Consider the following 72,089-nt stretch of genomic DNA (forward strand, 5'->3'; position numbering starts at 1 on the left):
AAACTCGTCTAACTTGAAAGGGGAAACCAGACGGCGTTATGGTTGGCCCGATAGATGCCGCAGCCATAGGTCAAACAGATATCAACTGCGTATTTTTAAATAGAAACCGCCATTTTTATTACATATTCGTGTAGTACGTAAATGAATATGAATGTTTTAGTTGGACCACTTTTTTCGCTTTGTGATTAATGGCGCTATAATAGTCACAAACACATGGCTCACAATTTTAGACGAACAGTTGGTAACAGGTAGGTTTTTTAAATTCAAATACAGAACGTAGGTACGTTTGAACATTTTATTTCGGCTGTTCCAATGTGATACATGTACCTTCGTGAACTTATCATTTCTGAGAACGCATGCTGTGACAGCGTGATTACCTGTAAATACCAAATGGCTCTGAGCACTATGGGACTTAACTTCTGACGTCATCAGTCCCCTAGAACTTAGAACTACTTAAACCTAACTAACCTAAGGACATCACACACATCCATGCCCGTGGCAGGATTCGAACCTGCAACCGTAGCCGTCGCGCGGTTCCAGACTGTAGCGCCTAGAACCGCTCAGCCACCCGGCTGGCCTGTAAATACCACATTAATGCAATAAGTGCTCAAAATGATGTCCGTCAATCTCAATGCATTTGGCAATACGTGTAACGACATTCATCTCAACAGCGAGTAGTTCGCCTTCCGTAATGTTCGCACATACATTGACAATGCGCTGACGCATGTTGTCAGGCGTTGTCGGTGGAACGCGATAGCAAATATCCTTCAACATTCCCCACAGAAAGAAATCCGGAGACGTCAGACATGGTGCTTTGACGACCAATCCACCTGTCATGAAATATGCTATTCAATACCGCTTCAACCGCACGCGAGCTATGTGCCGGACATCCATCATGTTGGAAGTATATCGCCATTCTGTCATGCAGTGAAACATCTTGTAGTAACATCGGTACAACATTACGTAGGAAATCAGCATACATTGCACCATTTAGATTGCCATCGATAAAATGGGGGCCAATTATCCTTCCTCCCATAATGCCGCACCATACATTAACCCGCCAAGGTCGCTGATGTTCCTCTTGTCGCAGCCATCGTGGATTTTCGGTTGCCCAATAGTGCATATTATGCCAGTTTGCGTTACCGCTGTTGGTGAATGACGCTCCGTCGCTAAATAGAACGCGTGCAAAAAAACTGTCATCGTCCCGTAATTTCTCTTGTGCCCAGTGGCAGAACTGTACACGACGTTCAAAGTCGTCGCCATGCAATTCCTGGTGCATAGAAATATGGTACGGGTGCAATCGATGTTGATGTAGCATTCTCAACACCGACGTTTCTGAGATTCCCGATTCTCGCGCAATTTGTCTGCTACTGATGTGCGGATTAGCCGCGACAGCAGCTAAAACACGTACTTGGGCATCATCATTTGTTGCAGGTCGTGGTTGACGTTTCACATCTGGCTGAACACTTCCTGTTTCCTTAAGTAACGTAACTATCCGGCGAACGGTCCAGAAACTTGGATGATGTCGTCCAGGATACCGAGCAGCATTCATAGCACAGGCCCGTTGGGCATTTTGATCACAATAGCCATACATCAACACGATATCGACCTTTTCCGCAATTGGTACACGGTCCATTTTAACACGGGTAAAGCCGGCCGCGGTAGTCTAGCGGTTCTATGGGCTCAGTCCGGAACCGCGCGACTGCTACGGTCGCAGGTTCGAATCCTGCCTCGGGCATGGATGTATGTGATGTCCTTAAGTTAGTTAGGTTTAAGTAGTTCTAAGTTCTAGGGGACTGATGACCACAGATGTTGTGTCCCATAGTGCTCAGAGCCATTTGAACCAACCAACACGGGTAATGTATCACGAAGTAAATACGGTCCGCACTGGCGGAAGTTTACGTGATACCACGTACTTATATGTTTGTGACTATAACAGCGCCATCTATCACATAGCGAAAAAAGTGGCCAAACTAAAACATTCATATTTCTTTACGTACTACACGAATATGTAATAAAAAATGGGGGTTCCTATTTTTAAAAAAACGCATTGATAGCCGTTTGACCTATGGCAGCGCCATCTAGCGGGCCAACCATAGCGCCATCTGGTTTCCCCCTTCAAGCTAGACAAGTTTCGTTCTTTGTAGTTTTTTCGTTTGACGCTTATTTGGTGATATATTTGGCCCAGTCACGATCAATGGACCACACCCTAAGTACAACCACAAGGAGGGAATTCTGTTGAGAGACCAGAAAAAAAGTGTGGTTCCTCAAGAGGGTCAGCAGCCTTTTCAGTAGTTGCGGTTGCAACAGTCTGGATGACTTGCGGGCTTTCAAATATATTAAAATGAACTGGTGTGATGGTGGCCCTTAACTACCTACCTTCTGACTCAGTGATGAAATATTAAATGTTTTGCCTGGTTTCGTTCTCTATGGGCTGGGATACGTAGTTGCCGCATTACAAGCCAAAAACTGCTGATTCTACAGTATACAATATGACTATACACATGAATCGAACGGTCGAAGGTTCCTATCACTCGGCAATTGAGAATTTTATAAATGAAAGATTGCGATTAAATAAAATCTGCAGGTACTCTCTTAACGACTTTAAATGCAGAGTACAATAGTAGAAATACTTTTGAGTTATGAACAACAACATAGCTCACGAGATATTCGCTTCTAAACACACATTACGTCTTCACTGTAGAAGCTACGGAAATCTAACAAGTGCACAAGTCGGCACTCCGAAGTATTTGTATCTGCCGCGACCACGCGCAAACCGCTCCACACTCTCCAAGTCTCTCCTGCGACCGTACGTCCATCGCGCCGTCGCGTCCAGCATCTCCCGTGTCCTGTGCGAACCTGTCCCTCGCGCCGTCCTGTTCTGAACTGCCACTTCCATCCAGTCTCCCCATTCATAAGCGCTGTGATTGGCTATAGCGCTCCCACCATGTCTTCAGGCCAACACACATTCACAGACATAATAAAACACATTCGAAAGTGTATTTACATTTAAATAACTTGAAGTTAAGTAAATATTCCTACGGCTGGACCATAAACACGCTCTAACACACATTATTAAATACATACACAAATTAAATAAACATATATCGAAGGAATAGCAAGCAAAAGTAGGCCAGTAGCCTAATGTCTCTGTGCTTTCTAAAAAACAGTAAATATTTGACCAATTTCTTCATGAATAGTATATATCGGATATAAACAAAGACATAGATGAATAAATGTATTTATAAGCATGCTGCTACCGTTTTTTCGTGTAACTGTGGGGTACTTATGACCTGACGAGATCGATCGTAATCAGCCACTTTGACCTCCAATAGCTCATGTACTATTCACGTTACATGCCTGTAATTTATACCAATTTAGGTTTACACTAATAGCTTTTTAAAGGCACGTCGATCGACAAAATCGGATAAACCGTTTAGATTTTGGAAATTCGTTGCTGGGTGTTACTTGTATAATTTCTCGTCAGGTAATAAACTTTAAACTAATAAAGATATTGAAAATCTGATTACACCATCAGAATCGCCAGCCGGCCGCGGTGGCCGTGCGGTTCTAGGCGCTGCAATCCGGAACCGCAGGACTGCTACGGTCGCAGGTTCGAATCCTGCCTCGGGCATGGATGTGTGTGATGTCCTTAGGTTAGTTAGGTTTAAGTAGTTCTAAGTTCTAGGGGACTGATGACCTAAGATGTTAAGTCCCATGGTGCTCAGAGCCATTTGAACCATTTTGAAGTCTGAGTGGCGACTGTGTAGGGAAGTAGCTGGAAGGTGTAGCTAACCGTTGCAAATAAAACAATTTTGATTTTCACTGTGGTTTCCATTTCGCGACTTATCGTTCCTTACTTTCCGAATAGCCCTCGTATTTTTCAAAGAAGTTGGATTTTCTGAAATGTTCTCGTTTATTAGTCAAATAAATTTCATGTGCACTTCAAGTATTATGACCAGCACTGCACACTGCTGAGCCGGTAGCTATCATTTACATTCTTTTTTTCATGAGAGACCAGAATATATCGCGTACCACCGTTGCTGCTATAAACACAAGACAATGTAATTTATTTGTTATGTGCTCAGGGACCAAAGTTATCAGTTTTGAACAGGGCCAGATGATTCAGTGCCTAGGGGGCTGAATGTATTTTGCAGTGACTGTATTTCGTTATTGGTATTGAGAGCTGCATTGCCCAATCGATTCGTGTAAAATTTTGCTAAGAATAACACAGAGTAAGCACACCACTTGCAGTTACAACGCGCCACACGACAATTCCAGTTCAATACTCATTCCACAGATCAGACATTCAACGTAATCGTAAAGCTATCATCTTTAAAGAACGTTACACTTGGCGACAGCTCTGCCAGTCGTTCGCATTGTGAAATCTTTGATATTAAAATAGTCAGATATATATATATATATATATATATATATATATATATATATATATATATATATATATATATATATATATATATATATATATACATTCTGTTCTCGCTACGCAATTTACTAACTTGTACAAAATCTTTCCACAGTTCTTCGGCATTCTTATGCTCGGCCTTGCTTTTTTTCATTGAGTTGAGTGTTGAATTTTTGTCTTTGGATTTGTACTCTGTATTTGAAACGATGCCGCGCCAAAGTGTCAAGGGTCCGGCGCGTAATCTTACAATCAGAGATACCGAAATAGACGATTTTCCTACTATTGACAACTATGTTGAGAATGATAGTGACCACTCTGCGGCGCAACAGCTGCAGAGCACCACAAAAAACGTGAGTTCCGTTTCCAAAAATGATGTACAGTTTCCTAACACTACAATTTCGCCCACTAATTGACTAGTAATGAAACGGTAGATTCCGGTATTGCGGGCGCCGCTGATCTGCACATGGCTGACGATGACAATTCAAAACTTGATTGTTTACCGAATGAGGTCAGTGATTTACCTACTTTTCAGCAATCAACAAGATTGCCAGCAGTATGTCAGAAGACACAATAGTGCAAAGTACTCAATCAGTTTTAAAAAATCGGTCAGATTGCATAAACGGTAATCATGCAGATAACACAACAAAAGAAACGTCCATGGTTGTAGATGATGTCTCCACACACAAAGCACAACACAAGTGACACCCGACGCATCAATTCCAAATAATATGGAAGCGATGTTTCAAAATCTCATGCCCATGTTCAAAGAACGATTTAATAAGACTGATGAGATGATGGTTAAACAAAATACTCAGTTCACTGAACGGTTTAATAAAAATGATGAACAATTTTCCATAGTATGAGATATACAAATTGACACTACCATTCAGTTCAATGAACAATTTTCCAGCATACGTGACGAGCTTAAATCGTACACATAAATGACAGATAACCGTTTCAAACAGGTAGATACAGACATTAAAGCTAGTGAAAATGTCTTTCCGATAAGGCTGAAGCCATAGCCAGGCGCCGTCCGGAGTGGCCGAGCGGTTCTAGGCGCTACAAAATGGCTCTGAGCACTATGGGACTAAACATCTATGGTCATCAGTCCCCTAGAACTTACAACTACTTAAACCTAACCAACCTAAGGACATCTAGGCGCTACAGTCTGGAACCGCGCGACCGCTACGGTCGCAGGTTCGAATCCGGCCTCGGGCATGGATGTGTGTGATGTCCTTAGATTAGTTAGGTTTAAGTAGTTCTAAGTTCTCGGGGACTGATGACCGCAGCAGTGAAGTCCCATAGTGCTCAGAGCCATTTGAACCATAGCCAGGCAATGCGCAGACAGTACCAAACCTTTAAGAGATGACATTAACGCTTTAAGACACCAATGTAGTGAAACCTATAAAAACCTTACTGATGAAATCCAGTCCGTTAATGACAGAATAGATCAACAAGACACTCGATTAAATGCACGTCTTAAAGTTCATACTGAGACCTCAGAAAAGCGATACAAAGACTTTCTCCACCAACACACAGAGGAACACAATTAGTTTTTACAGTCATGAGCAGTACAAAAAGAGGAAGTAGAACAGCCGGCCGGTGTGCCCGTGTGGTTCTAGGCGCTTCAGTCTGGAACCACGTGATCGCTACGGTCGCAGGTTCGAATCCTGCCTCGGTCATGGATGTGTGTGATGTCCTTAGGTTAGTTAGGTTTAAGTAGTTCTAAGTTCTAGGGGACTGATGACCACATATGTTAAGTCCCATAGTGCTCAGAGCCATTTGAACCATTTTTGAAGTAGAACAGCAGTTGCTTGTAAGAACAACCCATGTTGAGGCTAGTATAAATTCCGTTACAGTCATGGTTAATAGAGTAAACCAATCACAGAGTCAAATACTGACAGATGAAACTGATATCAAAACTCCTGTTGTTACACGAATCAAAAAAGGTGAAGAAGAAAAGTGTACAGATGACATGAGTCGTTAGGCACCCGTCTTGAAAAAATAGAGCAGGTGCAGGATACTGACACAATTGAAGCAAATTTAAACAAGATGAACAAAACTACACGCAAACTACAGAAGCAGGTCGACACTTTAGATTCGAACAATTCCACAAACATTCTTACGCTCACGGAAAGATGTGATGAGCTATCAACAAGATTAGAAACACTTGAAAACCAAACTGAAAATAAATCAGATGACACAGCTCCCATTCCGTTCACTGAATCTCAGGAATAATATCCCATGCAACAAACATCAAACCAGTTTGGTGCACGTAACAGTTCGCTACATAGGAATGTTAATAGTTTACATCAGGAAGTAACCAATGTCAGAAACTTTTCTCCTTGTAATCAGTTTCAAACTAACATGCCTAACATGTAACAGCAACAGTCACCTAATTTTCAGCCTCACAATAATAGGAGCAGACTGCAAAGAGTACATGACATTAATGCAAACCAGTCGTCACACAATCATTTTTTTTTTGCGCCGCCGAATCTTCTCAAAATCTGCAATGCGAAGAATTCGACTAAAAACATTTCCTATCTGTAAAAAATTCAAAGTAATTAGAAATAACCGCATTGACCTGCATCCCCTTGATTGGGTGCAGCAATTTTCATTTTCGGTGGCACGAAACTGGCCAGTGACACACAAGCACGAATTTATCTATAACTTTTTAGAGGGAGAACCTTCGATGCGTATGAGACCCATAGCAAGGCAATGTCACTCCGCCGAAGAGTTTAGAAAAGCTTTTATATCTGCGTATTGGTCGGCAACGACTGAGCGAGGCATTGAAGACCAACTAATCAGTTTACCCAATTTTGAACACTCCAGTTTTCCAACTATCACACAGTTTTTTGAGTATGTGGTCCAACAAAACAAGTACCTGACCGAACCGCATGGCCAATCTGCGCTCATACAATTATGCATCTCAAAACTTCCATGTTCATTACGAGTTTCTCTTCTCACTGGACAGCCAAAGGAAAGTATTTCAGCATTCGGAGACTTATTACAATTATTAGAAATTCAGCAATCGGACTACTCATTTGTCAATAAGAACTTTAATAGCGGAAATCAACGGAATAACTCCTTCGGTCACAACGAGCAAGCCCGCTCGTCCATAACAAGATAAATAAAATACTTGATTCCGATAACGATATTTATGGACATGCTAACAATATCAGTAATCACAGTTTCCAGCCGCAATTCTTGCGGCAGTCGCAGCAGCCCAGAAATATTCAACAACATTACGGTCTACAAGCCCAACCGAAGGTCAATGTACCACCACACAGCTTTGCCAGTACACACTAGTCTAGTAATTTACGCAGCCGCAAGGGAATACCTTCTCCCACAAAAACCAATAGTAGCAGTCACATCCTAACGATCAACATCAAAGAAATTTTCACCACAAGCTTGAAGGGAATAATCAACAATTTTAGCATAATTTTGGCAACAGCAACTTTCATCACAATCAGCCCCAGCAGTTTCAGTTCATTCTTAATTAACCTAATGTTCGTTTCCATCCACCGCGCATTCTGCAGACCAAAACAAGCCTACAGTACTTATAATTGAACCATCACAGCAACCTTCTGCCACCAATCAGCTCACTAGTGATGCATGACTAGAAACTACCGACGCTGTTCAATCGGAAAACGCACATTGTTATTCTGCTACTCATGATACTGTTCAGCACAACATCATAACTTTCGACGACATCAGGGACACACTACTGCAAGAGAGACACCAGACTCAAAAGAATATTTCTCATCCCATAGCTGAAATTAAAATTGGCTTGTATTTATTTTCTGTAGTGATCGACTCTGGTTCATCGGTAACGGTGATAAATGAAACAGCATTTCAAAAATGTAACGCTGACAATACCCGTCCTACTTCTCCGCTTAGTACAACGAAAGTTCAAGGTGCAGTTTCCAACAAGAGAGTAGATGTGAAACTGCAAACCCATCTACCTTTTATACTTGTTGGTCACACATTTCATGCTAATTTCTGGATCGTTCCTCTCTTAACAACCGACGCCATACTTGGCATGGATTTCCTTGTTGAACATGACACTGTTATCAACTTTAAGAAGTCATTGCCTATATTGAAATCCGATACGCAACAACTATCTGTCACTTTTCAGAATTCTTTGTCAGCTGAGGAGCAAGACGTTAACAGAGTGGAGGTCATTTCAGCATCTAAGAATACTAATTAGCATACAACATTCTTTACGGACACGTATTTCCGTTGTAACAATATCCCTGATGATTTTGACTACGACGTTGTGGAGACGATCAACAGTAAGGTAAATGAATGTAAAGCTTCGACCGACGATGAGCGCCAAGAGTTACACAATATTATTTTACAGCACTCTGAAGTATTTAACAGTTTACCGGGAACTAGTCCAGTTTTGTTTACGAGTTCCAAGTAAAACCGCATGATAAATTTAAGGCAAAACATTATTCCATTCCGTTCATCTATAGAGATCAAGTTAAGCAAGAACTTCAGGCTGTGATAGACCAAGGTATCATTGAATCAGCCGTTTTCAATATATTAAACCTCTTCACGTTGTTAACAAGAAAGATGGCTCACTTCGTCTTCTGTTGGATTCACGCCAGATCAACAAAATCATTATTGCTGAAACCGATCGCCCGCAAACGCTGGAAGAGCTCTTGCAAAAACTTCACGGAACGTCAATCTATTCTTTTCTGGACCTAAAATCTGGATTCTGGCAAATTCAGTTGCATTCTAAGTGCAGGTAATACACTGATTTCCTTTGATTCGGTAACTGCTATCAATTTTGTAAATTCCCCTTTGGTTTAACAATTAGCTCCGCTGTTTTCATCCGTGTGATAAATACTATTCTTCCAAATGAATTAAAAGACAGAATCACCACATACAATGACGACATTCTAATTTCAGAACCTTCGTGGTCGGAACATAATTCTGTTCTTCGCACGCTATTGCAAACTTTCCTTACTGTAGGTGTTACCGTGAACCTTAGTAAATCTCATTTAGGCAAGATTTCCATTAAATTTCCGGGTCACCTAATTTCAGCAGACGACATTACGCCCGGTCCCGACAAACTTCAAGCCATTCTTGACATTACAATTCCGTCTACCAAAAACCAACTTCGCAGCTTCCTCGGTTTGATCAATTTTTTTTCGCCGTGTCATACACCACTCTCCACTAGATACCCCCACATTGTGTCACATTAGTGGTAAAAATACTATGTGGTCATGGGACGACCAAGCACAGTCCGAGTTTCTCAATCTGATAAAAACTTTACTTAACGCTCCAATTCTACCACATCCTGACCCGACAAAGAATTATTCGATTGCTACAGACAGTTCCAAGACTGCTCTTGGTGTCCATGTATTTCAGGGAATAGTGGAAAATGGTACAACTGTTAAGAAGAACATCGCATTTGCTAGTCGCATCCTTACATCGGCTGAAATAAATTATTCTATCACCGAACTCGAAACGTTATTTGTTGTTTGGGCTTTCACTAAACTTCGTTACACCTAACAGTATACATAGATCACAGAACTATTCAATTTCTTTTATCAGCTAAATTCACACATGGCAGACTTAGTCGTTGGAAACTTCATTTGCAGGAATTTGATTTTACGACTGTCCACATCTCAGGAACCCAGAATACTGTATCAGATGCGCTTTCTCGTTCACTGTGCAGTAACCAGCAGGAAATCGCCGCTAACTTATATCAAACTAATTTCAGCATTCTCTACATTAAACAGGTAGTTTTTGAAAATTTTATTTCAGCATCATTAAAAGACATCGCCACAGAGCAAAGACGACATCTGGAAAGAGATCAAACTTCTGTGGCGTGACACGAGCCAGAAAACTATCAGAAATTACTACACCGTGCATATTCTGTTTCGCCGCGCTCGACCTGACAGCGATAAATGGACTCTCTGCAGACCTGAACAACTTGTCAATAAATTAATCTGGTACATACACTTGAGTTACGCCCATTATAGTCCTCGAAAATGCTTTTTGATACTGCGACAGAACTGTTATTTCACAAATATAGTAAAGCGTTTTCGACGTGTCTTAGCAACTTGCAAAATTTGTCAAAAAGCTAAATCTTCTATAGTATCTCACATTGCCCCTCTGTACCCCATTGCACTTGTGAAATTAAGACATATGGCACCTGTTGATCTACACTCCTGGAAATTGAAATAAGAACACCGTGAATTCATTGTCCCAGGAAGGGGAAACTTTATTGACACATTCCTGGGGTCAGATACATCACATGATCACACTGACAGAACCACAGGCACATAGAAACAGGCAACAGAGCATGCACAATGTCGGCACTACTACAGTGTATATCCACCTTTCGCAGCAATGCAGGCTGCTATTCTCCCATGGAGACCATCGTAGAGATGCTGGATGTAGTCCTGTGGAACGGCTTGCCGTGCCATTTCCACCTGGCGCCTCAGTTGGACCAGCGTTTGTGCTGGACGTGCAGACTGCGTGAGACGACGCTTCATCCAGTCCCAAACATGCTCAATGGGGGACAGATCCGGAGATCTTGCTGGCCAGGGTAGTTGACTTACACCTTCTAGAGCACGTTGGGTGGCACGGGATACATGCGGACGTGCATTGTCCTGTTGGAACAGCAAGTTCCCTTGCCGGTCTAGGAATGGTAGAACGATGGGTTCGATGACGGTTTGGATGTACCGTGCACTATTCAGTGTCCCCTCGACGATCACCAGTGGTGTACGGCCAGTGTAGGAGATCGCTCCCGACACCATGATGCCGGGTGTTGGCCCTGTGTGCCTCGGTCGTATGCAGTCCTGATTGTGGCGCTCACCTGCACGGCGCCAAACACGCATACGACCATCATTGGCACCAAGGCAGAAGCGACTCTCATCGCTGAAGACGACACGTCTCCATTCGTCCCTCCATTCACGCCTGTCGCGACACCACTGGAGGCGGGCTGCACGATGTTGGGGCGTGAGTGGAAGACGGCCTAACGGTGTGCGGGACCGTAGCCCAGCTTCATGGAGACGGTTGCCAATGGTCCTCGCCGATACCCCAGGAGCAACAGTGTCCCTAATTTGCTGGGAAGTGGCGGTGCGGTCCCCTACGGCACTGCGTAGGATCCTATGGTCTTGGCGTGCATCCGTGCGTCGCTGCGGTCCGATCCCAGGTCGACGGGCACGTGCACCTTCCGCCGACCACTGGCGACAACATCGATGTACTGTGGAGACCTCACGCCCCACGTGTTAAGCAATTAGGCGGTACGTCCACCCGGCCTCCCGCATGCCCACTATACGCCCTCGCTCAAAGTCCGTCAACTGCACATATGGTTCACGTCCACGCTGTCGCGGCATGCTACCAGTGTTAAAGACTGCGATGGAGCTCCGTATGCCACGGCAAACTGGCTGACACTGACGGCGGCGGTGCACAAATGCTGCGCAGCTAGCGCCATTCGACGGCCAACACCGCGGTTCCTGGTGTGTCCGCTGTGCCGTGCGTGTGATCATTGCTTGTACAGCCCTCTCGCAGTGTCCGGAGCAAGTATGGTGGGTCTGAGACACCGGTGTCAATGTGTTCTTTTTTCCATTTCCAGGAGTGTATTTGGATCCATTCCAAGAACTAACAAAGGTTTCTGTTACATTTTCGTTGCTGTAAAACTAACTTCAAAATTTGTATCTTTCGCTCCGTTACGAAAAGCCACCGCTAGAACTGTTTCTAATGCTTTTACTAAACATTTTTTGCCTCATGTTGGACATGTTCAGAAGGTAGTCTCCGACAATGTACTGCAATTTCGATCAGTAATATGGAAACGCACACCGCAAGCTAGAAATGTTACACCCATTTTTATTTCCAGGTACCATGCTTCTTCCAACCCATCAGATCGCATCATGAAAGAGATTGGAAAACTACAGTCACAAAAAACATATTGATTGGGACAAGCACATTTCAGACTTTCAGGACGTCATCAATTCCATACCAAACGAGTCCACCATGCTTTCACCGTATCTTGTGTTGACAAATACAGATCCATTTAACAAAATTCGTGAAATTGTTTCTTTTCCTTCTACGAGAAGATTACGCCACCATGAAATTATAGACATCGCTCTTAACAATATAAAGAGTGCAGGACAGCGCAGCAAACGTCAACAAAAATAAGTGAGTAACCTCCAGGATTTTCGTATACGACAAAAATTGTTGGTACGCACTCACTAACTATCCAACAGAGGAAAAATTCGTTGCTGTAAATTGAATTTTTATATTCTGAACCTTTTAGGATACTTAATATGCCTTACCCCAATGTGGTTCACATTGAAACTTTACGAACGGGAAAATCCCGAGGCAATCATGACATTGTCTACGTCAAGCACTTTATAGAATAAATTTTACTTTGGTTCATTTAACGTAGCTAGATAGAACTTTTGATTATCACATACCACAACTATTTATTTTTTCGCGGTTCAGCTTGGTACAATTTTTTTTTTTTTTTTGCTTTTTTTCAGGAACTATGCTAATTGCCAAATTTTTACTGATTTGCGTATTTATATTGACGGCTTTCATAATGCTTATTCTGATTTCCATAAGAGTGTACATAATAATATGACACAACACAGGTTTTTTTACCTGACGTATTTCCCATGCTTATACAAATTCTATTGGTACCTTGTTTTCACGATTCCTCGATTAGTCAGCATTTCATTAGGTGGTGACGTGTCCAGTAGGAAGAATCTTGCAGGTCAGTTCTCTTAACGTAAGCTTAGGCCTTGCACATTTTTCTGTTTTCATATTCACGTACATGAAAACAACAACTCAAAGAGACACCACTTATTTTGACATGTGTCCAACGGTTCATATTCCCCTGGTCTGACCGCTGCGAACTGCAACTAAAACATTTGTTTTTACATAATAATAATTTGTGTTCTTTTCGTATATAGCCTCTATATATCTTATGTTCATTTATTTCTAATGCTATTTTGTCTTTACTGATACCATGAAATGTGCCTTTTTTATGAGGCTATGCTACTTCACTTTGCCGTTATTGCATACTCTATGCAAGGTAATGTGGCTACTGGCATTTATGCTATTGTCTGATGAATTATTACATTTATTGTTAGGTTAGTCACTCTTTGTACTTTATAATGTTGCCATGTTTCATTTATGACCAGTCTTGTGCTCTAATTTGCTGTATGTCTCTTGTACTGGATGATGTCACTAGTTTATTTGCTTTCACCTACGTAGATTTAAGAAATCAATTCATCCTGTAACTCATGCCCATAGCAGATATTCACCCATTTTGTATATTTTGCAAAACCAATGTACCAAAGTCTCATTGTATCCAAACGAGACATTATGCTCATAAATAGAAGCACATCGAAGTGCAAGAAATGCAGTACATAGAAATCACAACATAAACAACTTATATGGAGCATTAAACACCATTGACACTTCTGACACTGTTTCCTTTTAGGCTTTTATATCCATTCTCCTACTGATGTATTAGGTAAATTAGGCTGATTGCCTATAAAGATTTAGGATTACGGATATTTTTTCTCTGCATTTTGCGTTAGGTATAAGGTATTGTTAGATGAGCTGTACCAATTTTATGGAATAATGATGGAATATTGATGTTTAATGAGTGCTAATGCTCTTAGCTGCACACCAATAATGAGAATTATATTGACATATTGATTATTTTTCTATAATGATATTGTATGATGCTGATATGTATTTAGTGTATGTTGTGTCCTTTCTAGGAAAATCTGTCTTACCTTGTGTTAAATAACTGAAGGTGTTTGTGGAAGACTGTCACAGAAACTTTACACCTAAAAACATTTTTTTTCACCATTCCTTGTGAGATTGCATATGAAGCTGCCTTCTTAGGTTAGCATTCATGTCTACCTTTCTTTCCAGGTTACTAATCACATTTACAGCTCGTACTATCTCTGCAGTTTACTCTCATCTTTGCATATTTATCTCTTGATTCACTGTGGTATGTTATATTTACCTAGTCACTAAGCTATATTGCACTTCCTGCTCCTGTCTTTATGTTTGCACATACTGTAATCACAATCCTAGCAGTTCTTGACTCAAGACAAATGACGAATGACTGTTAATAATTTTCTTTACAGATGAAATACACTGCCCTTATCAATCATTCTCATATCCTACCCTGTAGATATACACATTGTTAGAGATATAGGTCATATAATATATAGTTTTATGAAGCCCTGAGGGTGCTCTACAACATATAAATATTGTGTCTGTACTCATACAATGCCATACATTGATTTTATGGCCCTATTTGTCTAATATGTACTCTCACAGGTCATACAGAGCCATACATTTATATACTACTGCTTTTTATGCAATTTGTTCTTGTAAAACGCCATGCCAAGTTACACATTCTCATTATGAATTATGCATAGGCCTCTGAGTGGCATATAAATTTATAGGTAAATGATATTTTATGATACTTTCTCAGCTTTGCTGTTTATGCTATGTAAAACTAGGCCACCCTGAGCCAGAAAGATGTTTTCTGTGACATTTGCTATTAAGATCAGCATTTATCTCATGCAAAACCAGACTACTGTGAGCCTCAAAGATTTTGTCACATTTTAGTTATTAAGCTCAGCAATTATTTCATGTAAAACTAGGCCACTTTCAGCCACAAATATGATGTCAGTAACATTTTATAGCTACTAAGATCAGCATTTATGCACGTAAAAATGCAACTTGGAGACTCTGATTGATATTTTCTCTATAATCGTTATATATATTAAGATCAGAATGTATTCCGTGTGCTAGGCCACTTGCAACCCCAATCAATTTATAGCTATTAAGATCAGCATTTATGTATGTAGAAAGGCCACTTGTAGAATCTGATTGATATTTTCTCTATGATTGTTTTAGTTTTTAAGATTTGCATGTATTCCTAGTACAGGGCCACCTGGAGCCATTCAATTCTTGATTTCACTCTTAGGTTTACTTAATATTGCACATACAAGGCCACTGAGAGCTACAGTACAATGTTACGAACCAGTGAAGTTCTGTGTAATTTTAGGGTATGCTATGTCTAATTGGCAGCCTGATGCCACACTTATTGCTGTTATCTTATTCAGAGTTCACTTGCAATTTTGACTGTTCACTCTGATGTAAAGCCGTGTTGCTTCATCCAGTCCGTAATTTCATTAGGATAGTCAACGTTTTCTGGTCAGATAAATTACTCGATGTTAACATAGGTAGAAATGGTCATGTTCCATTACCTTACCTTTGCTACTTTTTCGTACCCTCCATTATCCAGTCTCCTACCTCTGTTCATGGTATTGGAGCAATTTACTACTGGTATTCATACTTCAACATAAGTTACTATATATGTTGTTTGGATCTCAGGAGAACCTCTACTGTGAAGAGCAGCGATGATGATGGTCATCACATAACTGATATTATGGTAATCGCGAACTACGGTTATTGGCAATCTTTTGCCGAGTACCTCCTGTATCACCGCACATGACTGAGGAAAAAAATATGGAGTTCAGATGTCTTGGTACGCTGAATGCAGTCCACATTGGCCACTACTAAGATGTTGAACCAGCACAAAGCAAAAATAAGTTGACTTTATGATGCAGTCACTTCAACATGCTCATAGGGTTCATCCATGAATCTTCCTTTCCCCTGCCCAATCCTATATCATTATCTTGACGATTAAGAATGTATACTGATTCTGCTTTACATGACGTATTTGTCAGCAGCCTTGTTTACGAGACAATTTACTCAGTTTATAACCAGATTATGAATTATGGTTCAAATGCTTCTGAGAACTATGACACTTAACTTCTGAGGTCATCAGTCCCCTAGAACTTGGAACTACTTAAACCTAACTAACCTAAGGACATCACACACATCCATGCCCAAGGCAGGATTCGAACCTGCGACCGTAGCGGTCGAGCGGCTCCGGACTGTAGCGCCCAGAACCGCTCGGCCACTCCGGCCAGCCGATTATGAATTACACTAGAACACCTGAGCACTATCAATTCTTTCGAGTTTAATTATGTTATAGAGTTAGATAAATTTACCACATATTTGTTGTACAAGGTACTTCCAAATACGTGTCAAATTTGTTAAACTCTGCTGGAGGATTGTGAAAGGAGTATACTGGGGCACACTTATATGTGGCATCAGAATAAGATGAGAATATTAATAAATTAATATGAAACTAGTATACAATAAACGATGAATGTCTCTGATAGGCTCGAGAATGCGGATCGCTGACTGAGTGAGACCGCAGAGGCAAAGATACTGGAGTAAGAGAGTGCTGGGCGCACAGTTGTAGGGTGTGCTGTGTAAAGTCACCAAGAGTTAGATTAATGTAGGTATGTCAGTCTTGTTGAACGTGGATGCAGAAGTCTTCAGGCAAATGAGGTAAAGATGTTCAATAATAATGATTTCTATTTTTGCCAGCGTGCTAGAATAAATGTATTGGCTGATAATTTGCAATTGTTGAGTAGCCCCAGAATGTACGTAAACTGTTTTCATAAAAAGGCTAGTTTGATATTTCATTTTTGTAATACTTTTAAGATTTGTTAACAGAGCTGTGTGTAATTTGATGATTTGCATCTATGTTGGATTAATGGAGTTAGATAGTACTTGCTGTTTAAATCTCATTGTTTATGGATCAATTATGAGTAATGTAACTTCAATTTTCAGAGGTTTTTAAAAAGCCAATCTTAACTTGCAGTATAATTTTGCTAAAAAGAACTGAGTGTTAGTAATTCACCATAATCAGTACCGCCTCCCAGTCCAGGTCATACATTTTTCAAAGAAGTTGGATTTTCTTAAATGTTCTCGTTTATCAGCCAAATGAATTTCATGTGCGTTTCAACTATTATGGCCAGCATTGCACACTGCTGAGCCTGTAGCTAGCATTGGCTTCTGTTAGCTGGGCTGCATGGTAGTTTTTGAGGAGGCAACTGCCGCGATCGCTGGCGTCAAGCAACGATAGATACTGTATGTTTACAGGTAATACACTTTTTAAACTCCTCTCTGTCCAACACCAGCATCTAGTCACTTGACCATATTTCGAGCAAAACAGAATATAAAGATAGTACCTTACACCCCCGCCTTTTTCTGCCATCTTGCAGTTGAAGGATAGAGTTTGAGTTGTTACTAGTTTCGAGTGGTACTGCGAAATTTTTTCCCAGTAGGATAACAGCAGTTGTACGGTATCATCAGTTTCTTGTAGTTGTATTGCGACTTTAGGCTATCATGTGTACTGCTGAGTCTACGGTTGTGTAATTAGTCCGATCTTTATGATTAATTATGTAATTAGGATCTATCTTTACTTCATTTTTACGACCAAAATAAATAAAGTGCATTAACCTAACCTTTCTCTCCTGCATCTGGACAGTTTCTAAGTGTTCGGGGTGTACTTGGGCTTTCCATTCAGTAGAGCCAGGTTTCGAGTCCCAGAAAGGGCACAACTATTTTTAATTTCCGGTCAATTCTGTGTGCCTCTGGTGGTATAATTGTGTTAGAGGGTGCACTTGGGCATTCCATTTAGAAGGAACAGTGTTCAAGTTCCAGAAAGGGTACCGTCATTTTTAATTTCCCACCAATTCCTGGGTGGGGGTGGGGTGGGACGTCAACACAGCCCTGGGACAAAGAAATTATCAAGAAAATGCGAAATTTCCCTCATAATTTGGGTAAGAGGTTTAACAAATCTGACACATACACTCCTGGAAATTGAAATAAGAACACCGTGAATTCATTGTCCCAGGAAGGGGAAACTTTATTGACACATTCCTGGGTTCAGATACATCACATGATCACACTGACAGAACCACAGGCACATAGACACAGGCAACAGAGCATGCACAATGTCGGCACTACTACAGTGTATATCCACCTTTCGCAGCAATGCAGGCTGCTATTCTCCCATGGAGACGATCGTAGAGATGCTGGATGTAGTCCTGTGGAACGGCTTGCCATGCCATTTCCACCTGGCGCCTCAGTTGGACCAGCGTTTGTGCTGGACGAGCAGACCGCGTGAGACGACGCTTCATCCAGTCCCAAACATGCTCAATGGGGGACAGATCCTGAGATCTTACTGGCCAGGGTAGTTGACTTACACCTTCTAGAGCACGTTGGGTGGCACGGGATACATGCGGACGTGCATTGTCCTGTTGGAACAGCAAGTTCCCTTGCCGGTCTAGAAATGGTAGAACGATGGGTTCGATGACGGTTTGGATGTACCGTGCACTATTCAGTGTCCCCTCGACGATCACCAGTGGTGTACGGCCAGTGTAGGAGATCGCTCCCCACACCATGATGCCGGGTGTTGGCCCTGTGTGCCTCGGTCGTATGCAGTCCTGATTGTGGCGCTCACCTACACGGCGCCAAACACGCATACGACCATCATTGGCACCGAGGCAGAAGTGACTCTCATCGCTGAAGACGACACGTCTCCATTCGTCCCTCCATTCACGCCTGTCGCGACACCACTGGAGGCGGGCTGCACGATGTTGGGGCGTGAGCGGAAGACGGCCTAACGGTGTGCGGGACCGTAGCCCAGCTTCATGGAGACGGTTGCGAATGGTCCTCGCCGATACCCCAGGACCAACAGTGTCCCTAATTTGCTGGGAAGTGGCGGTACGGTCCCCTACGGCACTGCGTAGGATCCTATGGTCTTGGCGTGCATCCGTGCGTCGCTGCGGTCCGGTCCCTGGTCGACGGGCACGTGCACCTTCCGCCGACCACTGGCGACAACATCGATGTACTGTGGAGACCTCACGCCCCACGTGTTGAGCAATTCGGCGGTACGTCCACCCGGCCTCCCGCATGCCCACTATACGCCCTCGCTCAAAGTCCGTCAACTGCACATACGGTTCACGTCCACGCTGTCGCGGCATGCTACCAGTGTTAAAGACTGCGATGGAGCTCCGTATGCCACGGCAAACTGGCTGACACTGACGGCGGCGGTGCACAAATGCTGCGCAGCTAGCGCCATTCGACGGCCAACACCGCGGTTCCTGGTGTGTCCGCTGTGCCGTGCGTGTGATCATTGCTTGTACAGCCCTCTCGCAGTGTCCGGAGCAAGTATGGTGGGTCTGACACACCGGTGTCAATGTGTTCTTTTTTCCATTTCCAGGAGTGTATTTGGAAGTAGATGCTACCACAACTGATGGAAAAAATGCATCACAGTTCCAATTATACTTCGAAATTGTAATGAAAAACCAGCTCTAGCGATGATCAGGTCATAATGCAACACATGTACTGGAGAATATCGTCGTTCTAAAACACTGTAGAGGGGGCGGTGGTTGAACGTGAGTTCTCATCGATATTCACAAACTGCCGAAAATCGAGGCACTGTTACCTCCCCTCATACCTTCCCTCCCTCCCTTTCTCCATCCATCCACAGGTTTCTTTCAAATGTCCAGCTGTTCTGATGTGCTTTGTGTGGTCACTAACCACCTTCAGGCGACGCTCCTTCACCAACACAAAAGCATGTATAGTCAACTAAACAGGAGGAGAAGAAAGGACGGCCGCCCCAAGTGGAATTGATTCAATCTAAAATATAGCCTCACCCCATGGCTGTATCCAGCGACCACCCGCAGTAGACACAACCCCCTCGCCCCCAGCAGCCCGCCGTACTGAGATGAAGAACAATTGTATTTATCATCAATCCAACTCTCTTGTAATCTGTTAAACGTATTTCTTGGCATTAAGCATGGTGTAGTTACATATTACAATTTAGTTCATAACATGATGTAGCTTCAGAAATGACAGTAAAAAATACGAGGACGTGATGAAAACTATTGCCTTCGAATGTTTTATGTGAAAACTCTGAAAGCTTTTTAAATAAAAAAGGAGTCATTTTGTATCCTTATTATTCATGTCTACATATTTTCAGCTCTCTACCGCTAGAGGGCTCCGAATTGCAGCTTTTAACACGGCGGCATGTAATGTAACTGTGTCGGTGCTTTACAAGCTGTGTGCTGTAACTGAGTTTCTAAGTGTCCACACATTGAGTACCCTCTCCTTCAGCATGACAATTCCAGACTACACACAAGCGCTGCGACATCTGCAACAATCCAGCGCCTTGGGTTCACTGTCATCGGTCGTCCTCCATGGAGTCCCAACTTGGGCCCATCCGTTTTTCATTTGTTTCCAATAATTAAACAAGACATTCGAGGATTTCACTTTGATAGTGATTAGGCGGTGCAACCAGAGGTGAGGTTGTGACCCTGTCAATAGGAGTGTTCTATAATGACCGTATCAACAAACTGGTCTGTCGTTGGGAGAAATGCATTCGTCGCCATGGTGACTATGTTGAGAAATACGTATATAGACATCAAGAATAAAGAGGTGAAATGTCAATAAATATGTTTCATTTAATAAGTCCCAAGAGTTTTCACACAAAAAATTCGAAGGCATTACTTTTCAGCACGCCCTCACATTTCGAAATTATATCAAATTACAGAATGAGAAAAAGTATGAGGGGCGATCAATAAAGTTACCTCTCGAATGCCGTACAGTCCAGAATCGGCATGCCAATCACGCAAAATCGCCGTGAGCAGTGAGATAATCATACCTCAGACGCAACAGGTTGGAGTTACCTATTTCATAAAACAGTCCGCAGCTGCCTTCTGCACGTCCTAGTGCGACAGAAATTGTCGAACCTTCAGCGCTTTTTTTAAGGGACCAAATGGCATGATGATCGCATGGACTATAGGGAGGGTGTTCGAGTGTCTCCCAGTCGAGATGGTTTAACTTCTGCGTTACGACATTTGCGAAATTGGAACGTTCGTTATCATGAAGCAACAGCACTCCGTGGCGCACCATTCTACAACGGTGGTGTCTGATAGACATGCTGTTCCATACATATGCTTCATTCTCCGATGGCTGTCTACGGGTGTTTGTTCTTCGGTAGCCAAGAAAAGGATAACAGCACTTTGGTCCTGTTTGGACGCATTCCGTAATAACGTTGACATTGTTCACATTTCTGTATTTACCGAAGGCAAATCGGAAAGACATGAATGCCACACTAACCCCTTGCCTACAGTTCGGTGAATATATACCCGCATCGGAGTCGGGCTGCGTTGCAGTTACCCCCTCAAACGGAAAATTTTTGTTCCTCCTTGTACTTGTATTTGCATACATCTCAACCCAAAGACATTACCTACTACAGACGTTATAGTATCGAGAATCGACATAAGTGGTTCACTACATCTACATCTACATCTACATCTACATGATGACTCTGCAATTCACATTTAAGTGCGTGGGAGAGGGTTCATCGAACCACAATCATACTATCTCTCTACCATTCCACTCCCGAACAGCGCGCGGGAAAAACGAACACCCACACCTTTCTGTTCGAGCTCTGATTTCTGTTATTTTATTTTGATGATCATTCCTACCTATGTAGGTTGGACTCAACAAAATATTTTCGCATTCGGAAGAGAAAGTTGGTGACTGAAATTTAGTAAATAGATCTCGCCGCGACGAAAAACGTCTTTGCTTTAATGACTTCCATCCCAACTCGCGTATCATATCTGCCACACTCTCTCCCCTATTACGTGATAATACAAAACGAGCTGCAATTTTTGCACCCTTTCTATGTCCTCCGTCTATCCCACCTGGTAAGGATCCCACACCGCGCAGCAATGTTCTAACAGAGGACGAACGAGTGTAATGTAAGCTGCCTCTTTAGTGGACTTGTTGCATCTTCTAAGTGTCCTGCCAATGAAACGCAACCTTTGGCTCGCCTTCCCCACAATGTTATCTATGTGGTCTTTCCAACTGAAGTTGTTCGTAATTTTAACACCCAGATGGTTAGTTGAATTGACAGCCTTGAGAACTGTACTATTTATCGAGTAATAGAATTCCAACGGATTTATTTTGGAACTCATGTGGATCACCTCACACTTTTCGTTATTTAGCGTCAACTGCCACCTGCCACACCATACAGCAATCTTTTCTTAACCGCTTTGCAACTGATACTGGTCTTCGCATGACCTTACTAGACGGTAAATTACAGCATCATCTGCGAACAACCTAAGAGAACTGCTCAGATTGTCACCCAGGCCATTTATATAGATCAGGAACGGCAGAGGTCCCAGGACGCTTCCCTGGGGAACACCTGATATCACTTCAGTTTTACTCGATGATTTGCCGTCTATTACTACGAACTGCGACCTTCCTGACAGGAAATCACGAGTCCAGTCGCACAACTGAGACGATACCCCATATGCCCACAGCTTGATTAGAAGTCGCTTGTGAGGAACGGTGTCAAAAGCTTTCCGGAAATCTAGAAATACGGAATCAACTTGAGATCCCCTGTCGATAGCGGCCATTACTTCGTGCGAATAAAGAGCTAGCTGTGTTGCACAAGAACGATGTTTTCTGAAACCATGCTGATTACGTATCAATAGATCGCTCCCTTCGAGGTGATTCATAATGTTTGAATACAGTATATGCTCCAAAACCCTACTGCAAACCGACGTCAATGATATTGGTCTGTAGTTAGATGGATTACTCCTACTACCCTCTTAAACACTGGTGCGACCTGCGCAATTTTCCAATCTGTAGGTACAGATCTATCGGTGAGCGAGCGGTTGTATATGACTGCTAAGTAGGGAGCTATTGTATCAGCGTAATCTGAAAGGAACCTAATCGGTACACAATCTGGATCTGAATACTTGCCCGTGTAAGTAGGCTGTTTAGGTTTTTATATTGGTAACACCACGTAGCGCTCTGTATGAAAATCACTGGCTGTGCTGTGTGCAGTCTGTGGCTGATTTGCATTGTTGTTAGCTATTGTAGTGTTGGGCAGTTGGCTGTTAACAGCGCGTAGCGTTGCGCAGTTGGAGGTGGGCCGCCAGCAGTGGTGGATGTGGGGAAGTGAGATGGCGCATTTTTGAGAGCGGATGATCTGGACGTGTGTCCATCAGAAACAGTACATTTGTAAGAATGGATGTCATGAACTGCTATATATATTATGACTTTTGAACACTATTAAGATCCAGTAAATAATAATTTTATGATCTACTTCCAAAAAAACTAGGGAGCACAAAATGACATTTCCACTTCACAGGAATTGCACACATAATTTTTGTCAGTAACTTGGTAACTTGTCTGCTAGAGTAAGTTACTGTCATGCATCACTCTAGTGTTAAGATGCGACATAGGTATTAGACATGGCCATCTTTAGTGTAATATTTTTTCTGCTTGAGCTTTGTCATGTTTAGATATAAGTTACTGCATTTGCTGCTGCTGTTTGCCAGGCATAGTGCTTCTGAATTTTACTTTGTATTACTCTGTTAAGCCAGTTTTACTACGGATTTATTTTTCTTGTTTGCTGCACATTGCCTTATATTATTTGGAATATTGCAATTGCTTTGTTAATTTATATATACTGCTGCTTGCTTTGCCAATTTCCATTTTTTTTTGTCATTGCTGTTTGTGTTAATTTGTTATGTGCTGTTGCATTGCCTCGTCCCTTGGTATATATATCTGAGCTCAGTAGATTTAAGTTAGCTTAAGAGGGGGTAGGCTAAATAAGAGAATGAGTTGTGATGAATTGGAAGTAATGCATTGACAAGGTATAAAAAAAAGTGAAATAAGAGGAAATATCTACGGAATGAAGTACCAAATGTCACACTGAAAACAAATCCTGTCCTGTACATTTGTGTTATTACGCTGTGTGAATTTGTGTTTTTCCTGTCTTTATGTGTTTAGCTATTAAGATCTATGTTGTAGAATTTTTTTAATACTAAGCTACATTCACTATGATGAGGAATACTGTTATCCTCAAATATAATTTGCATTATCAAATGTTATCTGTATTGTTATGTTCTTTAATGACATTCACTATGATGAGGAATACTGTTATCCTCAAATATAATTTGCATTAATAATATGTTATTTTCTTTGCTAAGATGTTTATAGACATTATTAATTCTGTTCTGTTTCAATGCTCATGTGTGAAATTAATGTTTCGAAAACTATTCTCATTATTTTATATATTTACTTGTGTCATAATTCCTGTAACAGTGATGTATATGTCTATTTCTATTCTTTTGTAAAGCCTGTATTACTACAAATGTTATCTGTACTATTATGTTCTTTAATGATGTATTTTGTACCTTTGAAATTGTATTCCTATGTTGTAAATTTATAATTGTATAAACACCAGTTCTTCAAATTAAGTTTCATTTCACTGCACACGTTTCTGTTGGTCATAGTAATGCACAATAATTGAGAAGTTGGGACTGTTAGTGTTTGCACGTGTGTTAATAATTCAGCAAGGGACTGGATAACAGCATTGCTGGTTCTAAGGACATTTCAAAAAAATTTTTTGTGAGTGCACAAGTGGTGGTTCATGGACTTGCTATATTGTCCACAAGACTCTTGGATTGTGATTGTGCACCTGCACAGTCGCAACGGATGGCTGCTAGGCATCTCTACAAGGACTACAGTGGGTCTACACCTTTGATGACTCACCAATACCATTATTTCTACAAGGACTGCAGTGGGTCTGCACCTCTGGTGGCCCACCAATACCATAATCTCTACCAGGATTACAGTGGGTCTGCTCTTTGATGACCTACCTACCAACATTCTTCAAAACTTCGACTGACTCTGCGGTGGGTTTGCTCTGTTGTGGCCTATTGCCTGTCTGCATGTCAAGAGTTAGCACTGTCTTTCCGTTGGAAGGACAACACTACTTCTTCAAGACTGCATGGAAATCCACTACTTCCGTGTGCATTTTCTTTTACTGCTCAGACTTTGAGAAAAACACTGCTATTTTACTGTGATGAATGATCAGGACTGTCTTATGGACTGTGAGAAAATTTTAGCTTTTGACCAACATTGTATCGATAACTGTGTCCATTTGATTTCTTTGTTATTGTAATTATGAAAAACTTTTTCAAATCTGTATTTGCCATGGCCCAAAACTATTTGTAAAAATTTTTGTAGGGAGCATGGGGGCTATGTAAGTAGGCTGTTTAGGTTTTTGTATTGGTAACGCCACGTAACACTCTGTATGTAAATCACTGGCTGTGCTGTGTGCAGTCTGTGGCTGGTTTGCATTGTTGTTGGCTATCGTAGTGTTGGACAGTTGGCTGTTAACAGCGCGTAGCGTTGCGCAGTTGGAGGTGAGCCGCCAGCAGTGGTGGATGTGGGGAAGTGAGATGGCGGATTTTTGAGAGCAGATGATCTGGACGTGTGTCCATCAGAAACAGTACATTTGTATGAATGGATGTCATGAATTGCTATATATATTATGACTTTTGAACACTAGTAAGGTAAATACATTGTTTGCTTTCTGTCAAAATCTTTCATTTGCTAACTATGCCTATCAGTAGTTAGTGCCTTCAGTGGTTTGAATCTTTTATTTAGCTGGCAGTAGTGGCGCTCGCTGTATTGCAGTAGTTCGAGTAACGAAGATTTTTGTGAGGTAAGTGATTTGTGAAAGGTATAGGTTAATGTTAGTCAGGGCCATTCTTTTGTAAGGATTATTGAAAGTCAGATTGCGTTGCGCTAAAAAATATTGTGTGTCAGTTTAGTGTTGATCAGAATAGGTCAAGAGCGAAACGTCTGGGTACGTTCAGTTTTGCTCAGCTGTTTGAAAATCAAATAATGTAAGAGATTTATCAGCACAGTAATTCAATAATTTTTCTAAGGGGACGTTTCACCCGTATCAAGCGATTTGAGTTGCTTCGGAACCCTTAAGGTATCTACTTCTAAGAAACTCATGCTAGCAGCTGTTAGTGTTTCAAATTCTGGAATGTTCCATTCGTCTTCCCTGGTGAAGGAATTTCGAAAAACTGCGTTCAATAACTCCGCTTTAGCGGCACAGTCGTCGGTAACAGTACCATCGGCACTGCGCAGCGAAGGTATTGACTGCGCCTTGCCGCTTGTGTACTTTACATACGACCAGAATTTCTTCGGATTTTCTACCAAATTTCGAGACAATGTTTCGTTGTGGAACCTATTAAAGGCATCTCGTATTGAGGTCCGTGCCAAATTTCGCGCGTCTGTAAATTTTTGCAAATCGTCGGGATTTCGCGTTCTTCTGAACTTCGCATGCTTTTTCCGTTGCCTCTGCAACAGCGTTCGGACCTGTTTTGTGTACCATGGGGGATCAGTTCCATCTCTTACCAATTTATGAGGTATGAATCTCTCAATTGCTGTTGCTACTATATCTTTGAATTTGAGCCACATCTCGTCTACATTTGCATAGTCAGTTCGGAAGGAATGGTCTCTTAGAAAGGCTTCTAGTGAGACTTTATCCGCTTTTCTAAATAAAATTATTTTGCGTTTGTTTCTGGTGGATTTGGGAACAACGGTATTGAGCCTAGCTACGACGACGTTGTGATCACTAATCCGTGTATCAGTCATGATGCTCTCTATTAGCTCTGGATTGTTTGTGGCTAAGAGGTCAAGTGTGTTTCCGCAACCTTTACAATTCGCGTGGGTTCGTGGACTAACTGCTCGAAATAATTTTCGGAGTAAGCATTTAGGACAATCTCGGAAGATGTTTTCTGCCTACCACCGGTTTTGAACAAATATTTTTGCCAACATATCGAGGGAAGGTTGAAGTCCCCACCAACTATAACCGTATGAGCGGGGTATTTATTTGTTACGAGACTCAAATTTTCTCTGAACTGTTCAGCAACTATATCATCGGAGTCTGGGTGTCGGTAGAAGGAGCCAATTATTAACTTAGTTCGGCTGTTAAGTATAACCTCCACCCATACCAATTCGCATGGAGTATCTACTTCGACTTCACTACAAGATAAACCACTACTGACAGACACAAACACTCCACCACCAATTCTGCCTAATCTATCTTTCCTGAACAGCGTCTGAGACTTCGTAAAAATTTCTGCAGAACTTATTTCAGGCTTTAGCCAGCTTTCTGTACCTATAACGATTTCAGCTTCTGTGCTTTCTATTAGCGCTTGAAGTTCAGGGACTTTCCCAGCACAACTACAAACAATTTACAACTACAATTCCGACTGTTCCTTGATCCAAGCACGTCCTGTATTTGCCATGCACCCTTTGAGATTGCAGCCCACCCCGTACTTTCCCGAGGCCTTTTAACCTAAAAAACCGCCCAGTCCACGCCACACAGCCTCCGCTACCCGTGTAGCCGCCAGCTGAGTGTAGTGAACCTATTCAGCGGAACCCGAAACCCCACCACCCTATGGCGCAAGTCAAGGAATCTGCAGCCAACACGGTCGCAAAACCGTCTGACCCTCTGATTCAGACACTCCACGCGGCTCTGCACCAAAGGTCCGCAGTCGGTTCTGTCAACGATGCTGCAGATGGTGAGCTCTGCCTTCATCTCGTAAGTAAGACCGGCAGCCTTCACCAAATCAGATAGCCGCTGGAATCCAGAGAGAATTTCCTCAGATCCAAAGCGACACACGTCATTAGTGCCGACATGTGCCACCACTTGGTAAAAGGCCCAGACTGATGAACAGTACCCAAGAATCGGTCGAACCAACGTTTTCTGAGCCACTTCTTCGTGGATGAACTGCATTACCTTTAGGTTCTCCCTGTGTATCTCAGCTTGACATTTTACTGTGTAAAATTGTGTAGTGTATTTTCTGTGATGTGTTCTATGTTTTAATGTCAAGAGCAGTATTTAATGCATTTCAAAAGGAAGTATTCTGGGCAATCAGTACCCTCGCATGTGCACTAGTAGGTTTCTGAAAGCGACACGTACTGCAAGTGCGTGGGATAAGTGCCATGTCCAGTCACAAAATGAATCACGCATCGGCCAGGACTGATGTGGTGCACATGTAACCGCTCCCATGTGATGGGGAAAAATGAATTGACTCAACAGCCCTTATCATTTTCGAACTACTTTTTCTCTGCCAAGTATCCATACTCCAATTTTTGTTGGAATCTATCTTCTATGTACTGCAGAGCGATTTACAACACTCTCTCGTGTCTACCCATCTTCAGTCAGTATTTTATGTTTATATTGATCAGCTACACTCCTGGAAATTGAAATAAGAACACCGTGAATTAATTGTCCCAGGAAGGGTAACTTTATTGACACATTCCTGGGGTCAGATACATCACATGATCACACTGACAGAACCACAGGCACATAGACACAGGCAACAGAGCATGTACAATGTCGGCACTAGTACAGTGTATATCCACCTTTCGCAGCAATGCAGGCTGCTATTCTCCCATGGAGACGATCGTAGAGATGCTGGATGTAGTCCTGTGGAACGGCTTGCCATGCCATTTTCACCTGGCGCCTCAGTTGGACCAGCGTTCGTGCAGGACGTGCAGACCGCGTGAGACGACGCTTCATCCAGTCCCAAACATGCTCAATGGGGGACAGATCCGGAGATCTTGCTGGCCAGGGTAGTTGACTTACACCTTCTAGAGCACGTTGGGTGGCACGGGATACATGCGGACGTGCATTGTCCTGTTGGAACAGCAAGTGCCCTTGCCGGTCTAGGAATGGTAGAACGATGGGTTCGATGACGGTTTGGATGTACCGTGCACTATTCAGTGTCCCCTCGACGATCACCAGTGGTGTACGGCCAGTGTAGGAGATCGCTCCCCACACCATGATGCCGGGTGTTGGCCCTGTGTGCCTCGGTCGTATGCAGTCCTGATTGTGGCGCTCACCTGCACGGCGCCAAACACGCATACGACCATCATTGGCACCAAGGCAGAAGCGACTCTCATCGCTGAAGACGACACGTCTCCATTCGTCCCTCCATTCACGCCTGTCGCGACACCACTGGAGGCGGGCTGCACGATGTTGGGGCGTGAGCGGAAGACGACCTAACAGTGTGCGGGACCGTAGCCCAGCTTCATGGAGACGGTTGCGAATGGTCCTCGCCGATACCCCAGGAGCAACAGTGTCCCTAATTTGCTGGGAAGTGGCGGTGCGGTCCCCTACGGCACTGCGTAGGATCCTACGGTCTTGGAGTGCATCCGTGCGTCGCTGCGGTCCGGTCCCAGGTCGACGGGCACGTGCACCTTCCGCCGACCACTGGCGACAACATCGATGTACTGTGGAGACCTCACGCCCCACGTGTTGAGCAATTCGGCGGTACGTCCACCCGGCCTCCCGCATGCCCACTATACGTCCTCGCTCAAAGTCCGTCAACTGCACATACGGTTCACGTCCACGCTGTCGCGGCATGCTACCAGTGTTAAAGACTGCGATGGAGTTCCGTATGCCACGGCAAACTGGCTGACACTGACGGCGGCGGTGCACAAATGCTGCGCAGCTAGCGCCATTCGACGGCCAACACCGCGGTTCCTGGTGTGTCCGCTGTGCCGTGCGTGTGATCATTGCTTGTACAGCCCTCTCGCAGTGTTCGGAGCAAGTATGGTGGGTCTGACACACCGGTGTCAATGTGTTCTTCTTTCCATTTCCAGGAGTGTATATTCCAAGCACCAGATACAGTTAATTGACTGATGTGGTGCCTATGGTATCAGGCATCAACACCACCTCGGATGTTGATAGTGGTCGTGCGGACCCAATGGTGCACGCCAGCTGAGCCACGCCTCCAGCAGCTCCGTACCACGAGCGCCGTCTGCTGCCACAGTATATGGTAGGACAGTGGCGGCAGCCACTCAGTCCGCTCCCACTTGGAGCTTCTTCGCTGTGTGAAGCTATGCAGACGCTGCCCAGTCGTGGCTCCAACACCATCGCTCGTGCTTAGTTCAAAGAGTCTCTTCCCTGCTGGCACTGAGAGTTGGACTTTACTTCTTTCTGCATTATTTGTAACGAGTCTTTATATGCTTGAAGAAATACAAGTTAAGTAAATCTTCTGCTTACTACGTTAACTTGGTCGCTAATCATTTCTGTTCCTGTCCAGCATTCCTATGATGATAGTTGCTGCACCACTCTGTAGCCCACCTCTCCTTATTATTTTATACAAAGTCGTGCACAACAGCGCTAGACGCCCCAGGTAGTCTAAGTAGCCCACTACTTTGCCCCTACCTAACAGTGATACTGTCCACGTACTAGCTGCAAATCTCAGTAGCGACTGAGAAAGTGTACAGTTGTACGTTCTTATGTCTGTAAGTTGTTGTTGTTGTGGTCTTCAGTCCTGAGACTGGTTTGATGCAGCTCTCCATGCTACTCTATCCTGTGCAAGCTTCTTCATCTCCCAGTACCTACTGCAACCTACATCCTTCTGAATCTGCTAGTGTATTCATCTCTTGGTCTCCCTCTACGATTTTTACCCTCCACGCTCCCCTCAAATGCTAAATTTGTGATCCCTTGATGCCTCAAAACATGTCCTACCAACCGATCCCTTCTTCTAGTCAAGTTGTGCCACAAACTTCTCTTCTCCCCAATCCTATGCAATACCTCCTCATTAGTTACGTGATCTACCCACCTTATCTTCAGCATTCTTCTGTAGCACCACATTTCGAAAGCTTCTATTCTCTTCTTGTCCAAACTGGTTATCGTCCATGTTTCACTTCCATACATGGCTACACTCCATACAAATACTTTCAGAAACGACTTCCTGACACTTAAATCTATACTCGATGTTAACAAATTCCTTTTCTTCAGAAACGATTTCCTTGCCATTGCCAGTCTACATTTTATATCCTCTCTACTTCGACCATCATCAGTTATTTTACTCCCTAAATAGCAAAACTCCTTTACTACTTTAAGTGTCTCATTTCCTAATCTAATCCCCTCAGCATCACCCGATTTAATTTGACTACATTCCATTATCCTCGTTTTGCTTTTGTTGATGTTCATCTTATATCCTCCTTTCAAGACACTGTCCATTCCGTTCAACTGCTCTTCCAAGTCCTTTGCTGTGTCTGACAGAATTACAATGTCATCAGCGAACTTCAAAGTTTTTATTTCTTCTCCATGGACTTTAATACCTACTCCGAACTTTTCTTTTGTTTCCTTTACTGCTTGCTCAATATACAGATTGAATAACATCGGGGAGAGGCTACAACACTGTCTTACTCCCTTCCCAACCACTGCTTCCCTTTCATACCCCTCGACTCTTATAACTGCCATCTGGTTTCTGTACAAATTGTAAATAGCCTTTCGCTCCCTGTATTTCACCCCTGCCACCTTCAGAATTTGAAAGAGAGTATTCCAGTTAACGTTGTCAAAAGCTTTCTCTAAGTCTACAAATGCTAGAAACGTAGGTTTGCCTTTTCTTAGTCTTTCTTCTAAGATAAGTCGTAAGGTTAGTATTGCCTCATGTGTTCCAACATTTCTGCGGAATCCAAACTGATCTTCCCCGAGGTCCGCTTCTACCAGTTTATCCATTCGTCTGTAAAGAATTCGCGTTAGTATTTTGCAGCTGTGACTTATTAAACTGATAGTTCGGTAATTTTCACATCTGTCAACACCTGCTTTCTTTGGGATTGGAATTATTATATTCTTCTTGAAGTCTGTGGGTATTTCGCCTGTCTCATACATCTTGCTCACCAGATGGTAGAGTTTTGTCATGACTGGCTCTCCCAAGGCCATCAGTAGTTCCAATGGAATGTTGTCTATTCCCAGGGCCTTGTTTCGACTCAGGTCTTTCAGTGCTCTGTCAAACTCTTCACGTAGTATCTTATCTCCCATTTCGTCTTCATCTACATCCTCTTCCATTTCCATAATATTGTCCTCAATTACATCGCCCTTGTATAAACCTTCTATATACTCCTTCCACCTTTCTGCCTTCCCTTCTTTGCTTAGAACTGGGTTGCCATCTGAGCTCTTGATATTCATACAAGTGGTTCTCTTCTCTCCAAAGGTCTCTTTAATTTTCCTGTAGGCAGTATCTATCTTACCCCTTGTGAGACAAGCCTCTACATCCTTACATTTTTCCTCTAGCCATCCCTGCTTAGCCATTTTGCACTTCCTGTCGATCTCATTTTTGAGACGTTTGTATTCCTTTTTGCCTGCTTCATTTACTGCATTTTTATATTTTCTCCTTTCATCAATTAATTTCAGTATTTCTTCTGTTACCCAAGGGTTTCTATTAGCCCTCGTCTTTTTACCTACTTGATCCTCTGCTGCCTTCACTACTTCATCCCTCAGAGCTACCCATTCTTCTTCTACTGTATTTCTTTCCCCCATTCCTGTCAATTGTTCCCTTATGCTCTCCCTGAAACTCTCTACAACCTCTGGTTCTTTCAGTTTATCCAGGTCCCATCTCCTTAAATTCCCACCTTTTTGCAGTTTCTTCAGTTTCAATCTGCAGTTCATAACCAATAGATTGTGGTCAGAATCCACATCTGCCCCTGGAAATGTCTTACAATTTAAAACCTGGTTCCTAAATCTCTGTCTTACCATTATATAATCTATCTGATACCTTTTACTATCTCCAGGATTCTTCCAGGTATACAACCTTCTTTCATGATTCTTGAACCAAGTGTTAGCTATGATTAAGTTATGCTCTGTGCAAAATTCTACCAGGCGGCTTCCTCTTTCATTTCTTCCCCCCAATCCATATTCACCTACTATGTTTCCTTCTCTCCCTTTTCCTACTGACGAATTCCAGTCACCCATGACTATTAAATTTTCGTCTCCCTTCACTAGCTGAATCATTTCTTTTATTTCGTCATACATTTCATCAATTTCTTCATCATCTGCAGAGCTAGTTGGCATATAAACTTGTACTACTGTAGTAGGCATGGGCTTTGTGTCTATCTTGGCCACAATAATGCGTTCACAATGCTGTTTGTAGTAGCTAACCCGCACTCCTATTCTTTTATTCATTATTAAACCTACTCCTGCATTACCCCTGTTTGATTTTGTATTTATAACCCTGTAATCACCTGACCAAAAGTCTTGTTCCTCCTGCCACCGAACTTCACTAATTCCCACTATATCTAACTTTAACCTATCCATTTCCCTTTTTAAATTTTCTAACCTACCTGCCCGATTAAGGGATCTGACATTCCACGCTCCGATCCGTAGAATGCCAGTTTTCTTTCTCCTGATAACGACGTCCTCTTGAGTAGTCCCCGCCCGGAGATCCGAATGGGGGACTATTTTACCTCCGGAATATTTTACCCAAGAGGACGCCATCGTCATTTAATCATACAGTAAAGCTGTCTGTAAGTGGTAGTCTCTATTGTGTCAAATTTAATCTCGCTACTTTCGTCTTTGTTCTCATATTACCTGAGCAGACAAAGTCAGCACCATAGTGAATATACTATGAATTGGTAAAGATAGTTCTTTTCTTAACATTTTCGTGACAGAGCCCGAGTCTCACAGGCTGACATTTTAATTTATTACTTCTTTACTACTGCCTCTATTTGCAACACATTTTGCAGCCAGCAACCACATGTACTATTTAATGTATCTGAGACTTTGTAGCTTAATACTAGTTTTAGTTTAGGAGATATTAAAAAATCGTGTTGCTGCTGTGTGTAGGATAAACTATCATATGAAACAGCTACATTGTCACTTTTATGTTTACTCTTACTTTTATTTAATTTTTATGGTATATTTTAGTTACGGCCATCTGTACATGTCTAGCCTACTAGTGTTGCTTATAAAGCTACTTAAATATCTAGTTCTAGAACTCTGGCAACTGTCTTGCTGTGACCTTTTCTTTCTGGAAAGCTTGTTAATACTATCAAAACCTCTTACGATTGCTTGTGCTCTGCTGACTCCAAGAACAGCAATAACAAGAGCAAAGACTATGTAAGGCTAACCAAAAGTAGACGCCACATTAAACGGACGAGATTGGATTGCAGAATTATGATCTAGGAAACAGAAGGGAAAGGCAGTCTGACATCGTTGATTACAAATATCTCTTCTAATATTTTCAGCTATATCCGCAGAAAAATTATAAGAAAATTCACAATCTTATGAATTTAAGACTTCTCACTCGTTGTCTGGAGCATTTCTCAGAAAATTAACATGCTTTCTTTCCTCTTTTACAAACGTTCACATTAAGTTCGTAACGCAGTAACATACTGATTCATCTTAGCGTTTCACCTCAGATATTTCCTGAACTGTTCAAGTTATCTATTTAAATTCTCACCTAGATGAATTACAAACAAATCTTCGCTAAATGACATATAGTATCTTTTCGTAGTTAGATAGATCACGAAGGGCGTTCAATAAGTATTACATTTTTTTTATCCAAGCAAATTCTTTTTATTCAGGGTTGGATACTCCATATTATTTCCTACCCTTTGGCTACAAGACCCTAATTTTCAACACAATATCCGTCGAACGCAATGGCCTCGTGCCATCTTACTGGGAGGACCTGTATGCTCGATGTCAGAGCCAATGTCTTGCTGCGAAAATGATCTTCCCCCGCAGTACATCCTTCACTGGGGCAAGCAGATGGAAGTAACAAGGTGCGAGATCCTGGCTGTAGGTTGAAAGACGAAGAACAGCTTTGTGAGCTCCTCTCGGGTGGGCAGACTTGCGTGAGGCCTTACGTTTTTATGGAGGAGGACAAGTTCGTTTGCAATTTTGTGGCGCTGAACACGGTGAAGTCGTTTCTTGAATTTCCTGAGGGTAGTTCAAGCAACACCGCACAAATGGTCCTTCCCTGCTCTTTATGGTCTTCTGTTTGGCGGCGACTAACCGAGAGGGTGCACACCTTTGAGTACTCCAGCTGCTGGACGAGTGTGTTAGGAACTGACGTCGAACTGAGCAGCGAGGTGTTTGATTGTGATCTGTCAGCCTCCCCGAATAAGCGCGTAAGCACGTTCCAACACTGCCGGCCGGCACGCAGGCGATCGGACAGGTTTGCGCGACATTGTTGCGATGATGACAGACGCCTCGCCCAGCGATTCACCGTGCTTTTGTTCACTGCCAGATCTCAGTAGACATTCTGCAAACACCTATGAATATCTGCGATGGTCTGGTTTTCCGCCAACAGAAACTCAACGACGGCCCTCTGTTTGGAACTCACCTCTGCTACAGATGCCATTTTGAAGGCTATGTTTAACGCCGGCACCTACCGAAATTTCATGAAACCAGGTGCGGGAATATTACACGATGTCCCACAATAAATTCTGCATTTTTTCAACCGAAATTGGACGAGAAAATGTGTTGCATTACTTATTGAAAGCCCCTCATACTTACAGATATATCGATTAGAGTGCTGCAACGCTCAGTGTTTGACCGGTCACGGCTGGCCTGTTGACGTGGGGACCGAGCAGCTCGTGTCCGGTCGCATACGACTCGGCTCGGTCACGTACTCGCCCCATGCCTGTTGTCCGGATTCCGGACACGCGGATAACCGAGCATGACCGGTCACCGCTGACGTCTCACCTCGCCTCGCCCCGGCTCGCTGCACTGTACTTTACTGCACAAATCCAACGCCTCTCTCTCTCTCTCTCTCTCTCTCTCTCTCTCTCTCTTTTAATACAAAAGTAACATTTCCAAGAACGGGTACGTGACACAGCTAAATTCATAAAGCACCTGGAAAGTAAAATAATATTTCAATACAATCGCGGATAGAAGACGAGTCTCATTTCCAAACAAAAGAGATAGTTTTCCTTTCATTTATAGGAAACATTAAATAAGTGCTTTCCCTGTAATCTAGAAGACATCCATCTTCATAAAGAAAGCATACAAAGAAAATTAAACATTTACAGACGTAACTTGTCATACGTTTCAATTGTTTGCAACATAAACAAAATTATAGTTATTGTTGATCAGCAGGATATCACTAACGCGTTCCGGATTTAATTGGCTGCGGCAATTTGTTAGTAACATGCCGGCTTTACTAAAGCACCTTTCACTAGGTGCGCTTGTTGCTGGGATACATAAAATACGTCTTGCAACTGCAGCCAAACCTGGCAGATCTGTTTCATGTCTGCTCCACCACTTTAAGATGTCATCATCATCTCCGGGTTGCATTAAAATGTACAGATCTACTTCATCTGCTGCGGATGATCTATTGTTCCTCCATTCCTTTAAACGAGCTTTCTTTCTGGATGGTGATGACACAGTACTTGAAGGATCTATGATAATAAACAAAAGAGACAAGTAATACAGAACTGATATGGAAATCATCGAAACATTCCCGTAAGAGACCGATGACCTCGCTGTTTGGTCTCTCCCCCCAAACAACCCGACCCCCGTTCCCATAAAAACGAGATGTTTTACGTTAGTGAAATATTATACGAGTCACAACAGTCCCGTTTCTCTATAATACACTTTCCACTAACTATGCAAAAACGATTATGTTAATGATTGAATGTTGTACCTGCGTACGTAGCACACATTTGTCGCACATTGTTAAGAATTTCCTGCTTTTCACTTATTTCAAGCACATTAAGATAACGGAAGGACGGCCAAAGAAACGATCTTTGTGAGGTTTCTTGCAACTGTGTTTCTTTAAATGAGTGGTTCCCGACTGGAAAAACAATAAAATGGAGCAGTTTATGCACGATACGTACCCAGTAGACGCAATGTTTTCATCTACAACCAACAGAAATGTACTGCATACTTGGCTTTTTAGACCTTCCCGTTTCTTTAATGTTTAAACATTGGTTTCAATCTTACGTCTTACTACACTGGCTTCCTCGCGCTGCATGATTACAGAGAGAGACACGCCACAAATGAGAAGCCCGTACTGGCTGCAGTGTCACACGGATAATAACACGTGTAATGTGTTTGAAGTTACGTGCTACGTATTCGGTCACGGCTTCTATGCTCGGTCACAAGAACTAGTGCGGGTAGCCTATCCAGTTAGGGTGTGCTCGCCTCACCTCGTATTTTGTGCTCGCTTACTCGGTCATGCGGGACTCTAATATCGATAGCAATACCCCAGCAGCGACTGAGCAGCGTTGCTGCATGGCGGTAGCTCTCAGCGCAGGCCGGGGCGATGTTGTCGTTGCTGGATTACTACATGTTTTTCGTGTTTTATTGCCCCTTTTAACACATATCGATAAAAGGAATATCACACTATACTCATTTGGGACGGCTCTATCGAATGGGAATGTAAAATTCTGCTTTAAAATCAGTTTGTTTCTAACGAGAAACAAACCTGCGCTTTCCGTTGACACTAGGCGTTGCATGAAAGACATGATGAGCATGTTGAGGCTGACTCCAGGTGCGTATTACAAAAGCGTAATGTAAATATCTGCTGAAACACCATAGGATATACGCTGACGACACGTACTAGGGACACACTCAACGTATCTACTCTCTTCTCTTTCTTCTTCCTTGCCATGCTGCGTCTCTCTGCTGTGATCTGATTGGTACAGGTCTCCACGCTTCTCTATTCTGTGAAAGCCTCTTTAGCACCGAAAACCTACTGCAACCTACATCATTTTGAACCTGCTTACTGTATTCATCTCTTAGTCTCTCTCTACAATTTTTACCTTCCACGCTTGCCTCCAGCACTACATTTAAGATTCCTCGAGTTCTCAGAATGTGTCCTGTCAACCTACCCCTTCTTCTAACCAAGTTGTGGTACAGATTTCTTTTCGTCTTAATTTTATTCAGTACCTTATTAGTTGCATGATCTACCCATCTGTTCTTCTCAATTCTTCTGTAGTACCATATTTCAAAAGCATTATTCTGTTCTTGTCAGAACTCTTTACTGTCCATCTTTCACTTCTATACAAGGCTATACTCCAGACAAACATCTTCAGAAAAAACTTTCTGACACTTAAATCTTAAATATTCGATGTTAACAAATTTCTCTTCTTCAGAAACGCTTTTTTTACATTGCCAATCTACATTTTATATCCTACCTATTTTGGCCATCATTATTTATTTTGGTGCCCAAATAGCAAATCTAACGCACTGGTCCGCAGCTCGTGGTCGTGCGGTAGCGTTCTCGCTTCCCACGCCCGGGTTCCCGGCTTCGATTCCCGGCGGGGTCAGGGATTTTCTCTGCCTCGAGATGACTGGGTGTTGTGTGATGTCCTTAGGTTAGTTAGGTTTAAGTAGTTCTAGGTTCTAGGGGACTGATGACCATAGATGTTAAGTCCCATAGTGCTCAGAGCCAGCCAGCCAGTCTAATGTACTATTTTTAGTGTGTCGTTCCCTAATCTATTCCTGCAGCGTCTCCTGATGTAATTCGGCTACATTCCGTTACTCTTGTTTCGCTTTTGTTGACGTTGATCTTATAGCCTCTTTTCAAGACACTGTCCAGTACCGTTCAACTGCCCATCCAAGTCATTTCCTGTCTCTGATATAATAAAAATCTCATCTGCAAACTTCAAAGTTTTTATTTCTTCTCCATGAACTTTAATTCCTTCAGCAATTTTTCTTTGGTTTCCTTTACAGCTTGCTCTGTGTACTGACTGAATAACATCTTAAACAGGCTAGACATTGTCTCACAAACTACTCAACCAGTGCTTGCTTTGTATCTGAGCTCTTGAAATTTAGACGGCTGCTTTTCGTATCGGTTGTACCCACCTTTCCCCTAGTTGTATACAGGGTGAGTCACATAAGTAAGACGTAACACCCCCTTTATTTCGTGAACGGTTACATATATTCAAACGCGGTTTTCGGCAAATCTTAGAGATTCAAGGAGCACGTATCTTTATTTTGTTTTTATTTTTCTTGTTTGTTTATGTTTATAGCACTGGTATCAACGGAGATACTCAAGCAAGTACGTTTTCTTAGATGGAACCCCGTAATTTTTATAACTGCATATGATAGCTCTTGAGAAGACATTTACAGTGATATAGCGTTTGTTACTATTGAAGTTGAAGCCTACTGTAAAAAAATTCGAGAAATATCCTGGAATTTGCGAGCACGGTGACCGGACTCGGCATTAGCGGTGCAAACACCACCAAGCAGAGGTCTCGTTTACGCTGTGTCAGAATGTCAACACATTTACCTGTTTACTTGTCCGCACCGCAGGCCACTTATTTCTGCTTCAACGTTCGTTGCATGCAGACATGTACACCAACGACGAGAAGTCGGATATACTGCTTTTATATGGTGAATGTAAAAGAAATCCCTCAAAAACAGTACAGTGGTATATGGTGATATATCATGACCGCCAATGTCCGACGCGCCAGGCATTTTCACGAATTATTAAGACGCTAGTGAGGACAGGCTGCTTGAACGTCAAAAGGAGGACAAGAAAGAAGACTGCAACTGACAGAGAATAAGAAGAAGCGTTCTGGCTACGGCGTTAGTGAGTCCGCACAATGGTACGAGACATATTGCCAAGAAATGTGAAATCAGCCATACGAGTGTCATCAGGACGTGATTTTGAACGTCGTACAGAATTTTGTCAGTTTTCTCTTCAGCAACTGAGAGACGACCCTCCGTTTTTCCAAAGGGTGCCCTTTACTAATGAAGCAACGTTTATGAACCATGCTAATGTACATTTGCGTAACATGCACAACTGGGCAGCCGAAAATCCTTACTGGCTTTGTCAGGTGCAACTCCAATGGCCGTGGAGCGTAAACGTATGATGCAGCATCATAGGAAATTACGTTGTGGGACCCCACTTCAACTTAGGCCTTCTAAATGGACATTCGTACGAACACATTCTGACGAACATTTTGCCAGTACTTATAAAAGAGGTGCCACTGGATACTGGCCGTGTATTTGGCTGCAACACGACGGTTGTCCAGCTCACTGGTCCTGTGTAGCAACGCACATACTGAATGAAAACTTACCCGGACTTTGCATAGGAGGAAGTTCTGTTGTAAAACGGTCCCCCGATTTGACTCTTCTCGATTTCTTTCTTTGGGGACCACTCAAAGATGCAGTCTACGACGAAGCCCCAACTACGCCAGAAGATCTGTGTCGTCGAATCGCCAGTGCACGCCCTACCGTATCCTCCACTGTAATTACACCCGTTCATCGTTCTTCCGAACGCCGATTGCAAATGTGCCTTTCAGTCCGTGGTCAACAGTTTGAACACATTCTTAAATAAAGGATAAAGTTATTTTCTTAGAAGACAAAATAGATTTTATGTGATTTGGGTGGTTACCAAATCATTTTTAGTAAATTGTTTACTGCATTAACGTGTGTACGAAATTGCGTTGCAATGTCAAGTAAGTCAACAGTGTGTATTTCACGTATCTGGTAAGGCTGTCATTACGCGCTTGATTTCAGCATGAAACGACGTTTCGTTAAGAAGAATTTTGCGGTGAACAGGTGATCACCAAACTATTTTTAATAAAATGTTTAGTTCAACGAATGTAGCCAATATTATATAATTTAGAGTAGTGTAGGTAGAGACAGTTGTCCGACAGCATGTATTTTACCTCTAAGAAGCACACAGCTACTTATAGGAAACGAGAAGTGAAATCTTCCGTCTAACTCTAACACTTAGATATTTAATACAGTAGTTGCTTTTTGCAAAATATAAGACCTCTTTATTTTTGAAGAATGAACAGCTGATTTCTCTGTTTCACCTCACGTAAATCTGGGAAGGTACACAAATGTGGAATATTTTTGGCCGGCCGAAGTGGCCGTGCGGTTCTAGACGCTGCAGTATGGAACCGCGAGACCGCTACGGTCGCAGGTTCGAATCCTGCCTCGGGCATGGATGTGTGTGATGTCCTTAGGTTAGTTAGGTTTAACTAGTTCTAAGTTCTAGGGGACTAATGACCTCAGGAGTTGAGTCCCATAGTGCTCAGAGCCATGTGAACCATTTGAAATATTTTTCCTAAGCCCTTTGTGCTGCGCTAGGTTCTAGACAATTCATATTTCCATATATAACATTCGTAGGTGAACGCGCACCTAGGTCATAAGTTGATTCAAGGAGAAATAAAGATCTGTTCTCGTACCACAAGCCTACCTTATGCTATACAACTACGCAGCCTGATCTGAGACGCCTGTCTGGAAGCGTGTGCATCGCAAATGCCGATTCCGGCCACCGTGCTTTCACATTCTAGGACATCTCTCGAAATTTTTTAAGACGTATTTCAGGCCCAACATTAACAAACACTGTATCACTGTAATTGTCTTCTCAAGAGCTATAGAAACCAGTTATAAAAAGCATACGGTCCCATTTAAGAAAACGTACTTACTTCAGTATCTCAGTTGATACTAGCGGTAAAACCAAACAAAAACGTACGTGCTCCTCGACGCTCTAACATTTGCCGAAAACCGCGTTTCGGTATGTGGAACCGATCACAAAATAAAAATAGTGTTACGTCTTCGTGACTCACCCTGTATATGCTACTTAAGGATAATTCCACAATGATATAACAAATAATCAGGTACGATGCAGAAGGATAAACGTATTAAATTGAGGTAAGGAACCCTGGTACGGAAACGACCGAGTCGAAAGCTATAAACAAAAATCGTTCTGATACGACTGACGGTGGCATACATGTACCAGTGCTGTTGTTACTAAGTTTTAGAATTCCAGCAACATATTGCACTTGTTGCTGCCAACGTATGTGGTTCCAAATGAGTTTAGTGATTACAAAATCGAATCAAATTTACACTACTGGCCATTAAAATTGCTAAACCAAGAATAAATGCAAATGATAAACGGGTATTCATCGGACAAATATATTATACTAGAACTGACATGTGATTACATTTTCACGCAGTTTGGGTGCATAGATCCTGAGAAATCAGTACCCAGGACAACCACCTCTGGCCGTAATAACGGCCTTGATACGCCTGGGCATTGAGTCAAACAGAGCTTGGATGGTGTGTACAGGTACAGCTGCCCATGCAGCTTCAACACGATACCACAGTCCATCAAGAGTAGTGACTGGCGTATTGTGACGAGCCAGTTGCTCGGCCACTATTGACCAGACGTTTTCAATTGGTGAGAGATCTAGAGAATATGCTGGCCAGGGCAGCAGTTGAACATTTTCTGTATCCAGAAAGGCCCGTACAGGACCTGCAACATGCGGTCGTGCATTATCCTGCTGAAATGTAGGGCTTCGCAGGGATCGAATGAAGGGTAGAGCCACGGGTCGTAACACATATGAAATGTAACGTCCACTGTTCAAAGTGCTGTCAATGCGAACAAGAGGTGACCGAGACGTGTAACCAATGGCACCCCATACCATCTCGCCGGGTGATACACCACTATGGCGATGACGAATACACGCTTCCAATGTGCGTTCACTGCGATGTCGCCAAACACGGTTGCGTCCGTCATGATGCTGTAAACAGAACCTGGATTCATCCGAAAAAATGACGTTTTGCCATTCGTGGATCCAGGTTCGTCGTTGAACACACCATCGCAGGCGCTCCTGTCTGTGATGCAGCGTCAAGGGTAACCGCAGCCATGGTCTCCGAGCTGATAGTCCGTGCTGCTGCAAACGTCGTCGAAGTGTTCGTACAAATGGTTGTCGTCTTGCAAACGTTCCCACATCTTGGCCCAGCGATCGAGACGTGGCTGCACGATCCGGTACAGCCATGCGGATAAGATGCCTGTCATCTCGGCTGCTACTGATACGAGGCCGTTGGGATCCAGCACGGCTTTCCGTATTACCCTCCTGAACCCACCGATTCCATATTCTGCTAACAATCATTCGATGTCGACCAACGCGAGCAGCGATGTCGCGATACGATAAACCGCAATCGCGATAGGCTACAATCCGACCTTTATCAAAGTCGGAAACGTGATGGTACGCATTTCTCCTTCTTACACGAGGCATCACAACAACGTTTCATCAGGCAACGCCGGTCGACTGCTGTTTGTGTATGAGAAATCGGTTGGAAACTTTCCACATGTCAGCACGTTGTAGGCGCCAACCTTATGTGAATGCTCTGAAAAGCTAATCATTTGCATATCACAGCATCTTCTTCCTGTCAGTTAAATTTCGCGTCTATAACACGTCATCTTCATAGTGTAACAATTTTAATGGCCAGTAGTGTAGAAAGAACTTGGTAGTTTGAGCCCTCTTATCACTATGACGTTGTACCCCTCTGATCTGGAAGCAAGCACTGATTCGGTTGGGAAATGTGCCATAAAGCTGAAGCTAGCTGCCATATAACTGTTGTAGCGTATCCTGGGCACTGTCACTGGGTGGAGTTGCTTTCCGAGGTGGCCTTACACAGCTCATATCACAGATAAATCTGGACACCACACTGGCAGTGACAGTACCTCATCACCGTGTAGAGAGATCATAGAGATACATGCCATGTGTGGCGAGCATTGTCCTGTCGAAAAATGGCACGGTGTTATTGCCAAAGGGGAGATAACACATGAGCTGTAAAATTAGATTTTCACAAGCAGCGTAATTCGAGGTGAGCGCACGAAACAAATTAAACAAAATGCACTTGTTATAGTTTGTAGGCCTAAGATAGAAGAGACAACCATGAAACATGTATTATATTTTACAGAAATAAATCTAGACCGACTGAAGATTATATATAGGTGTTGAAACATTTTTGCATACATAAAAAATAAATAAATTGTGTTTTGCATCAGGTAGAGTTTAAAAAACACAAATTTAATTTGAAAGCACGGAAGAAACGTCACCTGGGATTTCCAACCAAAGTAATGTAGCACATGAGGATGCAAGACATCAGTAACGTGCAGTTTTGGCGTCAGAGGTCGCTCAAATCACTGCCAGACGTGACCCTTTGAGGTCCCACAACATGACGCCTGGAGTAACGCCGCTGTGCCTAGCACCTCCCCCAGATCGCTGTCACACTCGTCGACGATGGTCATTCGGGGTAATGCAGAGCCGCCGTTAATCGCTGAACACAATGTGACGCCCTTCACCAGCAGTCCATGCTCCCAGGTCAGGGCACCACACCAAATGGAGCCGATTTTGAGTGTGGCGTAAACGGCAGCCTATGCATGGGACGCTAATTCCCTAGTCTGGCTACTGCTTGTCTCGTGCAAATGGTGCTGGATGACATATAATGTAGTTTGGAGTCTATTACTTGCTCTCGGATGACAGGCACAGTTGTGAGGATGTTACATTGTGCTTGGTGCACAATACGGAGATCCCTACTTGTGGTGGTTAGACGTGAAAGACCGGAACAGACTGCCAGTATGTCTGCCCTCACGTTCCCTACAGTCCAACATTGGACTGCTGTCAAATCTAAACACCCCCACATATCTGGATACTGCACAATTATTTGCAAAGCACGTTGCTAGCCCTACTGGTGACATAAGGCCCTAACGAAATGTAATGGACCTGAACGTGGCAAGAATAATAGTTGGTATTAATCGATGGGACCATTGGGGGAGAGTACACACAAAAAAGTTACGAATCTTGTAAATGCAGTGGTGCGAAACAATTCGCGTCTACAACGTACAAGAGGTTTCTTTAAAAGCTTACCAATGCGGACGATTGTACTTTCATTTCCGTGTTAATAGTACGTAACTGTATAAGACCCACTGTAATCGCTGTGTGACGATTAAGACCCAGATACCGTAATATGCAGACTGTATTTATATATATGGTGATTCACGAAGATGGGCAACGTTTTTTAATATGTTATTCTACAAATAAAACTAAAGAAAAACGTTCATATAAACATATATCCGCAAATCTTTAGTTACGGAGTTACGCCTAATAAGAGATTTTGCCTGAAATTTAGCAAATTCGCTAATATGAAGCCATCGCATAACTGTACGACATTGTAGTAAAACAGGATTTCCATTTATTTAGTTGTTATTGGTCTGGTTAATCTGATAAAACATGTCCCAGACCTGTATCTGCAGTAGTTTTCCAGAACATCCAGAGAACCAAAGACTATTATACATAAAATTGTTTACGTTCCATTAAGAATATAGAAACGTCTATGTCATTGTTGGCAACCGTTAGTGAGTTGTTTCAGTCTTTTCTTAACCTTGAAACGAATTAGTTTTCTGTATTGTTCAGTGAAAGAACATTATAACAATAGTGTATTTAAGTGAAACCACATAGTAACTGTGGTAGTTTGTAGATTATCTGACACATTCATACAGTTTCAGTTAACGTTGTTACCATCATTTTTCCAAAATTAAGTTCTCTTCTACTTCTGTTAAAAATTTTGTGTAATTGTGGTGGAATTTAAAAAACAAATTGGGCCAAGTAGTTAACAAATTACAAATTTTACAAAATTACTACTTTGCTTCTCTGGATGTTCTCGAAAACTACTGCAGATACACGAACGGGGCATGTTTTATTAGATTCACCAGATCCATAAAAATAAAATAAATGGAAATCGTGCTTTACTTTAGCAGCGTACAGTTTTGCGATGACTTCATATTAGCGAAGTTGCTAAATTTCAGGCAAAACCTTTTATTAGCCGTAACTCCGTAACTAAGCTTTTGCGCACCTATGCTTATATGAACTTTTTTCTTTAGGTTTACTTGTAGAATAGCATATTACAATATTTGCATATCTTCGTGAATGAAAAAATCGCGACACCAAAAACAGTTACGTAGAGTAATGAAATTTCGGGACGACGTTTATTAGGTAAGATATATAAGTGATCAACATTCCAATATCACAGGTTAATGTAATTGCGAGACAAGCCATTCCAAATGTGAAATCCCGGTACATTAATAACCATTTCAACCACCAGAATGTTGAATTCAAACATGCAAACGTGCATCCATTGTACTGCACACGTGTCGGATGCCAGTTTGTCGGATGGAGTTCCGTGTCTGTTGCACTTGGTCGGTCAGTTAATGCTGGTTGTGGATAACGCTGGAGTTGTCGTTTGACGGTGTTCCACATATACTCGATTGGAGACAGATCGGATGATCGAGCAGGGCAAGACAACATGTCGACACTCTATAGAGCATGTTTTGTTACAACTGTGGTATTTCGGCCAGTGTAACCCCGTTGGAAAACACCCCCTGCAACGCTGTTCATGAATGGCAGTACAACAGGTGGAATTACCAGACTGACGCACAAACTTGCAGTCATGGTGCGTGGGATTCCCAAGAGAGTGCTCCTGTTGTCGTATAAAATCGCACACCAGGCCATAACTCCAAGGGTATATCCACTGTGTCTAACCTGCAGACATGTTAGTTGCAGGCCCTAAACTGACCTCCTCCTAACCAACACACGGCCATCACTGGCACCGAGCCAGAACCATACTTCATCAGAAAACACAACAGACCTACACCCTGCCCTCCAAATAGATCTCACTTGACACCAATGAAGTGGCAAATGGCGGTGGTTTGGGGTCAGTGGAATGCACGCTACAAGGTGTCTACCTCCAAACTGTAACTGTAACTGATTTGTAGCAGTTCGTTGTGTCACTTTGGTGCCAGCTGCTGCTCAAATGGCTGCTGTAGACGCAGTGCGATGCGCGAAAGCCATATATCGATGATCTTCCCTCTTGGTAGTGTCACGTGGCCGTGCGGAGCCCGGTCTTCTGCTACTGTACATTCTCATGACCACCACTGTCAATAGTCATGTACAGTGGCTACAATCCTGTCAAATCTTTCTGCAGTACTGCAGAATGAACATCCAGCTTCTCCCACCCCTAATACATGACCTCGTTCAGACTCAGTGAGGTGTGGGTAATGGTGTCTTTGTCGTCTTAAAGGAATTCTTGACTAACATCAACTCACCACGTCCTATCTCAGAGGTAACTAACGCTCACGACAGCTAGCAAGTATTTAAAGCAAGCCTGATTTGCATACCCATAGTGGCGATGCTAGCGACTGGTGCGAAATTTTAATAGACATCATCTTTCAGATGCAGAAACACAGAAACAAAGCTAACTACTTTCGTGTATTCCGTTAATAATCTGCGCGAACTTCCACCTTAAATGTCACTGTCAAGTCACACAGCAGCTAAATGAAACTAGGACCATACATAGAAAGAACGGATACAGTATAGTACAGGAGGTAACTGAAAGAAATATGCAATGAGACAAACAGAAATTACCCTTTTATTCAAAGGAAACAATTTTACTGAAGTCACCCCGATTTGTGATGGTTGGCTCTGAACACTATGGGACTTCACATCTGACAATGGAACCTCCCCATCGCACCCCCGTCAGATTTAGTTATAAGTTGGCACAGTGGATAGGCCTTGAAAAACTGAACACAGATCAATCGAGAAAACAGGAAGAAGTTGTGTGGAACTATGAAAAAAATAAGTAAAATATACAAACTGAGTAGTCCATGCGAAAGATAAGCACATCAAGGATAGTGCACGCTCAGGAGCGCCGTGGTCCCGTGGGTAGCTGCGGAACGAGAGGTCCTTGGTTCAAGTCTTCTCTCGAGTGAAAAGTTTAATTTTTTATTTTCAGACAATTATTATCTGACAAACTCTTATGTTTTATCACATCCACAAGAAAACCTAAATCGGGCAAGGTAGAAGAATCTTTTTACCATTGGCCAAGTGTAAAAGTTTGGTGGGCTGACAACATATTCCTGTCATGTGACGCACATGCCTTCACCAGTGTCGTATAGAATATATCAGACGTGTTTTCCTGTGGAGGAATCGGTTGACCTATGAACTTGCGGCCAAATGTTTTCGGTTCCCATTGGAGAGGCATGTCCTTTCGTCTACTAATCACACGGTTTTGCGGTGCGGTCGCAAAACACAGACACTAAACTTATTAGAGTGAACAGAGACGTCAATGAACGATCGGACAGATCACAACTTTGCGAAAATAAAAAAGTAAACTTTTCACTCGAGGGAAGACTTGAACCAAGTACCTTTCGTTCCGCAGCTGCTAATGCTAACCACGGGACCACGGCGCTCCTAACTGTAGACTATCCTTGATGTTGCTTATCTTGCGCATGGACTACTCAGTTTGTATATTTTGCTTAATTTTTTCATAGTTCCACACAACTTCTTCCTGTTTTCTCGATTGATCTGTGTTTAGGTTTTCAAGGCCTATTCACTGTGCCAACTTGTAACTAAATATGAGGGGGGTGCGATGGGGAGGTTCCCTTGTGAGGTCATCAGTCCCCTAGAACTTAGAACTACTTAAACCTAACTAACCTAAGGACATCACACACATCCATGCCCGAGGCAGGATTCGAACCTGCGACCGTAGCGGTCGCGCGGTCCCAGACTGAAGCGCTTATAACTGCTCGGCCACACCGACCGGCATTTGTGAGGGTCCCCTGAGCATTACAAAAGGCGGAACATGGTTCTGAATGGAGTGTGTGATCACCACATACGTGATTGCATGTAGTGCAACTTTCGCCCACGCCGATCACAGGGTTGGTAAGCAGTTCTTGTGCTGTAACTCCACATGCACCAGCGACAATAAGCTACCGTTTCGAAAATATCGAACATAGGTGGCGCAGATATTGGCCTGGCCTGTCCGTTTCCCCGACTTCAATATCATCCAGCATGTGCGGTTTGCGTTGGGGAGACGTCTTGCAGCACGTCGACGTGGAAGAACGACCACCCAGCAGCTGTCTACCGAACTGGTGGAGGAATGGAACACAATGACTCCTTACCAACCTTGTGGCCAGCATGTGAGCACGTTTCAGGGCATGTATTGCCGTCCGCACCATATTAAAAATCATATATCGCCTTTTGTAATGTCCGGGGGACCATCAAAAATCACCGTGACTTCAGACTTAAATAAAAGTGTCATTTTTGTTCGTCTAATTACGCATTTCTTTCAGTTACTTTCCGTGTATACTCTAGCAGTTTTTTCTATGTATGTTGCAAGTTTTAACCGGCTATGGTACTTGGCAGTGACACATCACGCGAAAGTTACGTTCATCCTTAAGTTTTGCCCACCACTGAATTATATACTACTTATCTATTTAAAACTTATCATATTCACACACGCTGCACAAAATAACAAGAACAGTAAGAAAATGCCGGAAACTGTTTATGGTGATTTCTAGCGCAAATTCCTTCATGTTGTTCTATAATCAGTCGCTATATTGAAACAGCGACTAGGAAACATCACTACTGGTAGGTACACTATCCTCCAGGTACAACTCTCTCCCCTATATTCGACGGGGAACACGATGTAGTCTATAAAATTCAGCGAAACTGTAATCAAACGAACATACTTTTGCCTTTATAGAGGTTCGGATATCATATGATTCCTCACTTTCACAGTCAGAAATTAGAGCTCTTCCGTAGCGAACGTAAGCCAGCGAGCACCTCAAAGAACGATAATGTATAACAGACTACTATCTGAACATATTTACTGAGTATTTTGAATTTTGTAGGAACTACTGCTTCCTTTAATTACGCAAACGACAGACCACAGTCAACTGCTTGATTTCCAAGGAACTCGTATTCATCTGCTAAAGGAGCAAATCATTAATATCAATTCGTTAGTACCGTGTGGATATATGAGCTCACTACCAAGTCAACAAACCAGCATTAGCTTAATGAACATCGTAAATGTAGGGCACAGGTAATTGAATCCATCGTCAGGTATTTACCTTAAAATAGTATATAGTTAACAGATATGAAGAGATAAAAATGTAGTAATGGATGGCATGCTGTGATTCTAAATTTATAAATATAAGTATAGAACGCAAGAAAAGTAAGGAAAAACACACAATGAAACCCACATATTCTCTTCATATACCTGTAGGCTTAGTAGGAAAACTTCATATCTCTCGTTACGAAGGTACAGTAGTGGACAAATCGAGCGAGACCCCTCACCCTTTCGTTATGCTCATCCGCACAGCTTTAAAGTCTGCTACACAACATAACAGGCAAGGCGACGAAGTGCTACCAACATACTATGCAAGTTCGCACAGCTGATGTACTGAGATAGCTATCACTGGAGAAACTCGCGCTTCGAAGACGCCATAACATCGTCTGCCACCACTTCGTGAGAAACGAAATACCTCAAGTATAAGCCAATGTGTTGTATTTTCATATCTGTGACTATGACTTGGACCTAAAGTGTGGTTATGGATAGTACGTATGCTCAGATTGCGAATCTAACATCATGAATAAAGACAAGGAGAAATGAATTAGGCGTCCTTCCTCTTCCGTAACAGCAAATATATTTTAGTTATTCTTTCTTAAATGAACTGCGCAGAAAATCATTCACCAGAAGTGAATAACTTTTTAGTAACACCAGATGATATTAACAGCTTGCCGGCGCGGGTTAGCCGTGCGCTTGACGGCGTCATATCGCAGACCACGCGGCTCCTTGCGCCATCAGTTCGAATCCTTCCCCGGGCATGGATGTGTGTTAGGTTCGGTAGGTTGAAGTAGTTCTAGATCTAGGGGACTGATGACCTTAGCAGTTTGGTGGCATAGTCCTTAGTCATTTTTTGACCTTTCGCGTAAATTTTCTTTACATAAACGGCCGTATCTTTAGATTGCGTTGACATAGCTCACTTTTTTACACCACCAAGGGACCGTATACCGCAGGAAGTGCGATACATTTCCGCTTATTATGTCCACTCGTACTCGAGGTAAACGGGTTTTAAGGGTTGGGTAGACAGATAGACGGTCAAGAAAGTGAGACTAGTAGGGCTCTATTTTTACCGATTTACGTGAGGAAATCCTAACAACGAAAATAGCTACCACAGTTACTGAAGAAGAGGGCCGCATAATAATTTCCCCATCTCTTTATTCGAAATGTTCCAGTTGCAGTCGATACATCAGCATATTAATCGTAGCTATCACGTTTACAGGTATGCAAATAAAATCCATTTCCCTATACACATGGTAATTCAGATCCCACTATTAATGCCACTGCGTTGTAGATGTGCGAGCATTCCCATTACTAGCTGCCTTAAAGAACACTTCGGCTAATGAACGTTTTCTGGCTGTGGCACGTCTAATGGAGAATTCGAAACATTGTAGAATGCGTTTGGCAGCTACGTCACCGTTTATTTCCTGGGGTGGTGCAGAATTATGCTACTAAATTTACTCGCTATAACAGTTTTTTGTTATTTCGATAAACATCCCGAATGATTGTCACATAAAGGCAGACAATTCATGTTTTTGAGTCCAGAAAGCTCTGTGCAACAGAAACTACAGATAATTTTGCCATTTTCATTGCGAAATTGCCTGTTTATTCATGTCTGTGGTGATAATAGAGGGCTGTTTGCCTGGGTTGTCCGCTAGCGTAGCAAAAGGTGTTTGCTTCTGCAAGGGAGGTCTGGTTTGTTTCCAGTTCTAACCTCGATGGAGGCAGATAGACTATAAGTTAAGGAATTTTAAGAAATTCTCGCGCTCCCAATACGTTTTATTGCTTCCTTTATTCTGTACCGGCGCCCCGTGGATGTCGATATGAAACTCCTGTAGAATTTCATACTTGTTACTGCCTACTTTTTTCGCTTCTGTCAACAATTGAATTGACTTAAGTGTGGCACTGAATGATTTTTAACTGCATTTCGTTATGAATCTTCACGCATTGCTAAATTGGCACACTTTCATGGTAGGTCAGCGGCGGTAATCCAGTATGTCTGGTCTGAACGTTGACACAGACCATTTCGCGGCCGAATGCGCATACTATTTTGCTAATTCGTAACGATCTGGGATGCTTTGTCTTACTAAAACAGTTACGTTATCTCAGTAAGCTGAAATTCATTTTTATTAGTACAGTTCATACTAATTAGCGTTTCTTCTTTCATTTATATCTTATATTTAGGTGTTGTGGTTAAGACACTAATGAGCATTGATATAGTCTTACACATGATTTGGCCGCCCGGGGTGGCCGAGCAGTTCTAGGCGCTACAGTCTGGAACCGCGCGACCGCTACGGTCGCAGGTCCGAATCCTGCCTCGGGCATGGATGTGTGTAATGTCCTTAGGTTAGTTAGGTTTAAGTAGTTCTAAGTTATAGGGGACTGATGACCACAGCAGTTGAGTCCCATAGTGCTCAGAGCCAATTTGAACACATGATTGAAAACAGTCTGACAAATTTCTGATAGTCTTTCAATTTCACGCCTTTGCGTAGTATGTTGGTAGCACTTCGTCGCCTTGCCTGTTATGCTGTGTAGCAGACTTTAAAGCTGTGCGGATCAGCATAACGAAAAGGCGAGGGATCTCACTCGCTTTGTCCACGACTGTACATCATTTATTACTTTTAAAGTCCATTATTAACATTTTCCCAGTGTAACAGCTCCAACGAGACACAGCGAATGATAGAAAGTGTTCATTCTCACAGTTTGGTATGAAAGCAAATATTAAACATGTTTTTAAAAAATCGTCTAACTCTTAAACGCGCTATGTGAGACACACCATTAGGGTCTACTGTGTAAATGTGACCGCTTTCTTCTCGAAAACACGCATTTTCGAGCTAGTATGTATTACAATAAAGGAACGGGAAAGAAACGAAGAATCCTGCAACAATTTGCAGCCACGCCGCTCCCATAAATGAATCGACCGCGCTCTGTTTGTACAATTTTTAGACTATTCCAGGAAGACGGCATTAAAGTAATTGTTCCGGCAAGCGCAGCTTTCCGAGTCACGTAATGGCTGGAGGACACAAGTCTTTGGCGCAGGTGCGAGTCGTTAATGAGGGAACACGAGAACGCTACGATTCGCCTCAGGAATTAAAGAGTGGGCTAAAAACGGCGCCATCGTTTCCACATTAAGCTGATTCAGTTTATGTTGGGAACACGCGTCCCTCATCAGTAACGGTCACTTTGTCTCTGTTCCCTTTCACTCTTAAACTGCTAGCACAACACCGAGATGTTCACTATTGTAAATAATAAAGAAATGAAGGTATGTATATCTCCAATTTTCTGGAATTTTGCTCTCTTGCAATTCTTCAGTATCGTAGTTATAAAAGTGATTTTAAGTTTTCTCTAGAAATGAGAAACAATAACGATTTATCGTATCGATTGACACGTAACATTATGCACAATATAAACCAACAAGGGAAAAAATAGAAAAACAAATACTGAAATAAAAATAAATTATAACAAATTAAAGAAAGCTTTATGCATACCTAATGTTGTTTCTACATACAATACGTACAGCAGTGGAAAGAAAGGAAGATTAGGATTCGACGTCTCGTTAACGACGAGGTCATTAGAAAGGGAGCACAGGTTAGGAGTAGGGAAGGAAATCTACTGTGCCTTTTTCAAAGAATTATCCGGGTATTCGTTTTAAGTGAATTAGGAAACTCACGGGAAACCTAAATGAGGAATGCCTGACGGCAATTTGAATCGCCGTTTTCCCGAGTAGTACAGTTGCCTGTCACTGCGCCATCTCGTTCGGTAACGATGGAAAAGAAAAATGAACCCCGAAATCAATGGTACTATAGATTTATTTACAAATTTATTGGATCTGAACTTTTTATCCGCGTTAGCCTACAAATAAATTTGCTTTTGCATATGTTGCGCCTTCTTTTTTACCCATACATGTTTCGTCGAAGTTGGAGCATCTTCAGTGAGTTTTTTATTGGAAATAAATTTTCATTCTGCAGTGTAGTGTGCACTCATATGAAGCTTCCTGGCAAATTAAATCTGCTTGCCGGACCGAGAATCGAAATCGGGACTTTTGCCTTTCACAGTCAAGTGCTCTACCTCCTCGTGGCTTTATTTCCGCCAGTTAATTTTTACTGTCTACATATATATAACTTCAGTTTCTAAAGTAAAGTATTTACTAACTGAAGAACAAAACAATTTTTTATGGTTTGTTAACACATGCTGTGGTTTATGTACCTTGTAGTACACTTGTTATTCTTCTACAGTTTATCATCCTGCATCCGTAGAGAACTTTTTATAGAAAACTTATTTACATCGAAAACTACTCCTGGAAAATTAAACTGTTGTGAAAGATTGGATGTCTGCATGTGTGTTTTTGTGTCTGTATATACAATACGGCCGCGCAGAGTGGCCGCACGGTTGGAGGCGCCATGCACGGATTGCGCAGTCCCTCCCGCCGGAGGCTCGAGTCCTCCCTCAGGCATGGGTGTCAGTGTTGTTCTTAGCATAAGTTAGTTTAAGTTAATTTAAGAAGTGTCTAAGGCTTGGGACCCATGACCTCAGCAGTTTGGTCCCTTAAGAATTCATACACATTTGAAAATTTTTTATGCAATATGTTGACTCTTACTTTTACCGGTTTTCAAATTGCCTTCAAAGTGAGACAGTGCAAGTTACAAGTGCAGTTTCACAGTGAAGACAAGGTGCAAATCTGTAAAGGTAAGCGTAAACATGCTGCAAATGCATCGTCTGCCTCTGTCTCTCTCGTATTTTGCGTCTTCGTCTGCCCCTGTTATAACATGCGAAGCTCCTCTCTCTATTACTCATCTTTTGCCCTTGAAATGGCACAGTTCCTTTCTGGTATCTTCGAACTGTTGGTCACTCAACCTCGTTGCCTGTGTGACTTGCATACACTGTCTGCTAAAAAAACATCTAGACACCTGTTAGTCAGCATTAATATGAAGTGTGTCTACCCTTGACCTTTACGACGGCTTGAACTATGCGGAGGACACTTTCAGTTATCATTCTGACAGTCTGTGGACGAATGGCAGCCAGCTGCGGTGACCGAGCGGTTGTAGACGCTTCAGTCCGGAACCGCGCGACTGCTACGGTCGCAGGTTCGAATCCTGCCTCGGGCATGGATTTGTGTGATGTCCTTACGTTAGTTAGGTTTAAGTACTTCTAAGTTCTAGGGGACTGATGACCTCAGATGTTGACTCCCATAGTGCTCAGAGCCATATGAACCATTTGAGGAATGGCAGCCAATTCTGCCTTAAGCTCCTAAACCAGAGAATGTAGTGATGATAGACCTTGAGGTCTAGAGAGAAACTGATGTTCTAATGCATCCAAAAGCTGTTCCATTGGGTTAAGGCCGAACTCTGGGCAGGTCAGTCCATTTCAGGAATGTTATGCCCCAAAAGCAATTGCCTCATAGATGCTGCTTTATGACAGGGTGCATTGTCTTGCTGATAAAAACAATTATCGTATCAGACCCGTTCCTCTACTGTCTGCTGTATATGACGCTGTAAAGTTGTTCATATAGTTTCAAATTTAGCGTTATCTTAACTGCCAAAAACACCTCCATACCATCACAAAACCTTGTCCATATTTCGCAGCTGGCACGAGACATTATGGCAGGTAACGTTCTCCAGTCATTCACTAAACCCAAACCCTTTCATTAGAATGTCAGTCATCCACTGTCCAGTGGCGTAGCTCTTTACATCGCTTAGTATTCACTACAGAATTTTGTGGCTCATGTGCAGCTGTTGTGTCCCATTCTTTCTAACTCCTTACGCAAAGTCATTGTGACAGGTGAACTACTGGTAGCACCATTGAACTGATAAGCCGTTCTTCCACTGATTTCATTCAATTTTTTGCAGCTACCCTCCGCGATGCTCAGCGGTCCCTGCTGGTCAGTAAATGAGGTCTGCCTCGTCTTGGCAGGCCGGAGTGGCCGAGTGGTTCTAGGCGCTACAATCTGGAACCGCGCGACAGCTACGGTCGCAGGTTCGAATCCTGCCTCGGGCGTGGATGTGTGTGATGTCCTTAGGTTGGTTAGGTTTAAGTAGTTCTAAGTTCTAGGGTCTGATGACCTCAGAAGTTAAGTTCCATAGTACTCAGAGCCATTTGAACCATTTTTTTGCCTCGTCTTGGTTTAGCTGCTGTTGTTTCTTCGTATTTCCCTGACGGGTTTGTCACTCAGTGACATCCTGGCTGACCCATTCTGCTGTTACCGCTTCTCTACTGACAACACAATACTCCCCACCTCCTTTTATTCTGATGGGTGCAGCTCTCATGAGTGTACAATGTCACCACATTATGCACCACACTGCCGTAGTTGAGTCCAGCGAAGCCACGCCGCTCCAGTTGACAACCACCAAAAAATTTTCTGCGCCAGTGTCCGCCACTGTAGATCACATCGCGGCATCGTTGTTTATTGCTGTTGATGTACATCGAGAATACAAACTGTAAATGAAAGACAGGCTGTCAGCCTGCTGCAGGCTGGGCACGAGAAATTGCCGTACAGAAGACGCCACTAACTCATATTGCCGACGGAGAAGAGCAGCTCGCCAAGACTTCGTCATAATTATGTTCTGTTTGTGTTCCTTTTTGACAGCTGTCGCCGGAGCGTCCAGAGACACTGCATGAGGATGGCAGTATTTTTTAAATGTGTATTTTTCAGTTGTTATTTTCCGTGGTATGAAATACATGGTTATTACAAATGATTGAAGCGATTTCACAGCTCTGCAATAACTTTATTATTTGAGATATTTTCACAATGCTTTGCACACACATACAAAAACTCAAAAAGTTTTTTTAGGCATTCACAAATGTTCGATATGTGCCCCTTTAGTGATTCGGCAGACATCAAGCCGATAATCAAGTTCATCCCTCACTCGGTGAAGCATGTCCCCATCAATGAGTTCGAAAGCATCGTTGATGCGAGCTCGCAGTTCTAGCACGTTTCTTGGTAGAGGAGGTTTAAACACAGAATCTTTCACATAACCCCACAGAAAGAAATCGCATGGGGTTAAGTCGGGAGAGTGTGGAGGCCATGACATGAATTGCTGATCATGATCTCCACCACGACCGATCCATCGGTTTTCCAATCTCATGTTTAAGAAATACCGAACATCATGATGGAAGTGCGGTGGAGCACCATCCTGTTGAAAGATGAAGTCGGCGCTGTCGGTCTCCAGTTGTGGCATGAGCCAATTTTCCAGCATGTCCAGATACATGTGTCCTGTAACGTTTTTTTCGCAGAAGAAAAAGGGGCCGTAAACTTTAAACTGTGAGATTGCACAAAACACGTTAACTTTTGGTGAATTGCGAATTTGCTGCACGAATGCGTGAGGATTCTCTACCGCCAAGATTCGCACATTGTGTTTGTTCACTTCACCATTAAGAAACAATGTTGCTTCATCACCGAAAACAAGTTTCGCACTGAACACATCCTCTTCCATGAACTGTTGCAACCGCGCCGAAAATTCAAAGCGTTTGACTTTGTCATCGGGTGTCAGGGCTTGTAGCAATTGTAAACGGCAAGGCTTCTGCTTTAGCCTTTTCCGTAAGATTTTCCAAACCGTAGGCTGTGGTACGTTTAGCTCTCTGCTTGCTTTATTCGTCGACTTCCGCGAGCTACGCGTGAAACTTGCCCGCACACGTTCAACCGTTTCTTCGCTCACTGCAGGCCGACCCGTTGATTTCCCTTTACAGAGGCATCCAGAAGCTTTAAACTGCGCACACCATCGCCGAATGGAGTTAGCAGTTGGTGGATCTTTGCTGAACTTCGTCCTGAAGTGTCGTTGCACTGTTATGACTGACTGATGTGAGTGCATTTCAAGCACGACATACGCTTTCTCGGCTCCTGTCGCCATTTTGTCTCACTGCGCTCTCGAGCGCTCTGGCGGCAGAAACCTGAAGTGCGACTTCAGCCGAACAAAACTTTATGAGTTTTTCTACGTATCTGTAGTGTGTCGTGACCATATGTCAATGAATGGAGCTACAGTGAATTTACGAAATCGCTTCAATCATTTGTAATAGCCCTGTACTATCGCTATTTGACTTTCATGGAGGTTCAGTATCATCCTCGTAGGCTCACAGTTCTTTTTTATGTGACTGAGAACAACGAGGTTCTCAGGTAATTGTAGCATTATCTCCATTTCACTGTTGCAATCTGATCGTTTGACTGTCCTGCACACTACCTTCTTGACTGGTAAAGAACAGCCAGTAGAGCATCTCACGTTACTGAAATAAATTTTGTATTTATTGTAAGTTTTGGCTTAGAAGAAATTTTAGTGAGAGTTTGGAAGATAAATATTTTTGCAACGTTTGTGATCAAATGCTTTTTACATTTTGGGAATTTATGTTTTCAGTGTTGGTGCAGTGGTCCTGGTTTCTCAGCTGTGATGTAAGAAACTGCATTAAGTATCATTATACTGCAAGGTTGAAATATTGAATTCTGATGTCATTATTTTTTTCTTTTCTTGCCATGTTTCAGTATTCAGCTTGCTCATGTCCATACAATGGGGAGAAATGCGTAATATCTTTTGTTTCGTAATTGGTTAAAATGTATTCTTAGTAACTGCTTTCTTTTAAAAAAATTATGTTGGTGTATCACATGTATCCTTCACATTTGTACTGAATACGGAAGTTCTGAATGTACGATGTCTAAATTCTGCTAATTTGAAAATCTTCTGTCGCTGATGCTTCATGTTTGTGCCAAGTGTGGCACTATTTGGTGTAAGCTGGCACTGCTTCCTGTTGGTAATCGCTGGTAGCGTGGCATGGACTCTCTGCTCGAGTAAGGAGTTATCTGCCACTGTGCAGTGCTCAGACATGGTACTGTGGGCAGAGTCACGAGTGTGGACAGTGCTGGTTGGCTGCAAGACTAGAACAGCCTTGATGGTCAGAGGTCACTCACACGTGTGGCAGTACTGTGGGTCTGCTGAGCTAAGCAAACCTGACTTACAAGAAGCTATGACTAATTCATATTTGTCGTATTATGTTGGTTTTCCCTTGCATGTGAAACACACAGACTTATGCTGTCAACATGAGGTGAGCAGAACAGCAAAGGGATTTCTGGCGCATTTTTCATACCAAATTGATGTGCTAATTAACTAATTTGATCAATTAAAACACCCCTCCCCCTACCCTATTATTCTGCTGATGGGGTTACGACCCCTGGGCAGTGATTTACGATTGCCTGGGAATAATCAGTTCTTCTGAGAAACCCCCACCTCTCCCCTTCCCCCTCCTCCCCCATTCACTGAGAAGAGGCGTGCTCGTTTAGATCTGAGCCACTCTCTCCCCCAGCCCTCCACTTCTCTCCCCCACTTACCCCTCCCCTCCCCCCTGGAAATTTGTGGGAAAAAACTCAGTCTTTGCTCGAGAGGAAGGATCTGGTAACATGAAATTCAAAACAGTGTCAATATTATATTGGTTCAAATGGCTCTGAGCACTATGGGACTTAACTGCTGTGGTCATCAGTCCCCTAGAACTTAGAACTGCTTAAACCTAAATAACCTAAGGACATCACACACATCCATGCCCGAGGCAGGATTCGAACCTGCGACCGTAGCAGTCGCACGGTTCCGGACTGCGCGCCTAGAACCGCGAGAATATTATATTGCTGCATACTCTTTATTTAATCAGGTCGCAGGAGACAAGACTTCTCCCTGGTGGGAAATAACTCAATTGTCGAACCTTCACTTTTAAAACATCACGTTACATCCTATTGGTGGATACTGGTGCAGTTAGGTCAAAATTCTTACTGCATCGATACCATAACCCATTGGTTCCCCAGAAATATTGAGGCAATTTTGATTGATTGCTTGCATATTTGGCAGGAAAAGTCTTGTCAAATTGATTGACTGTGTGGAATATTGCAATTTACGGAAATACGCTTATCATACACTCCTGGAAATGGAAAAAAGAACACATTGACACCGGTGTGTCAGACCCACCATACTTGCTCCGGACACTGCGAGAGGGCTGTACAAGCAATGATCACACGCACGGCACAGCGGACACACCAGGAACCGCGGTGTTGGCCGTCGAATGGCGCTAGCTGCGCAGCATTTGTGCACCGCCGCCGTCAGTGTCAGCCAGTTTGCCGTGGCATACGGAGCTCCATCGCAGTCTTTAACACTGGTAGCATGCCGCGACAGCGTGGACGTGAACCGTATGTGCAGTTGACGGACTTTGAGCGAGGGCGTATAGTGGGCATGCGGGAGGCCGGGTGGACGTACCGCCGAATTGCTCAACACGTGGGGCGTGAGGTCTCCACAGTACATCGATGTTGTCGCCAGTGGTCGGCGGAAGGTGCACGTGCCCGTCGACCTGGGACCGGACCGCAGCGACGCACGGATGCACGCCAAGACCGTAGGATCCTACGCAGTGCCGTAGGGGACCGCACCGCCACTTCCCAGCAAATTAGGGACACCGTTGCTCCTGGGGTATCGGCGAGGACCATTGGCAACCGTCTCCATGAAGCTGGGCTACGGTCCCGCACACCGTTAGGCCGTCTTCCGCTCACGCCCCAACATCGTGCAGCCCGCCTCCAGTGGTGTCGCGACAGGCGTGAATGGAGGGACGAATGGAGACGTGTCGTCTTCAGCGATGACAGTCGCTTCTGCCTTGGTGCCAATGATGGTCGTATGCGTGTTTGGCGCCGTGCAGGTGAGCGCCACAATCAGGACTGCATACGACCGAGGCACACAGGGCCAACACCCGGCATCATGGTGTGGGGAGCGATCTCCTACACTGGCCGTACACCACTGGTGATCGTCGAGGCGACACTGAATAGTGCACGGTACATCCAAACCGTCATCGAACCCATCGTTCTACCATTCCTAGACCGGCAAGGGAACTTGCTTTTCCAACAGGACAATGCACGTCCGCATGTATCCCGTGCCACCCAACGTGCTCTAGAAGGTGTAAGTCAACTACCCTGGCCAGCAAGATCTCCGGATCTGTCCCCCATTGAGCATGTTTGGGACTGGATGAAGCGTCGTCTCACGCGGTCTGCACGTCCTGCACGAACGCTGGTCCAACTGAGGCGCCAGGTGGAAATGGCATGGCAAGCCGTTCCACAGGACTTCATCCAGCATCTCTACGACCGTCTCCATGGGAGAATAGCAGCCTGCATTGCTGCGAAAGGTGGATATACACTGTACTAGTGCCGACATTGTGCATGCTCTGTTGCCTGTGTCTATGTGCCTGTGGTTCTGTCAGTGTGATCATGTGATGTATCTGACCCTAGGAATGTGTCAATAAAGTTTCCCCTTCCTGGGACAATGAATTCACGGTGTTCTTATTTCAATTTCCAGAAGTGTAATTAGGTGAGCCTCGAACGTAAATATTACTCTTTCTATTCATTCTAATTATTATAGAAAGTTTCAGCCACACGACGTCGACGTCGAATTGAAGAGGCGCTGGGGATACTGGGGAATGAACGTGCAAATAAACACGGCGATTTTAAACAGACTCAAGAGCATGCAACAAGAAATCTGCCACAGCTCTCCACATACATATTACTGCACCACAAAACACACACAAGGCCAGTTTAGTTTCAATGGACATATCTATACACCATGTAAAAACCAAGAAAACATGCTAATAAAACCATAAAATATAATAAAAATGACAATTTAGTTGGATAAATGGAATGATTTTCATACACCGAGGCGAGTAATTAAGTACCCTGACGTTTCCACATTTTCGTCATATTTTTATCAGTAAGACGTTTTTTCCGTTAGTTTTCTTAGTTTTACCAGGTTTTCTGTAATGTCAATGCATATTACCTAATTAGTTGTTAACCAATTAATTTGATAAGGTTGTGCGAATAGACTACTTCCTGCCATTTCTTATATTCCAGTTGCTCAAGCTCTTCCGTTGTTCCTTGCCTTAGCCAATAGGAACACAGTATTATGGGGAATGATGAAAACCTTTGTCTGCGTGTTTGGAAACATTGGTTCATACACAAACAGGAAGTAGCCACTTGAAATAGAGCGGATGTAGTTTTCCTGGTACCAAATGTCAAAGAACCCCGACTTATGCTCTGTGGTCGCTGGATTGTCCAGGTGACGACGTTAAAGGTGCTCTCGGGATGGCTAAATAAGGAACTATTTCCCAGTATCCATTTGGCTGCCTTCATGATAGTGTAAGTTATGGGCAATATGTGGAGTGGGGTGTTTGTGTTCTCAGACATCTCCGTATACAGACCCCCATACATGGTGAGTCTTTTTGACATTTAACTACTTGATTTACTTTCATCTGTCTATACATGAGGGGATGGGCCACATCACTCTTTGTTATGTGATTACCAGTCAGCAGTTCAAATCAATGTCGTTGTGGTGCTGGGATTGGTCACTAGTTGTCTGCGAAACTGGGCACAAGGCTTGTGGACACCATTGGAGGCAGACATGATGCTGCGATGGTCCCAGCAATGTACAGTAAGGTAGTTATTTTACTAGCACCATGTATCTCCTCGGGCCTGTTAGTAGGTGCATACTTTATAGAGTCTGTTTGCAGTATATCTGTTAGGAGGAGTTTTTGCATGATCTTTGTGGAATGTTTAGTCCGTTATGAGTGTGTTCTTTTTTTATGTTATTCTCACCGCCAATCTGTAGCATTGTAATCATAACAAGACATGATGCCTGATGTTTGTGTCAGTGGCAAGCTAGTGTTTCCTACCACCTCTTTCCTGATGGTAACACAGTGGATAGGGTTGCCATTACCTGTCACTTTGTTTTGGAATCAGGGTGACATCTGGTCTGTGCCCCATAAGAAAGCTGTATGTACAGACCTTTCTGCTGACCTGCGCGCTTGGGAATAAACAAGGTGGCCAGTGCAGCTGCAGTTTCCATCACATCTGCCCTGCAGTTGGTGCAGTGACATAATTAGAAGGCTTCTTCCGCCAGATATGGGTTGTGGTGGGGGGTGAGGTACTTGTGTAATCATACATTGGTGCATACAAAACCTCAGACACATGATGAGTGTTTTTCCCACAGAATTCAATATTCCACAAAGTCAGTCAATTTTAAGAGACACTAACCATTAAATATGCAAGTGATCAATCAAAAATGCCTCAATATTTCTGGGGTACCAATAGTTCGTGCATTAAGGATTTTGACATAACTGGACCATTATCCAGCAGTAGGATATGATTTGATGTTATAAGAGTGTAGGTACTACAGCTCAGTTAATTTCCACCAGGGAGGAACCTTGTCTCCCACAAACTGATTAAATAAAGAATATGCAGCTATATATTATCGACATTGATTTGAATTTCATGTCATGAGATCGTTTCTCTCCAACACAGAGTGAGTATTTTCCTGTCAATTTCCAGTTGGGGAAGGGAAGGAGGGAAGTGTGGAGGGAAGTGGAGGGCTGGGGGTTTCCCTGGAGGTGGACATGAAGCTCAGATCTGAACAAGTTCCCCTTTTCCCAGGGACTAGGGGAAGGAGTGGGAGGTGAACAGATGACAGTTTCTCAGAAGAACTGATTATTCCCAGGAGATTGTAAATCACTGCCCAGGGGGTCATCAGCCACTTAGCTTGACAATTTGATGAATTAGCACATTAATTTGATATGGGAAGTGTACCAGAATTCTGTTTTCCCTACTGCTGAGATGTATACACCTAGCTATGAGATGCAGCATGATAGTCATAACGGGCAAAGTATTATTGTTTCCTAAAATCGGTATTTTTTTACCTATGACTGATAAAGAGTGCTTTGCTAGCCAGTTGGTTTCATGTCCCATAGATCATTTGTACCATAGACTGTAATGACATTAATAATACATTTTATACTCACATCACAAGTTCATTTGTAAATGTGAGTATGTGATGAATATATATATCCAGAGAGAGAGAGAGATGGGATTTAGTAATTCCTGCTCACCACCTTTTCCACATTACAGAACAGAAATTCTTCTACAGAACCGAAGGAGTTTGTTTTCAAACTTTGCTTAACTGCCTGTCACACAGTTTATTTCACTGGATAAGTTATCAAAAATTTGACTTACAGCATTGTGTACTCCTTTTTGTGCTAAAGACAGTCTTAATGTGTAGTAATGGAAGTCATGAATCTTCTGGTGTTTTAATTATGTACATAATAATTCCTTTTGAACTGCAGTGGATTATTTATAACACACTTCACGAGGAAATAAATGTACTCTGAAGCAGAAGTCAGAATGCCCAACTCTTTAAACAAATGTTTGCAAAATGACTGAAGGTGAGTACCACATTTTATTCTTAAAGCACTTTTTTTTAGCAATGAAGACTTTCTTTCTTAAAGATGAGTTGCCCCAGAACATTATTCCATATGACATTGTTGAATGAAAATATTCAAAATATATCTACTTACTGATTTGCCTCTGCCCAAGCCTTGCAATGATTCTTAATGCAAATGTGGCTGAACTAAGTTTTAAGAATTCTAAAATATGTGGCCGTCCATAGCATATTATACTTGCTCTATATGAGACAGATATTGTACTGGTTGTATGTAAGCAGTAGACAATAGGTGTGTTAGATATTTTTAATATGTGTGTGCTGTAACTAGAGGCAGTGTTATTCTGGTTGTGTGCATGATGAAAAGCTCATGTTACTGACAGAACAAGGCATGGTGGTTTTCTATTTCTAATACTTGACTATTTCAAGCTTATCTATTATTTTCTCATGCCTTATATGTGAGGATATGGACTGAGGTTCATGTACCAAGATGCATGTTTATGGCAGTGTATTCAAATGGCAGAAAATTCACAGGCTTTTAAAATTGAATCTGCTACCCTTAAGGGGGGGGGGGGGGGATGTAATGGACTTTGGTCCAACAAATCAATTTTTCAAAAATATTATTTTTTGTTAAACTGATTAACTCTGCTCTGGCGGCCACTCCCATCTTTTCTGACATTTGGGAAACTGCTTGCTTCAGTGCTTCAGTGGAATTTCTGCCAGTGAGAAGGCTATTTTCTTTCGATATCTTTGGCTGACATCTATATCTCTGGCTGACATATATATATATATATATATATATATATATATATATATATATATATATATATATATATATATATATGCCTGAAAACTTTCTTGCATGTTGTTTATTTTCGTTTTGACAATTCTAACACATATTAGTAGGTTGTAGGTTGACTTCGCAAACCTTTAAGTCGAAGTCAAGATTTATGCATAGTGGGTGGTGAAGAAACTGTGTTTAGCAAGCGGAGGATTCATGGAAATCGGTTAACCAACAAAAAAGAGGAAGCAGATAGAATGAAGAACGTCAGCTCTCAGCTTCAGCATCGAAACTTGCATCAGAAGAAATTTATGGGTGCGTGAATAATGTTGATATGGATTCCACTGGATTCAGACTTATTGATTTAGAGCTTCTCTGCCTTGCTATAAAGTTTTCATGTACATGTTTTAGATGTAAAAATACAGAATGATGATTGTTGTTGAAGAAAGACGAGTGGGACTAGCTTGTGATTTTAAATCAATTTGTAAATCGTGTGGCTATGAATTTTCAGTTTCTTCCTCCAAAAAACTGACACTGGTACTATGAAAGCAATTTTAGGTTAGCATATGCTCTGAGATGCCTTGGACAGGGAAGGGAAGAAGGTAATTTATTGTTTGGCATTCTGAACACCCCTCCACCTTGTGCAAGGTTTGAAAAATATGAAAGAAATGTCTGATGCTGTATGCGTTACTGCCAAAGATTCTGTGAACAAAGTAGTGGTGGAAATAAACCAAAAAGAAATAGATCCTCACGTAGATATTCATGACAGTGAATCTCCTACAAATGATACTGCCTTTGTCTGTCTGTAAATGGGACCTGGATGAAAAGGGGTCACACATGTCTGTATGGAGTTGCATCTGTTATTGGTATTGACTCAGGTAAAGTTTTAGAAGTAGAAATTATGTCTAAATACTGCCGCCAGTGTGCAACAAGGAAAATGTCCAACAATGAAGACAGTGAGAAACTGGCAAGAAAAGCATGCAGTAGCATGCTCTAAAAATTGTAGTGGCTCAGGTGGGGGCATGGAGGCTGCTGCAGTTGTGATGATGTTCTCCAGATCTGATGACCAGTATGGTGTTAGATATACTAAATACCTTGGTGATGGACACTCCTTTTGGTTCAAAGCATTAAAAGATAAAAATCCGTACAATACAACAATATAAAAGTTGTAATGCGTTGGCCACACCCAAAAGAGGCTTGGTGGTAGGCTTCGTCGCTTGCTGAAAGAGAAGAAAGGTGGAGTACTTGAGGATGGAAAACCACTAGGGGGAAAAGACAGGCTTACTCTGAAATAAATTGATTCTTTTCAGTTATTTTATTGTATAGCCATCAGGAAAAACACATCTAATTTAGAGGCAATGAGGAGTGCTCTGTGGGCAACTTTTTTCCACAAACTATACACGGAGCAAACACCAATGCACAATATTTGTCCAAAAGATGATCGCTGTAAGTTCAACAACAGAAATGAGACATATTCACATAAACACTCATTAACAGAACCTGTTTTGAATGCAATTAATCCCTGATTTATTAAGGAAGTTTCTTCACGGAAAGGCACAAAATGCAAATGAAAGCCTCAGTAATTTTTTTTTTTTGTATTAAATGCTCGAAAAGGACATTCTTTGGACTTGAAGTACTCAAAGTGGGTGTATATGACGCAGTTTTATGTTACAATAACTGAAATAATGCAGAATTGAAGTGCTGAAGAGAGTTGGTATAGATCCTGGTGTGTTTACAACAAAAGCATTTTACACCATCGACGAGAGCAGGGTCAAGAAAGCTAACATATCAACAGTGTCTTACCTGCACATACAGGTCAGGCAGATTCGAAGAGGCGAGAAGAGGAACCTGGAGGATGAGGCGTCTCAGTATGGTGGATTTTAAAATTGAGGTAAGCTTATTACATGTAGAAGTATGAGAAGAAAATCTTTGAACCTCATTTTCTCTGTTTTGCATTTTTTACGTTATTAGAAGCCTTTCCTCAAAAAGTATATCCGCTAATTTATGAAATTTTCAGGAACGGTTCGGCACATTTTGCTGTCTCTCTGGAACTAAAAAACACGAGATCCTGCAATTACATTCTGATTTTTGGATGACTGTATGTAGAAAAAAAAGTTAATTTTGGATGTGCAAAATTAAAATCTCTGTTAATAATACGATTCGTATCGTAAATGAATAACTGTAGTTCAGTGGTCTTATAATATTCTCAGGACACTACAGTAAATTTTTCAGATTAATTGCAAGATTCGAATTTGAGTTACAGTTTTTTATATAAAAGGACAATAAAAAATAAAAATTCAAATTTCTGGCAAAATATATATCCTGCATATTTTATTATTATTTCTCGTTAAAACAAAGCTCTTTTGCTTTTAACTTGGAAAATTTTGGATTTGTACATTAATAAATACGTCTGTAATGATTTTTTAAATTAATTTTTACATTTTCAGTTACATCTCCCTTAATTGTTATAGTTTTTATTGTACACTTTTGACCTTTTAGACTCAACATATTTCTGAAGCTCCCTGGCACAGGCTTATTTTCTTATGTCGCTGCTGTTTTAATTATCGTGCTAAATTCATTTAAATGTTATATAATCCGAATTTTTATTGCTAATTTGCCACTGTTGTTATGTTGTTATTTTGGAAGCATTCTATTTATGAATCCTATGAGTTATCCGAGTGTTCTGATGAATTAAAATCTGTATATTAACATTGGTTGATGTTATCAACAAATGTATGAAATTATACTGTTAAACCAAAATCAATCAGTTGATTAAGTTATCAATAAATGTATAAAATTGTACTGTTAAACCAAAATCAGTCAGTTGACTAGATCCCATTACTTTAAGAGCCCAGCCATACATAATTTCTTTAAGAGATGTATGATACGTCTCTCATACGAGAATTAACGAAGAATATTTGAAAATTAACCATCGGGCAATAAAACTGCAACTCAACACTAGCAGTAGAATGTGTTTTTAAATCGAAGTTGCCACATGACAAGACGGAATGCCGTTTGTGGTACATAAAAAACCCACGTGTCCAGGTTGAGTCCAGTGCTACCTGAGCCACGTCAGCGTTAACACTGAGCTCCTGCAGTCCTGAACGTCTTAAAGAAGTGTATTTTAGTGGGAATGTGATTTTTTTCATGGACACGTGCCTCTACTAATATAATTTACGTTTAATGTGATATACGATGATATCGCCCTTGACAGATTTACGTGTACTTGTATTGAATGCTATTATGTGATTTATCTTCCGCTGTTGCCTCCAGAGGGCAGTGAAAGACAGTAGAGTAACTTGTCAGTCATACATAATGGGTTTCCAGTACAAAAGATTACATGCAAACAACTGGAGTGTGCTTTAGAAGTTGTCAGCACGTATGATCGAACATTGGGACAATTTCTTTCGATTGTTCCAGCAATAGAATGTTTATACAAACAGTGAACGACACTGCTTCTGACGCCACGTTCAGAAACTTGTAATATTTCTCTGACAGTAATAAGTTGCAGTTTTACATTAGCGGTTTTCATTAAAGTACCCATTATCAGCAGATAAATTCATATAGTGAAGTGATTTCAGTTCGTACATTTTGAGACAGACTGTGCGGAAATTTTCAGAGACATCGGCCTATAGCAATACTGGTTTTCAAATATAAATATGAGTAGTTTTCTAATGTCTTGCAGCCAAATAAACACCACATTGTAAACACTCTTTTGTATTCACTGACTACTCTTTCAGTGATCAGCAAACTTTTGAACAACTGTCCATCCAACAAAACGTATTCGTCAGCTACATGTTAGTACGGAGGCTTGCCTTTCTTACTGGTCAGTTTAAACTGTTCACTGTCAGGAAGATATTTGTTTTTATTTTCAGTTCATCAGGTTTTAAATATGTGACACATTTTCTAGAAAGCAAGCCAAAACGTCGAAGGAATCTATACACCGAAATTTTGTGTCCTGATGATGTCGTACTGTGATACATTTTATAAATGTTTTATACTTCCCCATATTTGTCACAACCACAGAAACATGGCTTGGATTTATTTTCGCCATTTATTACGCTCGGCTTTACCCACTTGTTCCCACTGGTTCATACTTGTAAAATGAGAATAGTAATTTTTCAGTCTATGAAACATAACAGGCGCCATAAAATTGGGACTGTTATTTAAGTTTCAGCTATCATGAGAACTCCCTAAATCTGCTTGTGAAATAACAACGATCTCTGTGTTTCACACCAGTTTGTTTGAAGTGTATCTTGCAGATCTCTCAAATTTCTGCTGTTCAAAACGCTTCTTGCTCATCAAGGCTCATAATAAACTGCTTGTTTTGCATCAAGTAAACTTTTTGCACTTAATAATGAGATACAGCTGTTTGTTAAACCATTCCAATGAGTTAGTGCCTAAGTGCAGCTGAAGCTCTTAATATTCTTACAGTCCACATAGAAAGCAATACTATATGTTTTTTTTCCAAATGAACTTCCTCACTAACACTCCACTGCAGCAAGAATCCGATATTTGCATATATGACAAATGACACCTTTAATAGTTTGCTACACCCGCCAAATTTTATGCTCCGTTTCTCTGCTTACAAGGAGAGATCCACAGCAGTGGGATCGATTTTTTGATATCATCTATCTGGTGTTGTAGGTCTGGGTCCCAGATATCACTCCCTACAGCGAAGGAGCACTCGCTGAGAGTAATCGTCGAATTTAAATTTCGTAATTTCGCTCGATGTTCTAAATGTTTCAATATAGGAGACTTCTACACACTAGTGGTGTACCGAAATGGTTGGCGTAGAGTTTATGCAGAATAATATAGCTGTTAGATGTGCAGTCTGGAGGGCAAGTGTAGGGAGAGCAGTAGTGGTGCCCGTTGGAGGCAGGCAGTCACGCACTATAGGGGAAATGCCATTCTAAGCTGAAGCCTATGCTCATATTTTGTGAAAATATTAAGTGGAACCCCTTCACACCCACACTTGCATGACTTCCATACAAAAATATCTACTGTCACCTTTGCTTTGGTTAGTATCTAAAAAGAATTTCGCTGAAAATGCAACAAAAGTAGCGATTTATTTTCGGCTGCTTTGTTAACTATTTGTAACTTCAGAGAAGCATTTAGGCGAATTTGGAGTAAAACCAAAAGTTCTCTTGTTGCCATGTTAATTTTTTTTTCTTTTGCTGAAACACAGTGGAGATTACTCAATGTCACCTCACTAACATATTGTGCTGACGCAACTGCGAGAGAAATCTGAAACAGTGGCATATTAAGTTTAAGTGATCAACTGAGGACAAGCAAGCATATGAGAAAGCACACCCTAATTTTTATGTCTTCACTTATGTTGTCCGAAAACACACAGCTTTTCTCATTTAACGAACTATCGAGGGCCCTTAAAAATACATTCTTTCCGTGGGAAAGTCTGCAGTTGGTGGAATAACACAGTACATAATGAAGTTTTGCATAGTAACCATATGACAAGATATTCTCCTCTTTACATGCTATCATGTACTAGAAACTCGTTCTGATACATCAAACTGTTCGTGAGGTATGTGAATATTATGGATATTTCATTCTGAATTCATCACTGGCACGCGAGATAGCAAATAGATGCTCTGCATGAGACCAATTTTCTCGAGATCGGTGAGACACAAAGACCTCCGCCCAAATCTGGAGAATAATTCAGTATGTTAGCTAAATTTCACATGCAGCGCTGTATTTGCAACATACACCAAACTCAAAATCATAACGCCCCCTATTTTTCAGTGCAAACTTTTTCGAATTTCGCAAGGTGTCTTACATAAATGCAAATATCACAGTAACTGTGGCCATTAACTAAATAATGGGCACGTCACCATGAAGTTCACATATTGATCTGTAAGTAACGCAGAAATTAAATTTTTAAACCGGATAGCTTTTGTAAAATCGTTCCATAAATATTGCAGGGCAGGCGCCTCGATTCTGTCAACGGGGTGCATCCCCAACTAGCTGAAAGTGGGCAAACAAAATCAGCCTCCCCTTCTAGCAAACAAATGAACTCGCCTCGCGCTTCGCTCGAAGATTGGGCACTGCACACCAGCCACCATATCCTGCACAGAATCTGCTTTCCTCGTATGTATAAGATTTTTGGTGCATATCTCCACAGGTACTTGGAACATATTGTTTTAAATCCTTATCGAAATGATGTTGGTCATTATTTTATTTAGTTAACTGGCTTCAGTGTCATTACTTTATTTTTAATCTTATGTCATGCATTTTAAATACAATTTTGTCTTTATGATTTGTTCTAATTCTTTCTTTCTTTCATTCATTTTCCATTTTCAATCTATGTACATGTGAATTTAGTTATCTTTATTTATCTGTCACAACAGTTAAACATTTGAAAGTGCCAAGCTATTGGCTAAAATCGAAAGATGAAATAATCCTTTACGTTCGCAGTACAGCGGCATCAAAACTGTATTCTTCGTTACAAGATGAACTTTTTATTGACTGATGACCATAGATGTTAAGTCCCATAGTGCTCAGAGCCATTTGAACCATTTGAACGTTTTTTTGAACGGTGATCATCCAAACTCTTAAAACATAAATTATTGTTGCACTTTGGCCAGATAACGCAGATGAAGCTTTAGACAAAAGGAAGGCTTCTAAGTAAAACTAAGTTCAAGGAAATGAGAAACATAAATAATGAAAGCAATAAAATGTATGAAAGTATAGATTGATGAAATGCAAGAAATTAAATCAAAGTTCATATATAAAAATAAGTAAAACCATATGAATGAAATTCCGAACGAAAGAAGAATGAAATGAAGGAAAAGTAAGAACAAATCGAAAGTTAATAAAGCAATTAAAATGATGCAGATGAGGATTACAAGAAAAGCAAACTACATTGAAATCGATTAACTGAATAAAACTGATGATTAAAACAATTTCAAGTAAATAAAAATAGTTATCAAAGTCATTTTAATAAAGAATAAAAAATTAAAATATTTGAAAGCACCTGAGCATTTCAAACCCACACCTTATCCATTACACCATGCCACCAGTTTCTGTTTTGCCACTGTTTTAAGGAACTACAGCATTACAAGACATTACGATTTTTTTCTTTTTTTTGCGATCCCGACCAATACAACTCTACGGATGGTTTCAGGAAGACAATTTCACTGCTTGTCGCCTCTCCTTGTTAGGGCATTACATTGTTCTCTGGTTTTAATTGTTAACAATTAATAAATATGCAGCCAATTTCTGTTTGGATTCAAAATAGCACAAAAAGCGCTCACATATTTTAGTCGAAAATTGATTGGCAGTAATGCTACTACATACTAGCCTTGAAAGATTTGTTACGAAACAGAAATGGTAAATTTCTGTATTTTCGGAGGTAGCATTGACAGATCCTGATGTATCTCACGATTACAATGTTTCTAGGCATACAGTGGAATCACGTAAACTCTTTTTCCTCATACACATTTTTCC

This window comes from Schistocerca piceifrons, chromosome X (assembly GCF_021461385.2).
Source record: "Schistocerca piceifrons isolate TAMUIC-IGC-003096 chromosome X, iqSchPice1.1, whole genome shotgun sequence".
Taxonomy (NCBI): Eukaryota; Metazoa; Arthropoda; class Insecta; order Orthoptera; family Acrididae; genus Schistocerca; species Schistocerca piceifrons.